The following is a 72,089-nucleotide window of genomic DNA, read 5'->3' on the forward strand; positions in this document are numbered from 1 at the left end:
TGATATGAATGGAAGGTTGGGAGACTTCGGTCTTGCTAGATTATACGACCGTGGCAAGAATCCTCACACGACGCTTATGGTTGGAACCTTTGGATACATTGCACCAGAAGTATCGCGCACCGGCAAACCCATGGCCAGTTCGGATGTCTTCGCTTATGGCATTTTGCTTTTAGAGGTGGCGTGTGGTCGGAGGCCAATCCAGCACGATGCTCCAACGGAACAGCTACTTTTGAAGGACTGGGTGAGGGAGTGCAAAATGAGAGGCCAAATATTGGAGGCTGTGGATCCCAAGCTTGGGGAGTCCTATGTGAAGGAGGAAGTTGAGCTGGTACTAAAGCTAGGACTAGTTTGTTCGCAGTCCATTCCAGAGGTCAGGCCTACCATGAGACAGGTGATCCAGTATCTTAACAGGGATGACAGTCTCGCAGATGATGTGGCCCTTGTGTTCTCAGAAGCTGATTTTTTGGATTTGGCATCACTCAACTCATATCTTTCATCCATTGCTACGGTGTCTTCCAGCTCCCTCAGCGGAGGTAGGTGTGAGAGGGTTCTATGAGCAATATGTACAAATGCTTTCATGGGTGCTTTCGACTTCTTGTTAGTTTATCGCATGTATTCTTCTGTTGCTGGCCAAGGGGTCTCTTTGGAAGAACAGAAGGATGGAGGAACTGGCGCGGATGGAGGATCCGGCACGGCATATCCAAGATTACTCTTTCCATGCTGTTGTTCTATTTAGCTCTCCATGTATCTTTTTTCTTTTCTTTTTTTTTTTTTCCAGTTGTAATAATATTTTTTTTTTTCTCATTTTTAAGGTCACCATAAGCATACATCATATCTTACCCAGCTAGCGACCTATGTATTCACGTGAATAGGTGGTTTATACTAGAGGGGCGAATAAGTTGGATTGGATGGGATCACGAGTGATCTTGCAGGATCTGGTTCCTTCATTGAATCCTATTGTTGGACCCAAGTCTAATAGAAGACCGGATTGGATCACAATAAAATTTTCAAGGATCATATATAGAAAGTGGCAGTGGTGGATTAAGAAGTGGTGATGGAGGATTTGGAGTTGGTGGTGGTATAGATAGAGATATTAGAGATGTAGGAGGCAGTGAGTTTTCAAAGAAGATATGGTGAAAAAATAAAATGATGAAATAGGAAATAGAAACTCTAGCTAAAATGGAAAAAAGATGGAAGAAAGAGTTTAGAACTCCATGCCAATTAATTAATTCCATACCACATGAGCTTTCATTATATATCACATGGTAATATGTGATCATTTTTGTTATGATTATTAGATGGAAGTAACAAATAGAAAGAATTGTAATATTTTAAAACTTTGACAATCTAGTTGGAGCGAATCAAAGTTCAGATTAAAAAAATACTCAAAAAATTTAAGATTTTTAACATGATTAAATAATAATAATAATAAGAAATAAATCATTAGTTGAACAAAGCTAGATTATATTTATAGAAATAAAATAAATTGATGGCAATGACAACAATTTAAGAGCAAAAATAGCAATAACATGAAGAAGAGAGAAGAAGGCTCATTCATCCAATGTAAAATTACCGTAGCATCCTGAAGTCAGTCTTTTGATCTTTACTCCGGTCACAAGGCCAATTGAAAGAGATAAAAGAGATAAGAGATGAGGCCTATAGAAGGAGGAGGTGGGGGATGACAGGGCTCGCGCCTGGGAGATAGACGCGGCTCGGCCGAGAAAGCTTCCACTCGACCGGCATCAGGATGCTAGGCGTCGGGAAAGGGGGTTGAGATTACTGCTGCATATAAAATTAAGGGTGCGATGGGGATCTAGGGCCAATATGCCAGCTACTTAGTACCTATGCGGACATGCATCAGCATGAGCATTTAATGCGAAACGGAGACCACGTGCCTAGAGTTCTACGTATTTTTACTGTGCAGAAATACATCCACAGGAAAATTATGCGGGAAATCGATTCCTGGTGAACCGTGTCCGCGTATCTTTCTCTATGTGGTTTCTGCCCCGTAAGACTTCTATGCGTGGACAATTCCTAGGTGCATCATATATGCATATTTTTTCTGTGCTTAAAAGTTAAAACCGTATAATAAGCTTATGCGTGAGACACATTAATGTGCATGGTGTCTATGTGTCTTTCTTGATGCGGTCTGGTTTACCATATAAGAACTTTTATGCTGCAGATAGTTCCGAGATGCCCCGGGTCCGCTATGTTTTTATAGGCCAGCATAATATTTCCATGCATGAGAATAATTTTTGGTGCACGGTGTGGTGTCCGCGTATCTTTCTCTATACGGTTTCTTTACCATAATAATATTTATGCGTAGACATTTTCAAGGTATGTCCGCATAATATTTATATGAGGGGACATGCCCGCATAATAGTTATATGCGCAAGACCGATTGTTGGTCACATTGTCCGCGTATCCTTCTCTGTACGGTTCTTGACTGCATAATAATTGCACGTTCCCTGGTGCGTCAGGTCCGCATATATGCGAATGTTTGGTGCCTAAAAACATTATGCGGATGATGGGTCCAGGTGGCCTCATGCTATTTATATACGGAGATTCTTTAGCATGATAATAATAATTTTATTATTAAAAATCATGGATTATACATATGCATCGAGAAATTATTAGGTAGAATTATTGTTAAGAGTGGCAATAGGTCAAATTTAAATCGGAACGACTAATATTCGTATGTGCTCTACTATGAAAAAATTCATATCCATAGTCATTTCGTAACAATTTTGGATCGGATCAGATCGGATCAGATTGGACCTTATAAATTTCTCAAACCCTACAAACAATCATCCTTCTACCAAGATTCAACTTAGAAAACTTAAAAGAATGTGGCTTAGTGAAGAAAGCTTAGTTCGACTGACATGAGGATGCTAGACACCTAGAAAGGGGGTAGCCGAGATTCGATCACTGGCTTTGGGAATTCAGATCTACCGACTTCAACTATAAATGTAATGCATCATACGGGGAGCTTGTCAAAATCCATCGCATCACCAAATCTTGATAAATAGTCAAGTATATAAAGGGAGAATGAATCCCACCACATTCATCTTGCCCTCCACCTCCTCCCATCAAAACCAAAGCCGATCACCGCTGTTGCCCCTCCATCGAATGACCCTACGAGAAACACCCAGATTGTTGGCAGTGACTGTTGGAGTTTAGGATGGTGTCGGGATTGCAAATGAAGGGACCGTTGGAGTTTAGGATGGGGAAGCACCTCTCGTATTCGGCGAATAGCCCCATGCTTACTGAACCATCAACTACCATATAGAAATATTATGGGTGTGATGGTAGTCTAGGACCACTATATCTGCATATTTATTATCTATATGTATTTGCATCTACATCCATATATATATATATATATATATATATATATATATATATATATATATATAAATACAAACTCGAAATTCAGAAGTTGAATGATCCTAGGATCCACCCACGACAAACAACAAAAAAGGAGGATAAACACTAAATTTTGCATAAATAAACATAAATTATCGAAGGATAAATGTAAATTTCAAATAATAAATAGAAACTGCTAATAATAAATACAACCTCTGTGCAGATAAACAGAAACTATGAATAATAAATGCAAACTCTGTCATGACAAATAAAAATTTTTTAGAATAAATACAAATTCAGAGTTCAATAGTTGAGTGATCCTAAGATCCATCCACGATAAACAAGAAGAAAGGAGGATAACATTAAGTCCTTCAGAAATAAACATAAACTATCGGAGGATAAATACAAACTTCAAATAATAAATAGAAACTGTCAATAATAAACACAATCTCTATACAGATAAATAGAAACTACGAATAATAAACGTAAGCTCTGTACCGATAAACAAAAATTTTTTAAGATAAACACAAACTCGGGGTTCAAAAGTTGAGTGATCTAATGATCCATCCAGGATAAAATATGAGAAAGGATGATAAACACTAAGTCCTATCCAAATAAATACAGACTATCGAAAAATAAATATAAATTTTAAATAATAAATAGAAATTACAAATGACAAACACTAATTTTTTAAAAAATAAACATAACCTATTTATATTTATCCTCTGATAGTTTATATTTATTTCTGTAGGACTTAATATTTATCCTCCTTACTTTATGTTTATTTTTATAGGACTTAGTATTTATCCTCCTCTTTTATTATTTGTCAGCACTTAATCTTAAGTTTGCGTTTATCCCGAGAGTTTCTGTTTATCATCTTGTTGGGTGGATGTCTGGCCAGGACACCACCTCCCAAGATCTTTTCAGTACCACGCGATGCAGCAGGAAGAAAGAAGAAACAAAACAAAAGAAAAAACAATCAAAATACGTGGATCAGCCACAAAAGGGCTCGCCTCCACGGGGCATGCAAACTTCACTATGAAAAAAAAATTTTACAAGAGGAGACCTCACCCTCAACCCTTGTACACCCAATTCTCTCTCATCTGAAGTTTCCCTCACAAAAGCTCTCTCTCTCTTGGAGACCCCTCTGAACCCCTGAAGAGCCTGGCGACCGCTGTCCAGGAGCCTTCTGCTTCTTCTCTCACAGCGCTCTCGCCTCTCTCTCTCTTCTCGGGTTCGTACGGCGGCGAGAAAACGAACCACTTGATTCTCTGTTTCATCACAAGGCTTTTATAGACCTTAATCATGACTTAGATCGTGATTAGGACTCCTTAATCAACCAAAATCACGTCCTAGACTGTCCGATCAAGACCGGGAGCCACCCATGTCGTTGGATCGTGCTTCAGTCCACAAAATAGTGCCGTGGACCGTGAGAAATGCGTGGGAAACGCCCATACGATCCACAGGCCCCGTCGTGGACCACCCGATCCACGGTGGACCGAGGTAAAGGGTCGCGGGCCTGGGTCGCGCGTCCCGCGTGGCCTGGGTCGTGCATCTCGCGCAGGCCTGGGTCGCGCGTCCCGCGTGGGCCTGGGCCTGGGTCGCACGTCCCGCGGAGGCCTGGGTCGCTCGTCCCGTGCGCCGCCGCCTGCGGCCGCGCCGCTACTGCCCGCCGCCGGTCGCCGGCGGTCCTCCGCCGTCTCGATTCTCATGCCGACTTCAAAAGCTCGTATCTCCTCCATCCGAGCTCCGTTTCAGGTGATCTTGATCTCGTTGGAGTCCATTTTTCATCGCGAACCTCGTTGTGGGCTCAATGTGAGCTGAATCTCAAGGCATCAAATCCTAACAATCTCCACTTCGACTCGATATTCGGCCTCCTCCAAACTCCGAGAGCTTCTGGATCTCCTCGCCCCCATGCCCTGGGGCAATCGCCTGCTGATCATGGATGGGCAAACATGAGAGTCGAGCCAGGCTGCTCGATCCCATCTCCATCGTATACTGTGCTCCTCCTGACCTGAGACCTGCTCGGGGCATCATCCTGCGGCAATAGGAATCTCACCTTGCGACGTCGCCTCTCGTCCTCCTGAGTCTCCTGTCTCGTGCCCGATCCGCCTCCTGGAGCTCCACCTCGCTCTGGGCTCCACCTGACTCTCGAAGCTCCACCTCGCACTGGGCTCCCCGCCAGGTAATAATGTCCTCTGCTCTCCTTCTTCCCCTCTAGCACAATCCTATCACCGCGTAGCACCCTCAGGATTCCTCCACCAGCTACCATCCTGTAGCCTCTTGAATCCAGTCTGCTAAGTGAGATAAGATTCTGCCTGAAATCGGGTATGTATCGGACCTCCCCCAATCTCCTTACTGCACCATCATGTGTCCTCCAGCTGACCGTCCCAATGCCTCTGAACGCACAGCTCGATCCATCCGGCAGATATATAGTGCCCTCACTGTTCTCCAAGAAGTCAAACTTCTCCTCTCTGCAACACACATGATAGGGGCATGCAGAATCTAATATCCACTGCTGGGAAGAAGTAGATACCTCGTCAGATATCTCCAGGACATCTCCATCTGAATCGCTGCCTGCCGTCGCTACAGCAGCCACCGTCTGATTTTTCAGTTGAGGGTAATCTCTGGCTAGATGCCCCAACTCTTCACACTGGTAACATCTGGTTTTGCTCAAGTCCCTCCTGGACTTGGACCGCCCTCGTTGCGATCTCCTGTCGCTCCGTCTACCGCTTCCTGCACCTCCAGAAGCCACCAAAGCTGAGCTACCACCACCTGAGCTCGAAGCTGGGTTCTCCCTCCTGAGAACCTCATTCTGGAGTATCGCCGCGGTGACCTCATCCATCTTGATAGTGCTCTTCCCCACTAGAAGAGCAGTCACCAAGGACTCGTACGAAGGGGGAAGCGACGCCAGCAAAACCAGCGCCCTGGTCTTCTCCTCAACATTCTCACCAACGCTGAGGAGGTCAGTGAGGATCTTCTGAAAGTGGCTCAAATGCTCCTGCACGCTCTGTCCCTCAGTCATCCGCAGTTGGTAAAACTGCCTCCAGAGGAAAAGAGTGTTGGTGAGAGACTTCGCCATGTACAACTCCTCGAGCTTCAACCACAGCACCGTCGGAGAAGTCTCACTCAGCACATGGATCACCACCTCATCCGCCAGGTACATGCGGATGGTACTCACCACCTGCATCTGTAGCCATTTTCAATCCCGCACCTCCATAGTGGTCGGCTTCTCATCGCACAAGAGAGTATCGATCAACCCCTGTTGGATGAGCACATCCTTCACCCTTGCCTGCCACAAGGAGAAATTGCTCTTACCATCAAACTTGTTGATCTCCATCTTGATTGTTCCTATTTTTTCCATCTTCAGTCTTGCTCACCACCACTGCAATCTGCGTCTTTGTACTGTCTTGCTCTGATACCACTTGTTGGGTGGATGTCTGGCCAGGACACCACCTCCCAAGATCTTTTCAGTACCACGCGATGCAGCAGGAAGAAAGAAGAAACAAAATAAAAGAAAAAATAATCAAAATACATGGATCAGCCACAAAAGGGCTTGCCTCCACGGGGCATGCAAACTTCACTATGAAAAAAAAATTTTACAAGAGGAGACCTCACCCTCAACCCTTGTACACCCAATTCTCTCTCATCTGAAGTTCCCCTCACAAAAGCTCTCTCTCTCTTGGAGACCCCCCTGAATCCCTGAAGAGCCTGGCGACCGCTGTCCAGGAGCCTCCTGCTTCTTCTCTCACAGCGCTCTCGCCTCTCTCTCTCTTCTCGGGTTCGTACGACGGCGAGAAAACGAACCACTTGATTCTCTGTTTCGTCACAGGGCTTTTATAGACCTTAATCATGACTTAGATCGTGATTAGGACTCCTTAATCAACCCAAATCACGTCCCAGACCGTCCGATCAAGACCGGGAGCCACCCATGCCGTCGGATCGTGCTCCGGTCCACGGAATAGTGCTGTGGACCGCGAGAAATGCGTGGAAAACGCCCACGCGGTCCACAGGCCCCACCGTGGACCGCGTGGATCGGGGCAAAGGGTCGCGGGCCTGGGTCGCGCGTCCCGCGTGGGCCTGGGTCGCGCGTCCCGCGCGCCGCCGCCTGCGGCCGCGCCGTTGCTGCCCGCCGCCGGTCGCCGGCGGTCCTCCGCCGCCTCGATTCTTGTGCCGACTTCAAAAGCTCGTATCTCCTCCATCCGAGCTCCATTTCAGGTGATGTTGATCTCGTTGGACTCCATTTTTCACCTCGAACCTCGCTGTAGGCTCAATGTGGGCTGAATCTCGTAGCGTCAAATCCTAACACATCTCAAAATTTTTGTTTATTATTTAAAGTTTTTATTTATTATTTAAAATTTATATTTATTCTGAAGTACTTTATGTTTATCCTGTCGTGGTTCAGAGAGAGCAAGCTGGCCAGTTTGTGTTTAATCTAAGTCTGTTTGTATTTATTATTTAAAATTTATGTTTATCCTTCGACTGTTTGTGTTTATTTCTACAGGACTTAGTGTTTATCCTCCTCTCTTCTTGTTTATCATCGGAGGACCCTTGAATCACATTATTATTGAATTTTGAGTTTGTATTTATCCTGAGAAGTTTCTGTTTATCGCATAAGATCGAATACAAAATCATCGATAAACAATAATTACATCAATTTTTGAACTCAACAATTATAGAACATATAAATATCCATTGCAACAATTACAGATAATACAAAGCAAATTATGATAATCCTGCCTCACGACCCTTTATAATCACCTGCACAGTATATCTGACACATAACTTTGGCACACGAGCATTAGTTGGCATGAAGCAAATATTTGAATTTTATAATCATCAATGTCAATATCACGATGCACAAAATGTAACAAAGCAAAACATATTGTTCAGTAGAAGTCATACATTTATTCAGAAATAGGTACAATCATATATCATTACATGTTAATGATGGGACAAATCATGCATATCATTTATAAATAACATCTATCCAACTCAAAACATAAGCCATTATAACAAAATTATAACCATGGGCTCTAAAACACTGGTTAGCCATATGGATCATCAAAATCTTCTTCCTTAGATGAACTGCTACTGATGTAGGCTTCGAAATCATCTACCTACATAAAGTACAACCATCTAGTAAATCATAGAAAAAGATTTTTTTAAAATAAAATAAATATAACATAATTATCAAGATGTAGCTGTTACTAATATTTGCCTTGCATGTTCAAATATTATGATCCTTTTGATGATATTTCTTGTATGTCTGCTATTTCTTCGTTGCACCCTTCATTGGATGTTTGAACCCACTAAGCTTTTTGCGACCTTTACAATTAAAAATCTAAAGATCTTAAAATATCATAGAATTATCATTTATTTTTTCTACTTGGCTATATTATGTCATTGCTATCGAAATCTGAGTACCGCTCTCATCTGTTATACTTTGTTCTACCCATAGATTCTTCTTCAATGAACAAACTTTTTCAATAATGGACTGCACATCATTCATGATGAGATCATATGTTTCTCAGAGGGTACAACTATCATATACTAATTTTAATGATTTTTTACATAGCCCATTGAATCTTGTAGTTCTCGACGTCATGTCCTTCTGAACTTCACATACATCCTATGCCGTATCAGCACCTCCTTCTTTAGCAGATCTCATCCAATATTTTAATATGTAATGTGTAGGGATATGGTGAATTTGTAAATCAATGAGAACTTTTAACATATAAAAATACAGAATGCCACTGAATTCAAATATTAGACATGAGCATGAAAATTTCTATAATACATATTACATAATTTGTTATTCTCTATTGTGCATTTCTATTAAAGGTCTGAATTTCAATTATATCATACAATTTATACTTCTCCTCCTCCTCCATATCATACATGGTTGTCATTTTGAGTTGCTCCTTAATAAGCCTAAAAATAGTTCTTGTATATACCTCAAAAGCATATTTCTCGATTGGGTACTTCGACCACAAACTTGATGGAATGTGATACATCCGAAAGTTCTTTTCATCCTCTCGATCATACTTACTCTCCAAGACTGCCTCAAACGGAGTAACAAACCTGAAAGTATTTATGTGATTGTCCACATAACCCTTAAACAACGAGTGTATACTTTCACTGTGGTGTATTATAGATATAGAAGTAGAGAATATATGTTTAAAATATACAAGCATCCATTGGTCTCATATACTGAATTGGTGATCAAGGTAGGCATTAAACTCCAAGAAGTAATTCTTGATAAACTCATCCCAACAATGCTCAAATTGCTCTGGAGAGATGGAAGCATTGATGCAATGATGAAGATCTTCCTTCAGTCCATCTTTTGTATTAAAAAAAATGGATAGACATTCTCTAATATTCTTTAAGACATGCCACTTATAAAATCAATGGATAGTATTAAAAAAAATATGATCAATTATCTTTTTCATTACTGGATCTTGATCAATTAATATGCATTTCGGATGCTTGCCAGTGTACCTCCAAAAAAGACTGAAAGATCTAAATAAAAGATTCGGTACACTCATCTTGGACTAATACACAACCGAATAGAATTGACTATATATGATGGTTGACGTCAATAAATGGTGCAAAAGACAGCTGTATTTGTTCGTCATGTATGTATTGTCAAATATCACCACATCATCAAAGTATTGATAAGATAATCTTGACCTTCCATCAATCTAAAAAATATTTTGGATACTATTGTCAGCATCTAATTGGATGGCGTAAAAGAAAGCTGGATTCTCGACTTGTCGATTTCGAAAATAATTAACTGTTATTTGTAGGTTAATATTGAATAACTATTTTCAGAGTTCTAAGGTTGCTCAAATTTTTCTTAGTGAAGCTTACATTTTGTATACCTCCATGCAATTGTGAGATGGCACCCATGATTTGTTGAGTTAAAATATTTTGATCATGTAAAATTCCTATAAACTCTTTATCTTCTGAGGTGATCTTTCTATGTGATCAAAAGAAGTGAATTTTTGATGAACTATGAATGAGCTCATGATTATAAACATCATGAAGAATGGTAATCTCCTACTTGCTAACTTCAGTCTTTCTAATGCATATTTTTGCTTTACATCCAGTGTAAATGCTCTGTCCTTCCTTGCGTGGTCTAATTTGTGCTGCATGATCTTGCTCATCAATTATAATGTTGATCTTAGGCTTATATACTCCTTTATAACATGTAAATTCTTGTCCACTGATCTCCTTACTTTTGGAGGATCGGTAAGATGATCCATTTCGAATATCAAAATCTTTCTTATACGCATATTGGTTGTAGGCTTTCATTACTTCTTCTTAAGTTTCGAAGATCATGTCTTCATGCAATGCTAAACCTTCTACATTTTCTGAGTATGAACTCTGGTCAATACAATCTTCTTCCTCAGAAGCCCTCTCTATATGTTCACTATTGAATGAGTTTGGAGTGTTATCGAGTGGAACGTAATCATGCACATTGCTTTCTCTCTTTATAAAAAGTAGTTGGTGTGCTAAAGATACCTATCATATTGTCATTGTTCATACTTTCCACATCCATGATATATATGTGTAATTCAATTTACTTACTGGTAATGAAATACAATTAGTATAAGAGCATTCAAATGCATAGCTCAATTTATTGATGTATATCAAATTGAGACCGTGTTAAATATCAACTTTCAAATTGATGCTATTCTATTAAAAAAAAATACTCTAATAACTAAAATCAGAGATATAACTAGACATCTCAAACTATAGTTCATGCTAAAAATTAATCATTTATCATTTACACAAGTATAAGCATAATCAATGAATATTAAAAGATCTTTTAATTAGTAAGTCTTAGGTTTCAACTTGACTGATAATATTTAACTGACTTTATCGAAGGATAGTGATTAAAAAAGTAAATGAATAGTATTTTTTGAATAAATATTCTTTTTATCCAAATAATGCATGAATAATATTATTAGATATGATTATTTTTCATATCATAATAATAATTCTTATCCAACAAATCAAAATTTTAAAATATAACCATCAACCCTCAGAGCTATATGTGGCTTCTCATAATTGAACAGTCTCCATATTTTACTCCAAGTATGTTACAGCAATTCATTCTCCAAGTCATGTGGACTCACCTGATAGATATTGACCACCTCCTTAGTTAAGTCAGACCCACTGTTCAAATGTAAAAGTGAAGCCGTCATTAGATCCCTTACTTGACAGATATTGGGTCCAATCCCATCTTCATTCTACAGCAATCCTTTGCTAATAGAGTGGTTGCGTGTTCACAGTGCAACTGAATTATTGTGATCAGTCGAGAATAATCAATACTAGTAGCATGCCCACATATCTACAATGATGAAATACTGCTAGACTTAATATTAAGCAAGAAGATTTTAATTTAGATCTCATTGATCTAATTATTTATTTACATCCGATGTAAATCCATAATTATCATGGATATACTTGAGAGATCATGACTTCGTTCACCAAGATTGAAATCAAAGTTGCAACATATGTAGTGAACTCACCACTAGGCATTCAAAAGAAACTTAATCGATCAAGTTAACCAGATAAGTTCAAGTTGGTGGGAGGCTCTCCATACATAAGCAATGGTCCTAAATAAATTACCATCAATCTATCACTTGTCTTAGACACCAATCGATCAATTGATTCCAAATTAGTTCAGCCCATTGATTTTTGCAACTACGATTGTAAAATTATAAACCAATTCGGTGTATATTCATGATCCAACCCTACACCAAGAGTTTGTAGTGATTCAAGGAGATCACTACATGTATCCATGAAAAATATGTGCATGACTATGTATAGTCTTTATGTTCATGCTAGATGTCTTATGATTTTTACATCATTAATCTTTTTTCATCCTAGGACAATCTTGCAACATAAGGGCTTTCACCCTTATGTTAGGACAATCTTATTTCAGGATGATCTGAGATTGACATATAAAACCTATCTTATGTCCAATCAAACTTCTAAAATTTGAATAGTATCCATACCATCATTGATCACATCAAGATTAATCTCTATATATGAACATCATCTCATGCATGAATATATAATAAAGATAAAATTCAGATCTAATTAAATTCAGATCATATGAAAATTAGATGCAAAATTTTAAATATATGAACATCAGAAATTAGATTTTTTAGATCTAAAAATAAATTTTTAGATCTTGAAAATCATCGCATGAACATCAATTAATCTGAATTTTATATCTAAAAATAAATTTTTAAATCATGAAATCCATCACTTAAATTTTAACTATTCAGATTTTTAGATCTAAAAATAGATTTTTAGATCTTGATAATCCATCTTCCTTTCATAATCATTCATAATTTCAGATCTAAAATAAATTTTCAGATCTGAAATTTTTTTCATGAATGATTAAAATTTAGATTTTTTAGATCTAAAAATAATTTTTAGATCTGAAATCTAGATCTTAATCTTGCAATTATGAGATGGCTCTGATACCATTGATAGAATTCGCCATCACATAATGATAGGCATGCATGCAGAAATTTTAAAAACTAAAATATAGTGAAATAAAAATATTAAAAATTATTTTCAAAACTTTCAACATCATTCTAGGATAATTATACAATATAACAATCCTCATTATGTCGGAGTAATCTTCAGAACGATGTTAAAATTAATCTTTAATTCGATCTAATCTAATCTAGTATGCATAGAGATCATATCTAAATTAAATCTAAACATCATCATAATATACAAGATTAAAATCTATGCTAAAGTAGAGATCTGATTTTTACCTTTGCATAGATAGATCTTCATCGCGATCTGATGATCCGATGATCTGTGAATATCCTCAAGATCTATTGAAGCTACGATCTGATAATCTATAGATGTCTCCAAGGTCTGTTGAAGCCACATAAGTGTCCGACCATCACAGATATCCATATGAGTTTAATCTGATTAGAAGATCTCGATCTCATCAAGATGCTAGCTCCCTTATAGAGATCGCTCTTTGGATTGTCAAATCAATTTCTCTTTTAATTTTCTTCTTAAGAGAACCAAATAGATCTATCATAGGAGGAAGGAATCAGATCTAATTTGATTTTTTCTTTTTTTTTTTCTCAGGAGAAATGGAAGAAGATCTAGAGAAAGAGGAATATGAGAGATCCAATCTCTCTTCTTTTTCTTCTTCCAACTCTTGGATTGAATCTAAAAGAGCAGGAGATAGATTATGCATCTAACTCTTGGACTATGGAAGGAAGAAAAGTGGAAGAGAAAATGGACAACCAACACTTGGATGTTGAATGATTGCTGTCGTAGGTGGTCAAAAATAAATTTAACTCAAACTATAGATAGAATGAGTCAGGATCGTATCCACAGGGATCAGAAGGCTGAGATGTAATTAACTAAGCAAAAAAAGAAGTTTGATTTTTAAAAATTGATGATATTTTAATTAAAACTAACTAATTTAAATCAAAGATGAAATTGAGAGATATATATGATAAAAAGATATTTTCAAATTTTCAGATGATCACAAATATAGATTTCAATATTTGTTTTAATCTAAGCAATCAAAGTTCGTAATTGATTAGAAATCTTACAAACTAACCCCTAGCATAGGCTATCTTGTCGAGTATGAACCATATCCTATCAAAAACATGGTCCATCCCATAAGTATAGATTATCCAATGATTAAGTTGCACAGATCCTAGTAGGTTATGTAAATATACAATCTCTAAATTAATTATCTATGCTGAGCATAGACCATATCCTGTCAAGATCATAATCCATCTCACCTTTAGATAATTTATTCAAAAATCAAATATAAAAAAAAAAATTGAAATATTTATTTAATTATAAAGAATAGAAAATAATTATAGAAATTGATGTAAGGATAACTGTACTCCTCTACAAACTGTATCTTAGCTAAAAATGGATATTGGATACATCTTTTGGAAGATTTAAGACTCCATTACAGCACCTCTTCTTCTTGAAGCAATCTTGTTCTTCTCTACTCTCCATTCTCTAAAAGCCTAGAACAAAACCTAAAAAGAAAAAAAAAAGAACTTCTACGATTGCCTCCCTGTTTCCAGCTGCCCCTTTTATAGAGCAAAAATTTGGACTAAAATCGATTAATACTAGGCTCTCAATCGCATTCAAACTCCTCAACCCATACCCACCATTTGATCGAGATCAAATGACCCAAAATCAAGCTCAAATTCTAAATCAAGTCAGCTAAAATCTTGGTTGTTGGATCACTCCTCAGATTGAATTGGAGCCATCCGATCGCACACAAAATCATTTAGATTCCTTCTCTTAGTCGGTGACTACTCCTGACCATCTGATCAAGCCCAAGATCGTTCACAGCCATCCGATGGCACAAACCGAGCCCCCTCTCTCCCGTGCACCACAATAAAAGATCGAGAATACTGTTCCCATGGACTGTGTGTAGACCCGACACTTGCAGGTCTATGCATCGTGCGTGGACCATGCCCTATTTTGGTGAGCCGCTCATGGATCGAGCGGCCAGTTCATGGTGGATAAAGCAGATTTTGGGCCAAATTTAAATAGGTTTTGAGTTTCATTTTTGGCTTACTTTTGCTTGGATTTGTGCCTGCCTTTGGATTTTCATTCAAGATTCGTTTTAAGTCCGATTTGCTCTCAATTTTTTTTTAATCTGCGAATTGAACTTTTTGCATTGGCGATCATCTCTCCTGCAAAATATAATTAAAAGCAATAATTCTTAAAGAATAAATGTCAATTAGTATCTATTTTGATGCTTCTTTTGGGATATTTAATATACTTATCATGGAAGAAGAAAGACGAGAGAGGGGAGGTGTCAAAACAAGATCCATGCCCATCTTTCTACTTTTTGTGTGCATGCCCACTTCATTATTTATGCTAAAAATCTCTCCTCAAGAGATTAGGTGGCGGCCCCTTTCTTTCTTACATCTTAACAACCTTATTCTTATCCCATAGAGGCATCCTCTTATTCCCTTTTAAACCAAGCCTTAGTCAGTTAGGGTTTTGATAAGATAAGAGTCTATGAAGAGGACTCTTCCTCTCTTATATGTGCCTCATCCTTGTGCCCTCCTATTTCTCCACATAAAAAAGAAATCATCATGAAAACTTGGCGTGAGGGAGAGGGGGGCGTGAATCCTTCTTAGACCAAGTCCAACTTGGTCAAGGTTTAGTCCAATTGGGTTTTGATTAGAGTCCAAATTGATTTAGGTTTCAAAACTTAATTGAGTTAGTCTAAACCCTCTAGACCATTGAAATCCAATCAGATTCATACTCAAATCAAGTCTAATCAAATTAAATCTGAATTTAATTTGACTAGGACACAATTCTATTATTTGATCAAATCAAATAATCTAGTAATATTTGCAAATTAGTCCTTCTTACTAACTCTTAGCAAATCTTCTATGTAACTTTAATATATAAATCCAATCATCAATCAAATTGATAATTAAATCTTACTATGATTTGAAATCACTATTTGACAATCCGATCAGTCAGGACATCTTTTGTGTGTGACCCCATAGGTTCTATTCTGTTTGATAGTAAGATATATTTTGATCTTTATCAAAAGTTATTAAATTTTATTTTAATGGATTGAAATAATTTTAACTCAGCAATCGAGAATTATTGATCATCAAAATAATTCTCGTTGGTCCCACAATCCATCAGTGACGCTTAGCAGCATGTAGTGGCAATCCAGTAGATTACAGAAGGAATGAACATCTAGGTGTAGTTATCATATGTTTCAGTTCTTCTATCTTGAGTTTCGACAAGATGGAGGTTATGAAAAACTCGTCAAACCCCTTCGTCTGTCATATGTAAGATTTATTCAACTCGAGTTCATTAGTGAAATCTCATGAAAACTCTTTTCCATGATTCACTCTGTCCTGATTAAGATCTTCTGAACTCAGTCTCATAAATCATATAAGACTTCTCCTTATTTACTAAGGTCGATAGATCCTATCTAAGTGCAGTCCTACTCCTACAACGAACCTTCTGTAGCCAATATACACCGCAAGAATTCGAATGACTAGAAGATCAATTATTTGTGCAGTCAAACTATAGCAATCTTGTTGTTAATAGTTGAGGCACTGTAGGTCTAAGAACTAGTTACACCACTACAGCATCGAAAAAGTCACTGATGAGTGAGTAGATATCTAAATAATTTCTTATGTTAGTCTACACTATCATTCCAGTATTTCTACACTGTAGATTCGAGACTCATCTACTCAAAAAAAGTGACCTGTGCATCAATCTAATCAGATCAATCACCATTTCGGTGATGATCCATCGATTGGGAGCAATTTAGAAATTTACCATCAATAACGCATGCCTCAAATTCTTAACTCTTGAGAATATATGTCATCATCTTATGAATTTCTGGAATGATTCATGGACACATACCCTACATAAATGAACATTAACTATCTTAATTAATTAGATCAATTATAAAATTATATCCTAGAAAGAATTAATGTGTCAGCCTGATTGGTTTCTAGGATATACATCTAATAAATACAACAACCTAATATATAATTACTCATTGAAAATAAAATTTTTATTTATTTGTCCTCTGCTCTCAAATTCGAACTTTTGATCGTTGGAAATTTTTAAATTTTCTATATTTAAATTTTTAAATAGAATATTTATTTTTTTTTTAAATTATTAAAAATTTAAAATTTGATTTTAATATTCCTACATCGGTTGATTTGAAAGTTTTGGTCCTCGCACGAGTGTTGCCTTTATCAACTTGGCCGATCTTGTCCTTCAGCGAAGGCAACGAGAAATGAAAATGATGTGTAAAAGTCTACACTCATGTCCAAGTGCAGGGCGTGCTCTCTCTCTCCGTGATGGACAAGTTTGTTAAGAAGTATTGCAATTATTAATTATTATCATTCGGAAGTCTTCCAGATCATTTAAGTTAGCATTTGACGCCCTGCAATTATTTCTAATTAGATCTTGCATTTCGTCCAGTCATCTATCAAGCAAAATATGACCTAGATCTTTATTTTTATTAGCTTAGCCTATAATATTTATTATAAACTAAGTCTTCAGAAAAATTTTTTCTTACATGAGGCTGTCCTTATTGACTTAGTCGATCTAGTCTTTCAGTGAAGGCAAAGAGAAATGAAAATGATGCGTAAAAATCTATACTCATGTCCATGTGTGGGGTGCGTTCTCTCTCTCCGCGATGGACAAGTTTCTAGGAGGTATATTAAAATTATTAATTATTATTGTTCGTGTCACGCCCCCGATCCGAGATTGTGAATCGAGGGTCGCGGCAACCGCCGCATACTCATGAAGAACTCTCTCCATAAGCATGCAAGGCATCTCATCACGATATCAATGCATCGCAGCGGAATAAATTTAAATAATTATTATTCAACTGTAATTCAAGTAATTAAATCAAATGTCTTACATCCAATAAAAATTTTACTAAAACAATAAATCTAAGTTCAATGAAGTGTTGACAATGCTAATCTCACCTCTAAAAGCTCTGTCCCAATATTTCTTCCCACGCTCAAAATTAATTATCTGAATCTGAAAAAAATAGAAAGAAAGGTAATGAGCTAGACAGCCCAGTAAGTAACAAGTATCTCTACCAGATATTCAGATATTATTTAATTTTCAAGAACAATGCTGCAAATAAAACATAAAAATATATTTCATGCTGATTTAATGCAGATCCAATATTTTCAAATATTCACATATATTATATTCATAAATCCGATTCGATTCAAAAATACTCGTAACTCAACAGCCTTGACTATGACCAACGTTTAACCCCCATTGGCGGGGTCCACAGAATACCAGCGCACAACCCCCACTGGCAGGGTCCAGAAATACCAGTGCACAACCCCCACTGGCAGGGTCCACAAATACTAACGTATAATCCCCATTGGCGGGGCCCACTGAAACATAGTTAGGCTGAGAGCATAAATCCGATCTATATCAAAACACTTAGTACCACAATATATATCATAATCTTTCACTAAACATGTGCATAAATCGATATACCATAACATTTCAAAAGCACTTTTCTTTCAAAACATAATTTCATAAATCATGCATAATTTCAGAGAATAATTATTTATTTTCAGAATAAATATGGAATATCTCGAGAAGATGATTTATTACTTACCTTTTACGGAACACTGAATGAACGGATCGACTAACTTCTAGGAGATTCTTCCATGCCTATTATCCAAAATTATATTTTTACATTAATTTTAATTCAAAATTAAATCTAACAAATTTCAAAATCAAAATCTCGCTTAAAATCAGACTCGTCTCTAAACTCGATCAGAATCATCAGATGAAACCTCCCACTACGCTAATCCTAGAGGAATAACTTTAGAGAGAGAGGAATCCATCAAGAGAGAAAAATATCTTAGAGAGAAAAAATTCTAGAGAGAGAAAGTAGAGAGAGAAAGTCCAATTCCAGAGAGAGAAAGTCAGGGTTCAGACTGAAAGAAGAGAGAGAAACTCTCTCTCTCATCAATTTCATTTTTATTTATTTATTTATTTATTTATTTATTTACTTAATTACTTATTTGTTCATATATATATATATAAATATATATATATATATATATATATATATATATTATTATTATTATTATTATTTTCTTTTCTTTTCTTTTCCTTTTTTTTTTCTTTTCTTTTTCTTCTTTTTCTTTTTCTTCTTTTTTTTTTCTTCTTTTTCTTTCCTTTTTCTTCTTTTTCTTTTCTTTTTCTTTTCTTTTCTTTTTCTTTTTCTTCTTCTTCTCGGTTCTTCCCGCGTCGGAACAGGGGACCGGCGTCCCCTCGGCCTTGACCGGCCGTTCGGGCCACGGCCGCCACGGCGGAGGCCGGCGGCCGACGGGGGCCACTCCCCCGGTCACGGAGGAGCGGTGGCCGGCGATCAATTCCGATCGCCGGCGCCGGAAAATTCAAGGAAAAGAGCTAAAAAACAGGGTGTCTTTCCCGACCGGAAATCGACGACTTTCGTCGCCGGCAGCCGCGCACAAATGCACGGGGAGGAAGGAGAAGAAAGAGGGAAAGAAGAAGGAGACTCACCTCAGCCTCCGGAGACCTCGTCGGCGGCGATCACGGCGAGAAATCAAAACGGTGACCGCGGCTTTATTTCGGGAAAATCAAAGGGAAGGAGAGGGAGAAGAGGCCGATGATCGGTCTCAAGGGGAAGGGGTCTTCTTATAAAGCACCCTAGGACTCCGAGGGGTCCTAGGAGTCCTAATTTCCATGGGTTTCGCCGGAGAAGAAGACTCCTACCGGGAGTCTTCTTCCCGGTTTGCTCTGTTTTTTTTTTTTTTTTTTTTGGGCTTTTGTGGGCTTGATTGGGCTATCACATTCTTCACCCCTAAAAAGAAATTTCGTCCTCGAAATTTTTCATACCTGTCACCATTGTATTGGAAGCCTGTGGATTCTGTTGAGTAAGCGCATAAACTCTTCCCTGGGTTTTAGAAATCTGTCCACCACCCTTATGTTGTCCTTCATGAGTTCTTTTGCCAGCTTGATTTTTAGCATTTAGCGGGCAGCTAGCAATTTTATGATCCTTCTGTCCACATTTGAAACAAGCACCGGTATTCCAATAGCAATCCTTGTCTTCATGATTTTTACCACATCTGGAGCACGGCTCACCATCAACCTGTTGAGTCTTATTGTCTACTGCTCCCTTAGCTGATCTTTTTATGTTTTTATTATTCTGCCCTTGTGTATCATTTGATTGTGCTCTCTTTCTTTGCCTTCTTTCCCTTTCCATGCGTTCTTCATTGACTTCCCTTTCAATTATCAGTGCTTTGTTTACCACATCTGCATAAGTTGTCAATTCATATGGAACCACTTATTTTCGAATCTCAGTTCTCAGTCCCATCTCAAACTTGTGAACACGTTCTTGCTCACCATCCACTAATCTCGGAGCAAATTTTACTAACTCTGTAAATTTTGCTTCATTTTCAGTCACACTCATACCCTTTTGCTTCAAATAAATAAACTCTTGCTCTTTCTGGATCCTTATACTCCGAGGAAAATACTGATCATAGAATGCAATCCGAAATCTTTCCCAGGTAAGTATTTCGCCGTCTTGTTCATGCTTGCGCTGTAGTCGCTGACACCAGTTGTATGCTTCTCCTTGTAGTAAATAAGCTGCATATCGAATCTTTTCTTCATCAAGACACTCTTGGACAGCGAAAGCCTTCTCCATCTCCATTATCCAGTTGTCAGCCTCCAAAGGTTTAGTAGTCCCCTTGAAAGCTGGAGGTGCAAGCTTTTTAAATTCTGAAATGTTGTTCCGTTGTACTGGTTGCTCTCCATGTTGTGGTGGTGGATGCTGATGTTGTTGTGTATCTCGTTGTATCTGCTGTTGTTCAAACATTTGCTGCTGTATTTGTTGTTGCGCTTGTACCATCATGATTAGGGTCTGCATTAACTGAGCCATATCTGGTTCTTGACGTGCTCTTGAAGCACTCCCATTAGGATCTACGACTCCCTCCTCCTGAGGGATGCCACTGGTCAGATGGGGAGTGCTACCATCCCGTGGTTGTGATGTCTCTCTTGCAATTCCTTGAGTAGTTCTTGTCATTCTACGGGGAGGCATGGTAACCTTGTAGTAGTAAAACCTTATTAGATTCATTTATCTATTTGTTAGGATGGGTTTATTATGATGCTCATATTCTAACGTCCCAATATTCCTAATGTTTACCCACCTACACTCATACTGTGTCAAATTCTATGTGTCATAATTTATCCACTTATGCTCTGATACCATATTAATTGTCACGCCCCCGACCCGAGATTGTGAATCGAGGGTCGCGGCAACCGCCGCATACTCATGAAGAACTCTCTCCATAAGCATGCAAGACATCTCATCACGATATCAATGCATCGCAGCGGAATAAATTCAAATAATTATTATTCAACTGTAATTCAAGTAATTAAATCAAATGTCTTACATCCAATAAAAATTTTACTAAAACAATAAATCTAAGTTCAATGAAGTGTTGACAATGCTAATCTCGCCTCTAAAAGCTCTATTCCAATATTTCTTCCCACGCTCAAAATTAATTATCTGAATCTGAAAAAAATAGAAAGAAAGGTAATGAGCTAGACAGCCCAGTAAGTAACAAGTATCTCTACCAGATATTCAGATATTATTTAATTTTCAAGAACAATGCTGCAAATAAAACATAAAAATATATTTCATGCTGATTTAATGCAGATCCAATATTTCCAAATATTCACATATATTATATTCATAAATCCGATTCGATTCAAAAACACTCGTAACTCAACAGCCTTGACTATGACCAACGTTTAACCCCCATTGGCGGGGTCCACAGAATACCAGCGCACAACCCCCACTGGCAGGGTCCAGAAATACCAGTGCACAACCCCCACTGGCAGGGTCCACAAATACCAGCGCACAACCCCCACTGGCAGGGTCCACAAATACCAACGTATAATCCCCATTGGCGGGGCCCACTGAAACATAGTTAGGCTGAGAGCATAAATCCGATCTATATCAAAACACTTAGTACCACAATATATATCATAATCTTTCACTAAACATGTGCATAAATCGATATACCATAACATTTCAAAAGCACTTTTCTTTCAAAACATAATTTCATAAATCATGCATAATTTCAGAGAATAATTATTTATTTTCAGAATAAATATGGAATATCTCGAGAAGATGATTTATTACTTACCTTTTACGGAACACTGAATGAACGGATCGACTAACTTCTAGGAGATTCTTCCGTGCCTATTATCCAAAATTATATTTTTACATTAATTTTAATTCAAAATTAAATCTAACAAATCTCAAAATCAAAATCTCGCTTAAAATCAGACTCGTCTCTAAACTCGATCAGAATCATCAGATGAAACCTCCCACTACGCTAATCCTAGAGGAATAACTTTAGAGAGAGAGGAATCCATCAAGAGAGAGAAATATCTTAGAGAGAAAATTTTAGAGAGAGAAAGTAGAGAGAGAAAGTCCAATTCCTGAGAGAGAAAGTCAGGGTTCAGACTGAAAGAAGAGAGAGAAACTCTCTCTCTCATCAATTTCATTTTTATTTATTTATTTATTTATTTATTTATTTATTTACTTAATTACTTATTTGTTCATATATATATATATATAAATATATATATATATATTTTATTATTATTATTATTATTTTCTTTTCTTTTCTTTTCCTTTTTTTTTTCTTTTCTTTTTCTTCTTTTTCTTTTTCTTCTTTTTCTTTCCTTTTTCTTCTTTTTCTTCTTTTCTTTTCTTTTTCTTTTCTTTTCTTTTTCTTTTTCTTCTTCTTCTCGGTTCTTCCCGCGTCGGAACAGGGGACCGGCGTCCCCTCGGCCTTGACCGGCCGTTCGGGCCACGGCCGCCACGGCGGAGGCCGGCGGCCGACGGGGGCCACTCCCCCAGTCACGGAGGAGCGGTGGCCGGCGATCAATTCCGATCGCCGGCGCCGGAAAATTCAAGGAAAAGAGCTCAAAAACAGGGTGTCTTTCCCGACCGGAAATCGGCGACTTTCGTCGCCGGCAGCCGCGCACAAATGCACGGGGAGGAAGGAGAAGAAAGAAGGAAAGAAGAAGGAGACTCACCTCAGCCTCCGGAGACCTCGTCGGCGGCGATCACGGCGAGAAATCAAAACGGTGACCGCGGCTTTATTTCGAAAAAATCAAAGGGAAGGAGAGGGAGAAGAGGCCGATGATCGGTCTCAAGGGGAAGGGGTCTTCTTATAGAGCACCCTAGGACTCCGAGGGGTCCTAGGAGTCCTAATTTCCATGGATTTCGCCGGAGAAGAAGACTCCTACCGGGAGTCTTCTTCCCGGTTTGCTCTGTTTTTTTTTTTTTTTGGGCTTTTGTGGGCTTGATTGGGCTATCACAGTTCGGAAGCCTTCCAAGCCGTCTAGACTGGCATTTGATGCCCTGCAATTATTTCTAACTGGAACCCGCACTTGGCCGTCGACGTGGGAAACTTTTTTTTCGCTGGTCATCTTCTGAATAGTTCAAAAGGACCTGGAACGTCTAGGCTAGCATTTGACGCCCTGCGGTTATTTCTAACTGGTCCCGCACTTCGCCGTCGAAGTGGGAAACTTTTATTTTTTCGCTCGTCATCTTCTGAATAGTTCAAAAAGGCTTGTTCGTTCCATTCACTCAAAAAGACTTCCCAACGATTTTACCCAAAAAAAAACTACCCAACGAGCTTGTCCATCTTAAAGGCCCCCTCGTCTCCATTATCTTCTCCAGGTTTTCCTCAAGTTATCATGGTAGCATCCATTGTGCTTCCGTTCCTCGTTCTTCTCTTAGCTAGCTCTTCCATCTAAGTTAGTATCGATTTTACCTACAACAGTTTTAAATCAGCCACTAATCTGAGTTTAGATGGCTCTATATGTCGCATCAAATGGCGTGCTTTAGTGTTGAAAATAAATAAACTTAATTATGCATGGAATCAAAAGATGCTGGTCAAAGAAACTTTTTGCGTTCTTAAGAAGTCTTATTTCAAAAGAAGGTATTGAAATTAGTAAACTAAATTAATGTTATCTTGTTATTAGCAATGATTTTTAATATTTTCTATGAAATACACTTAGAATTTCTTTCCATGTATAAAACCAAAATATCATTCATAAATATGACTCTTGGTATTTTGTGTAGAGGATAGTTAAAGGGTTGTAAAATCATCTATATAAAGGGATGTACTTGATTCATTTTGGATCAAGAGAGTTGGAAGAATATCAAACAAAGCTAAAGTTCTCTTCTTGCAAAGAGCTCTATCCTCTTCATTCCTTAGTGAAAAATACTACAATACTCCTCTCTTCCTCTATCCACTATAACAAAGTGGTATCAGAGCTATGGCTAATGTAAGGAAACTTTCACAATTTCCTCTTCCTCATCTTACCAACACTAACTATGAGAATTGGAGTATCCATATGAAGGCGTTGCTTGGATCTCAAGATATTTGGGACATAGTTGAAAGAGGTTATGAAGAAGCTAGAGAAGGGGATACTCTTACCGTGCAACAACGAGAGGTCCTGCGGGACAAGAGGAAGAAAGATAAGAAGGCTCTCTACTTCATCTATCAAGTCGTAGATGAATTGACTTTTGAGAAGATTGCGGTGGCCACTACCTCTAAAAAAGTATGGGAGATTCTTCAAAATGCATATAAAAGAATTGAAAAAGTGAAGAAAATTCGCCTTCAAACTCTTAGAGGTGAATTTGAAGCCTTACAAATTAAAGAGTCTGAATCCATCTCAGATTTCTTTACAAGAGTCTTGACCATTGTAAACCAATTGAGGAGAAATGGTGAGACACTTGATGACAAATGGGTCGTAAAAAAAATCCTACGATTCTTGGATCACAAATTTGATTATGTTGTGGTGGCCATTGAAGAGTCCAAAGACTTGGACACTATGACGGTGGATGAGCTTATGGATTCGCTTCAAGACCATGAGCAAAGAATACTAAAGAGAAGACAAGAGCCATTGGAGTAAGTTTTACAAAGCAAGCTCTCCGTCAATGACAAGAAGGATGAGTCAAGAGGCAAAAGTAGCGAAAGAAGTCATGGCCGTGGTCGAGGATGTGGTCGTGGTAGAGGCCAAGGTGGAGCCTTGGTTGTGGTAGAGGCCGTAGTGACCACAATAATATTGAGGAAGGCAACCAAAATCATGGAGGAAGAGGACAAAGAGGTAGAGGCCGAAGGTATGACAAGAGTCAAGTTCAATATTACAATTGCAATAAATTTGGGCATTACTCTTTTGAGTGCTACTCTAATCAATCTAATCAAGTTCATGAGAAAGCAAATTATGCCAAACAAGAAGATGATGGAGATGAGGTGCTTCTACTAGCACAAAAAGGAGGAGATGCTACCAATCAAAATATGCGGTACTTGGACTTCGATGCAAGTAACCACATGTCTGGGCACAAAAAAAATTTTATGGAGCTTGATGAATCGGTGAATGGACATATTTCATTTGGAGATGCTTTTAAGATAAAGGTGAAGGGCATTGGTAAAATACTTATTCAACTCAAAGATGAAAGCCAACAATTTATTTTCAATATCTATTATGTGCCTGGTATAAAAACCAATATTCTTAGTGTTGGGCAACTCTTGGAGAGAGGATTTGATATGCAGCTGAAGGAAGAAAGCTTCTATCTAAGGAAACAAAATAAATTGATTGCTCATGTTCCTATATCAAATAACTGCATGTTTATGCTAAATATAAATCATGTTATTGCTAAATGTCTAAGTGCATGTATGAAAGATGTTTCTTGGCTTTGGCATTTGCAGTTCGGATATGTAAACTTCGGTGCTCTAAAACTTCTTTCAAGTAATAGAATGGTGAAGGAGCTGTCTTACATTGATGCCCCTAATAATATATATGAGAGGTGTATTTTTGGCAAACACCCAAGGAGGAGCTTTCCAAAGGAGTCTTATAATAAAGCAAAAACACCACTTCAACTCATCCACACTGACATTTGCGGATCGATCACTCCTAGCTCATTTGGAAGTCATCGTTATTTTTTAACTTTTATTGATGATTTTAGCAGAAAAATATGGGTGTACCTCTTGAAGGAGAAGTCAGAAGTATTTCAAGCTTTCAAGGAGTTTAAAGCTTTGGTGGAAAATCAAAGTGATTATACTATCAAGGCGTTGTAATCAGATCATAGAGGAGAATTCACATCCAAGGAGTTTGAAGTGTTTTGCAAATCTCATGGCATTTGGAGATCCTTGACCGCACTATACTCACCTAAACAAAATGGTGTCGCAGAAAGAAAAATTGGACTATACTTGACATGGTCCGAATTTTGCTTAAAACAAAAGCAATGCCGAAGGAGTTTTGGGGTGAAGCCATCAATTGTGTGGTCTACTTGCTTAATAGATGTCCTACAAAAAATTTGAAAGGGATAACACCACAAGAAGCATGGAGTGATTACAAGTCCAATATATCTCATTTAAAGGTGTTTGGGTGCATAGCTTATGCATATATTTTAGATTATAGGAAAAGAAAGTTAGATGACAAAAGCTTGTCATGCATCTTCATCGGCTATGATCCAAGAACCAAGGCCTACAAACTTTATGAACCAAAGGAGAAGAAAGTCATTATAAGTTAAGATGTAGAGTTTCAAGAAGATGGCATTTAAAATTGAAACACTAATATGGTGATGGTACAAGATGAAGAGCAAATCAAAGAGCAAACTAGAGAACCAACACCACCTTCATCTCCTACTTCATCGGATGAAGATGATTCAACACCATTAAAGACAAGGAGCATTCAAGATTTATATGAGGTGACAACTCTCCTAAATCTTATTTATTTTTTTGTGAATGAAGAAATAATTTCTTTTGAAGATGCAATTAAAGATGAGAAGTGGAGGAAAGCCATGAACGAGGAGATAAAAGCCATAGAGAAGAATGAGATATGAAAACTCACTTCTCTACTAAAAGGGCTTGAACTGATTGGAGTAAAATAGATTTTTAAAGTCAAGAAGAATGCACAAGGTGAAGTAGAGAAATATAAAGTACGACTTGTGGCTAAAAGCTACAAGCAAAAGGTCGGGATTGACTACAAGGAGGTTTTTGCTCCCGTTGCTCGAATGAAAACTGTTTGCTAGTGATTTCTTTGGTAGCTCAAATCAAATGAAAGATTTTTCAACTCGATGTCAAATCAGCTTTTCTTAATGGCTACTTGAATGAAGAGGTATACATTGATCAACCCAAAGATTATATCAGAAGTGGGTAAGAAAATAAAATGTTGAAATTATAAAAGGCACTCTATAGTTTGAAACAAGCACCTAGAGCTTGAAACTCAAGAATTGATGCATACTTCAAAGCTAATGGTTTTGTTCAATGTTCCGATGAATAAGCCCTCTATGTCAAAAAGAAGGATAAAAATATATTACTTGTTTCATTGTATATTGATGATCTTATCTTCACCGATAATTCTACACAATTGATCAAGGAATTCAAACAAACAATGACGAAGGAGTTTGAAATGACTGACATGAGACTTATGTCATATTTTTTTGGCTTAGAGGTGAATCAATTAGAAAATAAAATTTTACTTTCCCAATAGCACTATGTAAAAAAAGTGGTTAAAAGGTTCAAGATGGAAAAATGCAATCCTATTAGCATACCAGTGGATTGTGGTGCAAAATTATCCAAGAATGATGAAGGCAAGGTGATTGATTCTACACTCTACAGAAGCTTGGTAGGGTGTTTGAAGTACTTGACATGTATAAGACCATATATACTATATGGTGTTGGTTTGGTGAGTCGATTCATGGAGGAACCAAAATCAACACATTGAAAGGCGGCTAAGAGAATCCTATGTTACATTCTAGGTACTCTAAGCCTTGGTTTATTCTATTTTTATTCTAATAATTTTTAATTTGAAGATTATTCTGATAGATGTTCACTTTCATTCAATCCGGGAGCATGTGAAGAACAATGATGTGGAGCTTATTTATATAAAGACTCATGATCAAATTGTAGATATTTTTATTAAACTACTTGAAGTTGATCTCTTCAACAAATTCAAAGATTTACTTGGTATAAAGGATGGAAGACAATTAAGTTTAAAGAGGGGTGTTGAAAAATAAATAAACATAATTATGCATGGAATCAAGAGATGCTGGTCAAAGAAACCTTTTGTGTTCCCAAGAGATCATATTTCAAGAGAAGGTATTGGAATTAGTAAACTAAATTAATATTATCTTGTTATTAGCAATTGCTTTTAGTATTTTCTATAAAATTTACTTAGAATTCCTCTCTATGTATAAAAACAAAGTGTCATTCATAAATATGACTCTTGGTATTTTGTATAGAGGATAGTTAAAGGGTTGTAAAATCATCTATATAAAGGGATGTACTTGAGTCACTTTGGATCAAATATTGAGTTGGAAGAATATCAAACAAAACTAAAGTTCTCTTCTTGCAAAGAGCTCTATCATCTTTATTCCTAGGTGAGAAATACTATAATACTTTTCTCTCTCTATCCACCATAATATTTAGCTCACCAATGACACACATAAAGTTACGGGCGATGCCTTCTTCTCTTCACCAATTCAAATGCTGCTCAACACTTGCTCCATGACGCCGACTACAATCTCCTTCAGCACCATCTTTGTCTTCGACATCACCACTATCGGGAACCTAGGTGGCCATGGCTTGGCATTCGCAGTGGCCCCTACAAAGACTCTTAGAGGCGGTTGTTGCAACTACCTTGGCCTCCTCAATAGCAATAACAATGGAAAATTTTCCGACCATGTCTTTGCGGTTGAGTTTGGCACCATCCCCAAATCTAGTTCATTCGCGGACATCCATGAGAGCGAAGTTGGGGTTGATATAAATAGCATTGTTTCCAATGTTTCGATAACTACCTCCTACTACGCTAATAATTCCAAGATGGTGAATTTTAAACTGAGTGGGCAACTAATTCAAGTCTGGATAGACTACGATGATGTTACAAAAATTCTGAATGTGACCATTGCTCTCCTTTCCGTAGGCAAACCAAGCCAACATCTCATATCACATGCCACCGATCTGTCACCAATTCTTATGGAGTATATGTATGTTGGTTTCTCTTCATCGACAGAAAAACTCTCGAGTTCTCGTTATATCTTGGGATAGAGCTTTCGGACCAATGGCGTGGCGAGCTCCCTTGATCTATCTCACCTACCCCTTCCTTGACAACCAGCGAAAGCTTCGTCGACTTCTAAATTCTCTGGAATCAAAATTGGGGGCGTATCTTCTCTTGCTACGCTTCTTTTGGTAGCGCTTGCATTCTCTGTTTCCTGGAACTTATGGCAGAGGGCAAAGCTTGCAGAGACTCCTGAGGACGGAGAATTAGATTATCCTCAAAGGTTCCCGTATAAGGACATTTACAAGGCAACCAAAGGATTCTAAGAGACGGAGCTTCTTGGCTCGGGTGGCTTTGGCCTTGCGTACAAGGGCACTCTACCACACACTGGAGAAGAAGTTACAGTCAACAAGATCTCTAGTAATTCCGGGCAAGGAGTGAGAGAATTCATAGCCGAGGTGGCGTGCTGGGGCCGCATGAGACACAGGAATTTGGTGCAGCTGCAAAGATGGTGCAAGCGAAACGAAGACCTCCTCCTTGTCTATGAGCTCATGCCAAATGGCGGCCTGGACACCTTCCTCTTTGAAGGTGAGAAGTGTGGGCTGTTGAGTTGGGATCAGCGGTTTAAGATCCTCAAGGGAGTTGCTTTAGGACTCCCCTACCTACATGAAGAATGGGAGCAAGTGGTTGTCCACAGAGACATCAAGTCTTGCAACGTTCTATTGGATGCTGATATGAATGGAAGGGTGGGAGACTTCGGTCTTGCTAGATTATACGAGCGTGTCAAGAATCCTCACACGATGCTTGTGGTTGGAATCTGAGGATACATTGCACCAGAACTATCACGCACCGGCAAACCCGTGGCCAGTTCGGATGTCTTCGCCTATGGCATTGTTGACAAACAGAAGTATAAACAGAAGAAGAATAGAAAAGAGGGTGAAGACGAAAATTTCAGAGGAAGAAGGATACATCTCTAGGACCAAATGGGCCCTTTTTATTAATTTTCATAGACTCAATTTAGGAATTATACAAATATATTTCCCTCTAATTAGACGATTGTATTCCTAATCAGAGGGATTTAATTTAAGAATTATACAAATATATTTTCCTCTAATTAAACGATTGCATTCCTAATCAGAGGGATTCAATTTAGGAATTATACAAATATATTTTCCTCTAATTAGATGATTGCATTCCTAATCAAAGGGATTTACAGCTCATTTCAACACTCCCCCTCAAGATAGGTTATAGATATCATAAAGACCCATCTTGTCACGAATAAATGAAAAAGAAGGCACACTAAGACCTTTGGTCAAAATATCTGCTAGTTGACTAGCAGATCGCACATAAGGCATACAAATGATTCTGGCATCAAGCTTTTCCTTGATAAAATGTCGATCGATCTCGATGTGCTTCGTCCGATCATGCTGTACTGGATTATTAGCAATATTGATTGCTGCCTTATTGTCACAATATAGCATAAGGGGCGATGACTGATAAAGGCCTAGATCCAATAACAAGATCCGCAACCATAAAATTTCGCACACGCCATGTGCCATAGCTCGATACTCTGCTTCAGCAGTAGATCGAGCAACTACATTCTGTTTCTTGCTTCGCCAAGTGACTAGATTACCTCCAATAAAAGTACAGTAACCTGAGGTAGAGCGACGGTCATCAAGTGATCCAGCCCAATCAGCATCTGTATAACACTCCACCCGTAGGTTGCCATGATTAGAATAAAGTAAACCACGACCAGGACAGCTTTTGAGGTAACGAAGTATCCGTGTCACAGCATCCATTTGAACTGAACGTGGATCATGCATAAACTGACTTACCACACTAACGGCGAATGCAATATCAGGCCGTGTATGAGATAGATAAATCAAACGTCCTACCAATCGTTGATAACGTTCTCGATCAATAGGAACACCGGTATCAGCTACTAGTCGATGATTTTGTTCAATAGGAGTAGCAATAGGTCGACATCCCAACATACCGACTTCTGTAAGAAGATCTAGAATATATTTTTTTTGGGAGAGAAAAATTCCTTTTGAAGAACGAACAACTTCTATCCCAAGAAAATATCGAAGATATCCAAGATCCTTCACCTCAAATGCCTGTGCTAGCTGAGCCTTCAAATGAGCTATCTCCTCAGAATCATCTCCTGTGACCACAATATCATCAACATAGACAATCAAAATAGCAATCTTACCCTTGTTGTGCCGAAAGAAGAGTGTGTGATCTGCATTGCTTTGTTTATACCCCATCTGAATAATTGCTTGTCGGAAGCGATCGAACCAAGCACGAGGTGACTGCTTTAAACCATAAAGAGATCGTCGTAACTGGCATACTTTGCCCATTGTTTGAGCAGTAGCAAATCCTGGAGGAACATCCATATATACTTCATCCTGAAGTTCTCCATGAAGAAAAGCGTTCTTTACATCGAGCTGGAACAGATCCCATCCGAAATTAGCAGCACATGATATAAGGGTTCTAACAGAGTTCATTTTTGCAACAGGTGCAAAAGTTTCATCATAGTCGATGCCATAAGTCTGTGTATATCCTTTTGCTACCAAGCGAGCTTTGTACCATTCAACAGTACCCTCAGGTGTCTGTTTAACTGTAAAAATCCATTTGCATCCCACAGTTTGTTTACCAGCTGGCAAAGGTACAAGTTTCCATGTATTATTTTTTTCTAGTGCTTGCATTTCTTCAAGCATGGCGGCTTTCCACTTGAAATTTTCCTTAGCAACCTTCCAGTTCTCGGGTATGGAGACAGAGGACAAAGAAGCTATAAAACTCTGATAAGATGGAGAGAGAGACTCATAGGATATAAAGTTAGTGATGTCATGTTTGTACCCTACTCCATCCTTAAGTCGAGTAGGAATACCAGCATGACGAGTAGGATTCCGTAAAGCAATAGGAACATTTAGATCATCATTATCTAATGTAAACTGGATGGGAGGTACAGGAGAATTATCATTAGTCGTAGAAGATGAAACCGTTGGGACAGGAGAGGAAGACCTGGAGACTGGAGAATGCGTAATAGACTCTGAGAGAGGAGATGAATCAGATAAAACAAGCTGTGGGAGAGTCTCAGATGCAGTTTCAGATGCTTCTCCTTGAGTGTCAGATGCTTCTCCTTGAGTGTCAGATGCACCATTTGTACCAACATCCACAGTAACATCCACAGTAATAGGACTCCCTCCAGAAGACTCCCCCTCTCGACCAGTTCCAGAGATAACGGGAGAGGAAGAGGACACAGAAGATATATAGAATGGTTCAGACTCCCGAAATATTACATCAATGCTGATAAACATCTTCCGCTCAGTCGGACACCAACATTTGTATCCTTTTTGAGTAGCTGAATATCCTACAAAAATGCACTTGAGGGCACGAGCGTCAAGCTTGCCAACCGAAGGTCGATGATCCCGAACAAAACAAACACAACCAAATACCTTGGGGGAATTATAAAAGAATTAGTTCCTTGCAGGCATTCAAGAGGAGTCTTGTAGTCCAAAGTTCGAAGTGGCATTCGGTTAATCAGATATGCTGCAGTTAATACTGCTTCTCCCCATAAGAATTTAGGAACATTCATAGAAAATATCAAACATCTTGTCACTTCAAGAAGGTGTCTATTCTTTCTTTCAGCAACTCCATTTTGAGCCGGTGTGTCAACATACGTCGTTTGATGTATAATTTCATTATTATGTATATACTCCTCAAATTCTTTATTAAGATATTCTGTCCCATTGTCAGAGCGAAAAATCTTAAGAGTTGCTCCATATTGAGTACCAATCATTTTATGAAAATCTCTAAATGACTGAAATACTTCATTCTTATTTTTCAATAGATAAACCCAAGTGCAACGACTAAAACAATCAATAAAAGTGACGAACCACCGATGACCAGAAATAGCGGTGGTCCCACAGGGTCCCCATACATCAGAATGAACTACCTCAAACATTGCTTTACTACGTCGGCCTGAGTTTGGATAAGTACTTCTAGTGTGTTTAGCTAGTTCACAGGCATCACATACAAGCTTCTCTTTATATGTTTCAAAAATAGATGGAAATATACGAGCTAAGAGAGTAAATGAAAGATGACCAAGCCTGCGGTGTTGGAGCAACAGATCCTCCTTTTGTGAAGATGAAACAGTCAAACTGGTTTCTGAGTAGCCTTCAGACACTCCTCCCTCCAAATAGTAGAGCCCATTACGCATTATGCCAGTCCCAAGTTTCCTCCCTGTCTTTGGTTCCTGAAAGACACAATGTGTTTTGAAAAAAGTTACGGCACAATCAAGATCATTTGTAGTAGCACTAATGGATAGGAGATTTATAAGAAATCTTGGGACATGTAGAACAGATGATAAGGGTAATTCGGAAGTGCATTTGATAGATCCTTTTCCAGAAATAGGGGTAAAGGAGCCATCAGCAAGACGAACTTTATCACGACCGGAACAGGGAATATAAGACACAAAATCTCTAAAAGATCCAGTCATATGATTGGATGCTCCAGAATCAACAACCCATGGAGAAAAATTACTACAGTTAAGAGCATGAATTTGATCACTGATACCTATTTGGGCAAAATTACCCTGAGAACTGGCTGGTTGATTTGAAGAATCTTCTGTGGAGGTGCTGCTTTCAGAAATATTTACACCAGATCTGAATTTTTCCAAAAGTTGCATTCTTCAACTGATAAATCTCCCATAGAAGAAAAATGAGCCTGATTATACTGACCTCGGCCTCTACCAAAACGACCACCTCCATGACCACGGCCTCTATTTGGACGACCATGTAGCTCATAGCAGTAAGCTTTGATGTGGCCCGGCTTATGACAGTGGTCACAAATTTTAACCCCACGAGGTCGAGGCTGAGTTTCTTGAGCAGAATTAGGAGTAGAGCTTCCAAGAGTATTAGACTGTACCATAAGTGCAGATCGTATAGCTGTGTTCATAGAAGAAGACATAGTGGTTAATCGAGTTTCTTCACTAAGAACCAAAGAAATAGTTTCATCAAGAGTTGGCCACTTCTGTGTACTAAGAATAGAAGAGCGTCGATACTCAAACTCTGGGTTTAGTCCATCCAAAAAATTCTCAAGTCGCTGTCGCTCTATCCATTTGCAAAACTCATCAACATCACCAGGATGAGTAGGGGTAAAGGGATTATAAAAATCAAAATCGTTTCACAACCTTTTTAATTCTCCAACATACTCTGTTACAGATCGGAAACCCTGATTAAGTCCTCGAAGCTCTCGCTGGATCTTATGGGCATGCATATTATTGCCTTTATAAGAATAAGTTGTGGCTACAGCCTGCCATAACTCATAAGCATTCGTTAGTGCCTCAACCGTATGAGCAACACTTGGTACCATAGAGGCAAGGAGCCATGCTACCACCCGAGAGTTATTAGAATTCCACTGTCTAACAGCTATCCCATCTCCTTCTGGCCTTTTTGCAGTACCACTTATAAACCCCTCAAGATTGTGAGAATCCAAAATTAGACGAACATGTCGCGTCCAACTTAAGTAGGTACCCGGCCCATCCAATTTGACCGGGTTAGTTTCTAGGGTGATCTTTGAAAACTCACTACCTGAGATACGAGATTCCATCATCCTAACCATTAACTTTTCTAAATCCTCCATGGTTAAAGGAGTTTTATCACCCATAAAAAAAATTTAAATGATCAAGTAAACAAGAACAATCTTGAGGGAGGAAATTGAAGTTTTCTCACCAACGATCTGAGATAAACTCAGATGACAAAAAAATATCGAATCTCTGCTTCTATGAAAGGTGCCTTGATAATATTCAGAAACTCCAAAACTGGACGCTCCATTGTTGTTCCAGAAAAAACAGCATCTACAATTGGAGACACATATGACAGCAGTAGAGGTTCTCCCTTTTTTTTTGTATTTAAAAAATACCTAATAAGGGATGAGAACCGTTTTCAACCCCGTAGTTCTTGAGTGGAAACGGTGGTGGCGTCGATGGCAGCGGCGGTAGCAGCGACAGCGGTGGCGATTGCAGTGGCGATGGCAGAAGCAGCGACAGCAGTGGCGGCGGCGACGATGGCTGCGGCAGTGGAGGCGGCGATCATAGCAGAGGTGGTGATGAAGATGAAGGGATGCGAGAGAGAGAGAGAGTAAGAGATTTAACGAAAACGGAGAATGGCTTTCAAGGTTTGCAGGGATCCACAGAGAGAGCAGCGGTGATGGTTTGAAGGGGGAACAGATCCCACTCTGTTTGAGAGGAGAGATTTGAGTTGTAGACGATCGACGGTTGAAGAGGCAGAACAGAGCACTCTGTTCCCTAAATAGGCTCTGATACCATGTTGACAAACAGAAGTATAAATAGAAGAAGAATAGAAAAGAGGGTGAAGACGAAAATTTCAGAGGAAGAAGGATACATCTCTAGGACCAAATGGGCCCTTTTTATTAATTTTCATGGGCTCAATTTAGGAATTATACAAATATATTTCTCTCTAATTAGACGATTGTATTCCTAATCAGAGGGATTCAATTTAAGAATTATACAAATATATTTTCCTCTAATTAGACGATTGCATTCCTAATCAGAGGGATTCAATTTAGGAATTATACAAATATATTTTCCTCTAATTAGATGATTGCATTCTTAATCAGAGGGATTTACAGCTCATTTCAACAGGCATTTTGCTTTTAGAGGTAGCGTGTGGTCGGAGGCCAATCGAGTCCACTGCTCCAGCAGAACAACTGCTTCTGAAGGACTGGGTGAGGGAGTGCAAAATGAGAGGCCAAATATTGGAGGCTGTGGATCCCATGCTTGGGGAGTCCTATGTGAGGGAGGAAGTTGAGCTGGTACTAAAGCTAGGACTGGTTTGTTCGCAGTCCATGCCAGAAGTCAGGCCTAATATGAGAGGTGACCCAATATCTTAACGGGGATGACGGTCTCGCAGATTAGGTGGCCCTTGTGTTCTCAGAAACTGATTCTTTGGATTTGATATCACCCGACTGAAATCTTTCATCCATTACTATGATGTCTTCCAGCTCCCTCAGCGGAGGTAGGTAGATGTGAGAGGGTTCCATGACCAGTATGTACAAAGGCTTTCATGGGTGCTTTCAACTTCTTGTTGGTTTATCGCATGTATTCTTCCGTTGCTGGTTAAGGGGTCTCTTTGAAAGAACAGGAGGATGGTGGAACAGGTGCTGATGGAGGATCCGATGGGCATATCCAAGATTACTCTTTCCATGCCGTTTCTCTATTTAGCTTTTGGTGTAACCTTTTCCTTTTTGTCTCTTCCTCTTTTTAAAATAATAATAATATATTTTTCTTTATTTTTAATGTCTTTTTTTCGACATAATTTTTTATTTTTAATATCACCATAAGCATACATAGTATCCTAGCTAAAGCGACCCACTGGAGCGAGTAGGTATTTTGGACCGTGCTTCTTCTAGTAATTTAAATATTTCATAAATCATAGTTATAGTTAGAATAAACTCTTGATATATAAAGTAATCCCATTATTTTTTTCTTAATAGTAATTATTTTTTTTAATTTTAAATGTTACCATAAGCATCAACGTCATGTCTCATCCCAAGCAATAATTCAACTACTCATATGAATAGATGGATTGGATCGAGTTTCTTCTAATAATTTTAATACTTTATAAAATTATAATTATGATTGGAATAAGCCCTTCATGCGAATAGATGCAATACTTGAGTATATCCCATGACCGAGAAGCACGGGCGAGATACAGTATATTTTCGTATCACCAATGTATAGCCCTAAACTATTCAGTGATGGCCTCTGGGTTTGCCTATATATTGAATTCTCAGGAGTACTCTAAGTAAGTTCTTTTTTGACTCTCATGTACTACATCTTTGCCCCTCTCATCAGGCTTTCTATTGTTCCTTGAGAGTTTTGTTTGGTTTAGGCATCAGAGAGTCCTTTGTCGGATATACTTCAGTGGATGGATTTTTTTATTTTTGTTATTTAATTAGGTTGGAGCTAGCATTAGAGTGCTATTTAGAGTCATTCTTTTGTTGTGCAATATCGACTTGAGGGTGCTCGGTGTTGGGATCACTATCAATTGAGTGTAGTAGCCATCAGAACATCATTGTGAGGTTTTGCAGCGACCTCATTTGATCTCTCCGATCCGAATGGTAGATAAGTTGAGATCTCCAGTGACACCCACCAACTCGATGCTTGGATCAATCTGATTCCCAGTGGTCATATATTAGCATTAGAAGAAAGGTTTTGATCCCATCTTTGGAGATTTGAGTGATCGAGCGGATGATACACAGTGATGAAGTCAAGGAGAACCTAGACAGTTACTATAGCTGCTCAGCAGGATGCAACCATGGAGTCCGATAGCTCCTTCTAGAGCCCTCGGAGAGCTCCATAGTAAGAGTCATAGCTTAATCTGCTGGTCACTACTAAGCAATTCCTTCTACTTATGCAATAGGTTCAGATGTTGATCATAATTATCTAGAACTTGCAACAGACAATTGCCAACCACCAGCAGCAGCAATCATATATTCACAACAATTACCATAGCAGACTTGTGCCGTGGAAGATTAGGAGGATATTCAGTGTAGTTGGCATGTGATTTCCATCTTCAGAATCCAGGATGGGCACGATATAGCCATTATTCTCATCCATAGAGCATAGGATGAGGGACACTGCAAGGATTCTCGAGCTTACAGTCTCGAGAGGGATCGATGTTGGAACATTCATCCCATCACCGATAGGAGAGGATCTTTAGGAGGGAGCTCATCCTCGAATATAGGTTTGGAGAGATGGATCAGCGCCGTGATGCTTTGAGGGGCCACAATGCTAAGCTTGAGGATGAAGTCGACTTCACAATCAACCCTCCATTCTTGGCAAAGATTATGGAGGAATCTCTTGCTTTTTGATTCAAGATGCCCCAATTGGAGACCTAGGATATAATTACCAACCTCCAAGGCCACTTGGAAGGTTTCAGAGCCCTCATGATGCTTCAAGAGGCCTTTAATGCAATGCATTGTCAAGCCTTCCCAGCTACTTTAGGAAGACAGTTCGGTTGTGGTACACTAAGCTACAGTTGAACTCAATTCACTCTTTTGAGAGGTTGGTTGACCATTTGTGTCACACTTCATCAATAGTCGTTGGCAAAAGAAAATCTTGGAATATCTATTTGCCATTAAGTAGCAGGATGGAGAGTTCTTTCAAGACTATTCAACTATTTTAACACGGTGACCTTAGAAGTGCACAACCTGAATCATTCAATTGTAGTGTCCACATTGGAGTGTGGGTTGAAAACCTATCAGTTCAATTCTTCTCTCTTGAGAACTTCCCAAGAAGCTATTTGGAGCTACTCACCCAAGCTGAAAGATAACACATATATAGATGCATCAGCAAGGCTGACTAAATAGTAATTGAGCTTGGGATAGGTGCTTCTGATGGACTGGGTGAAGGAATGCAAAATGAAAGGCCAACTATTGGAGGCTGTGGATCCCAAGCTTGATGAATCCTATGTGAGGGAGGAAGTTGAGCAAATACTTAAGCTAGGACTATTAATTTGTTTTAGTCCATTCTAGAGGTTAGGCCTACCATAAAGCAGGTGATATCGAATACCTCAACGGGGATAACAATCTCATAGATGTTGTGGCTCTTATGTTCTTAAAAGCTGATTCTTTGGATTTGGCATCATGCAACATATATCCTTCATCCTTTAATATGGTGTCTTCTAACTCCCTCCTTAAAGGCAGGTTGGTGTGAGAGGGTTCCTTGACCAATATGTATAACGGCTTTGGTTGGTGCTTTCGAATTATAAGTAGTTTATGGCTTGTATTCTTCTGTTATTGGAGAAGGGTTCTCTTACTTAGAAAGAACAGAAGGATAGAGGAATAGGTGTGGATGGAGGGCCGCTATGGCATATCCTAGCATAGTCTTTCTATATCGTATCTCTACTTAGCTTTTCATGTATCTATTTCTTTTTTTCGTTTTTCTTTTAGTGATAATAGAAGTTTTTTTTCCCAATAAACATTATATCTTATCCCAGCTAGTGACCCAACTACTCGTGTGACCAGGTGGACTAAACTGAGCTTGTTTTAATAATATGAATATTTTATAAATAGTAATTATGATTGAAATAAACTCTTCGTATATCAGGTAACTGCATTAATCTTTTCTTTGTTTTTCCAATAGTAACAACTATTCTTTTAATTTTAAATGTCACCATAAGCACAAACATCAAATCTTATCGCAAGTAATATGCGGCTACTCCTATGAATAGGTTGATTGGATTGAGCTTGTTCTAATAATTTCAATAATTCATAAAATTATAACTATGATTGGAATAAACTCTTGATATATAACATAATGGCATTACTTCTTTTCTTCCGGTAGTAATAGGTTTTTTTTCCTTTTTTCATTTTAAATGTCGCTATAAGCATATATAAACATCATATCTTATCCTAACTAGTCACCAAGCTAATTGTGTGGATATTTGGATTGTGCCAATTGAGCTTCTTCTCATATTTTGAATACTTCATAGAAATCATGATTATGATTAGAATAAACTCTTGGTATATAAGGTCATGTATTGATGCTTTAAAAATTTGTATTGACTTCCAAAATTAGATTTCTTTATGCAAGGATCCAAAACCTTACCTATAAAGGCTTGCTGAAAGATGTTATTAGGGTTCCTTTACATTTGTTTAAGTACCCAAAATGTCCTCAATATATCATTGATGTTGGACTAATATTCACCAGCTTAAAAATCCAAATCTGATAGTAATTATAATGATCTAAGTCTCGTTCAAAAAGGCTAGCAAAAAAGTATTATTTAGATTCATTAGCTTTCTATAAGTATTTAAAATCTTCCTAGTATATAATTGATGTGCAACTAAATAAGCCCATATAGATCCTCATATCCTAATACTTCTATTTTAACATAATATGCATCAACGGTCATTGTTTACATTTTGATGATATTTAGCAAATGAAGGGTTAGCATAACTATCATTTTCTGGATTTATCAACCTATATTATTGGTGGCAAATCTTTTTGGAGATTTTTAACCACCTATTTAGGCCTGATTAAAAGTCTGGACATATATAGATCACCTTGTGCAAAATTCGATGTCAGACAAGATTCTTTATCTAAAACTAGAATTAGTTTAGGTCCAAGGCTATATATCCAAATAAATAAGAATTTTATTATGTTATATTACTTAAAACCATTCAACTATATCTAAAGAATAAAAAGGAAAATTTAAATTTCACATATTTTCGGCTACTCCAATTCCCTATTAGTCAGCTTATTTTAGTTGTAGATTCAATAAACATTAGGAAAACTAGCTATAGGATCCATCTAATTTCTTCTCCTCTTTTCATTTTTTTTCCAATAAAGAGAGCTAAAAAGATATAGAGCACAAACCCATGTGTTCACTTTCTTTTTTCTTCTCTCCCAAAGAGAGACAGAGATACATATATTGAAAGGGCAACTCTTTTTGGTGGTACTTCCCTTCATCTCTCAAATATTATCTTCCTTTAATTTTCTAAAACTTTCTTTGATTTGATTGATATCCCAAAACAAGCTTTGGTTTAATTTATAATCATAGCATTAACCATCAAACAGCTTAGGGTTTATTTTTTTTTTTAATTTTTGTTTTATGCAAATCTTATTGTAAATCTTATAGGAGGAAGGAGATGGATATGGTCAGAGCTGGCTAAAGGGTAAAGCCACTAAAATCTTTGCTTTAGGCCTCCATTTGCTTTAGGCCCCACCATTCATTTGGTTTCACTATTTTAGTATCTTAATCTCAAATAATTTCAGGCCATGAGTTGCCTTCCTTTTTTCTTTCCCACTAATAGCTATGCAATCTTTGGGGTTAGCTCTCCTCATAGCAGAGGCACGCCACCATTATAGCATAGCTTAGGATTCCGTGCTTTATGAGGTGTGGCCTTCCAAGAAGCAATTTCTTCACTTCTCAATATAAAGCATTTATGGTTGTTGGGTTTGCTTCCTTTCCAAGCAGACCAAACCTCCCACATCGAAACTTCTCTGGGTACAAATGATCCGTTATCCACACCGAGGCTTTTGTGCTTGTAGATTTGGAATACAGCATAAAAAATTAAGAATTTCTATGCGTGCCTCTGTAATGATAAAAAGTCGGAGAGGGAGTAAATGACTGAGTCATGTGTTGGTACACTATCCACGTGGATAAGACAGAGATAATTAGATAGAGAAAGATGGGAGAGGAGAATCATTCCAACATTGCTCTCAGCTCACCATCTCCCCATCTCTTCCTGCCCGTGCGCACGATCACCGACTTCCATAATTATTAATTTTTTTCTTGAAAAATTATTTAAAATTAATTATTTTTTATATATAATAAATTAAATATTTTTTTTTCAAAATAAATTTAAATAATTTAAGATATATAAAAATATTTTTGATTTTCTATTTAATGATAAAAAATTGAAGCCGTTAGACAATGATAGTTTGAAAGAATATTATCTTAATCTTGAATATTTTTTAAAATATAATAATTACTCTGATATTAATGATTTAGATTTATTTTCAGAGCTAAAAGTTTTAAAAAAAAATTATACAAGTAGAAGATAACAGTCCAATGGATATACTCAATTATATAAGAAGATTCGACTCTTTTCCAAATATATATATTACTTTTAAAATAATATTAATAATTTCAATAAGTGTTGCTTCGGCAGAATGAAGTTTTTCAAAAATAAAATTAATAAAATCTTACTTAAGATCAACAATGTCTCAAGAAAAATTAAATGGATTGGCTTTATTATCAATTGAAAAATAAATATAAGAAGAACTTGATTATAAATATTTAATTAAAAATTTTATATCTCAAAAAGCTAGAAAAATAAGATTTTAGTAAAAAAATTATATAAATTTTAATTAAAAAAAAAGCCTCATTCTAGTATTTAGTTTAAGTCTTTAATGTGTTGAGCCGCCCTTGGATATGGTGGTGTCTACAACTCTCATTGGGTAAAGGGAACAGAGGAGATTAAGAGCTGATTGGGATGAAGCTTCGTCTCTCCCTGTCTCCTATTTGATTCCCCCTCTCCCAGTATTCCTTCTCTTTTATGTTACTTCTAGTGGTGCTAGGCTCCCCAACACCTTATCTTTGTACCCATTTTATGTAAATGAAATGTGCAATAGTGTTTTGACGGGTCCTCTAAAAGAAGAAGAAAGAAAAAAAAGATAAAGCATGGCCTTTAAGATTAAAATTACTAATAATCATTGGTGCATGGTGTTTGCATATCTTTCTCTATGCAGTTTCTCGACTGCATAAGAATTGTATGGGCGGATGGTTCTCTGGTGTGCCAAGTCCACAGATTGGTTTTGTGCAGACATAATACAGCATGAAACTAACATGCGGATGATGACTTCTATGATCCACTTTCTCCATGCTATTTCTACGTGGCGGGGATGGATCCAAAAAATTTCCAAAAGGATATCCTTTGATAAGTATTTATTTTATAAAATATTAAAAATAATAAAGTATACAAGACAATAGTATACTTTTATAATTCAGTAAAAATTATTAATAAAATAAAATTCATTCAAAACAGTCATCTTATAATTACATCAAAACAAGTATTAAAATAACATGCATTCAATACAATTCTCCTCTACGAGTTCTCATGTTTTGAAAACGATACATAATAGTTTCATCCGTGATATTTTCAAATATATTTTTTTCTATATATGTCGTTAGACAATCATTCATAAATTGATCACATATTCGATTTCGTAATCTGTTTTTAACATAATTTATTGCAGAAAAAACTCTTTCCACACTAGCAGTTGTAATTGATAAAATCAATGCAAGCTTCAAAAGTATATATACCAAAGGATAAACAAAATACTTTCTTATCTCCACTAACTTTCTTGAAAGATCATCAAGCCTCTGAAGATCAACAAATGCTTCATGTGATTGCACATCAAAAATGTAGTTTTTAAGTTGATGCTTAAGTGCTCAAATATCAACACTAAAAAATTCATTAGGATAAAATTCTACCATCTTCATCAATTTTCTGAAACCAAAAGCTCTGAATGAATTCTTGGGACTTAAGCATACCACACAATGAAGTAACTTGGTGTTTACCTCATTGAAATAATTATTTAGCTCACAAAGTTTATATTTATCACCCTATAAAACACATCTACATAATAGTGATGCATGTTAGTAATATGTAGAGCTTTACGCTTTGATCTTTCTTCTTATACACGAACACCATTCATATCAAAGATATCAAAATCATGGTGAGAACAAAATTGGTAGACTTTTTTTAAGAGAATATCCCATTCATCACTCTTATCTTCTGTAATTTTTACTTAGATACTTTTACAAGTTTCATTACATTGATAATATCTTAATCTTCTCTTTGCAAAGCCTTTGATAACTCATCTGTTATCTCCAAAATATCCAACGTTAAATGTAAAAAAGAAGCAAAATCAAATGAGCGTAATGATCTCACAAGAAAACATGCTTCTTTTTTATGTATTGAATTATGAGAATCAAGAAAGATGAAATCAAGAACATCAATCATATTTGAAAATAACTCAATCAAGTTCCAAAGTGATTTATAACGGCTCCATCATGTATCATCTTCTCTTCTAAGAGAAAGTTCTTGATTCAACCTCATCCCAGTTTCAATTTCACCATTGCTTATTGCCTCTGCAATTCTCATGACATGCCTCCAGCGAAATACATCTTTTCTCTTACAAGAAGCTCCAATTACTTAGTTACATGAGAGACCAAGTCAAAAAATTAAATACCATCAATATGCTTCTTTGTGGTAGCCACAATTATCAGTTGAAGTTGATGAGCAAAACAATGCATATAATATACTGATTCATTGTCTCTCAATATCAGAGATTTAAGATCATTGAATTCACCTTACATATTACTGGCTCCATCATAATCCTATCCCCGTATTCTAGATACACTCAATCCATGCTCCAAGAGTATAGAATCAATTACTACTTTTAAGGATATAGTACAAGTATTAGCAACATATACAATGCTAATAAAATATTTTTTGATAATTTTTATTTTATCAATATAACATATTACAACTGCCATTTGTTCTTTTTCAAACATATCACTAGATTCATCAACCAATATCCCAAATAAATTATCTCCAAGATTCTGAATGATCAAATTAATTATTTTTCTTACACCTACATTTGTAAGGTCTTTTTGGATACTAGGGGCTATCTTTTGTTGATTACCCGAGGTATTTTTCAATACCTATATCCATATTCAATTTGGCAACAAGTTTCCCAAGTTCAAAAAATTTTTTTCTATTATTTGAATCTTCTGATTCATCATCATAATGAAAAAGCATTCCTTGATGCAATAAAAAACTTGCACATGTAGTTGAAACATATAATCTATGCCGATATTTATTCTTAACTTGCTCTGATTATTTATGGATAACCACTTGGATAGATTGCTGCTCTTTCATTAAATCTTCATATTTTTTAATGACTTGATTATGAGAACTATTATATATATGAACCAATATGAAGATCCAACCTATCTTTTTTATTCTAATGTGAAAATCTATCCAAAACAAAAATATCTGCCCCACCTTTTTTTTCTTCAAATTTAAATAAGTAGCAATATAAAGAAAAAGTTGCATCTTTTTTAATACTATATTCCAACCAATTTCAATATTGATTAAACCAATTTAGATTAAATCTATGCAATTTTTCTCCAATTGATTTTTATGAAAAAGCATGATTTCGGGGTTGACAAGGACTTTTTTGTAGGTATCTCCTTCTAACTTCATCTTGCTTATTAGGATGATAATCAGAAATTCTTTTTCTCTCTGTTGGATCAGCAGGAAGATTTTCAAAAATCAATTTCAATTTCACCAGAATATGTTTGAGGACTAGAGTTAAAACCACTTCCACTTGCTCCATCTTGACATTAAGATGAGCTTTGTGATAATAGGATTTTTCTTTTCAAGCATCTCTCCATAATTTAACTATTTAAATAAATACTAATAAACTATTTAATTAAACACCAATTAACTATTCAACTAAACTACAAAATCAGACTTTTCATAAAAAAAATCATATAATCATATTAAAATTTTAACAAATAGATAAATAAATATTAGATAATATTAACATAATCGAGAGAGTATCTGATTGATATAAAATAGTAGAATAATCAAATTATAGGACTGCAATGAGTATACAAGAGAGCAAGAGAGGCCGGAGGATAGAGACAGTAGCTGTCGAGTTGCGCCTGTTCTATTAATCTATTTTGTTTGTCATCCTAAGAGAGACGTTCCTAAGAGAAAGAGAGAGTGGGAGAGTTGAGACTTGATTCATTAATTAGGTGCATAGGGTTTTAAAAAAAAAAAATCAGTAGTCGTGTTCGTCTGTTCATCATTCATGAGAGAGAGAGAGAGGGTTCATTCATTAATTAGGTGCTTGGGTAATTTGATTTTTTTAAAAAAAAGTCGGTTTTGGTTGGTGGAAAAAAAAAAGTTAAAGACGTCGGCTGCTGGTGGCCTGGTGGGTTTGAATTTTCAAACCTGAGAACTAGGGGTGTCCTTTATATTAAAAAAGAGGTGTTCCATATATAAAAATATATGCATATATAGTATCATATATATGTATTTTTTTAAAGCCAAGGACACCCCTTGGATATACATAAATCTGTCCCTGTACATGAGGAATTTTATCCACATAATATATTAAAAAAATCATGGATTATGTATTTGCATTAAGGGTGCAAACAAGTTGAACTGCTTGTGAGCTACTCAACCTCAACTTAAGTCTAAGATCCACTGGGCTCGGCTATTATCAAACTCGAGTAGATCGAATGATTTTTTGAGTTGACCTTGAGTAGCATGATATTCGACAGTTTACGAATCTATTCGAATTTATACATATTTTTAATAATATTATTTTTATTTATAATATATATATATTATTAGTAGGCTGAGATTTGAATTTAAGTTCAAACTCGAAATTGAGTATGGCTTGATTGATACTCGAGTCGAGTCAAGTCAATCTCGATTTTTATCTTTTTTTCATTGAGTTGGCCTTGAGCTTAAGATACTAAGACTTGCTCAATATCGAGATGATTTTCGAGTTTGAGTATTTTGAATCAAATTGAGCTCAAGCTACTAGCTACTCGATTTGGCTTGACTCAATTACACTCTTAGTCTGCATGAAGCCATTCTATGTGGATTGTGTGTATGTGTGAACGTGTGTTTATATATATAATCATGGATGAAAGTGGGGGTTGTGCAGGTCCCTAGAGCATTGATATTGTGACTTAAGGAATCACACCCACTGAAATCAATGATAAAGCCCACCTATTGGGCAGTGGGCGATTATCACCATTGCCACTGGTGCGTGTCCATAGTGAGTGGGGAGAGTTGGGTCAGATCAGAGAGATGGACACCACCGATAGGAGGCAGGTGACCATCGGAGTTGGTGGAGGGCAAGCATCAAGAACTAGGAGCTCAAGATGTTGGGAATGAGGTGGACTCTCATGGGGAACACTTCTTACTCAGTTCATAAACACTAGATTGGTCCTCCAAGGTGATTTGTTGTAGTCGCATCTCTTTGCTCATCAATCTATTAGGCTAAGTTAGCCGGTTAGGAAATAATTTGTAAGGTAAAAGAAAGGTAAAAAAAGTCAAAGGTAAGAGATGCTGACTTGAATTCTGGTTTCATGCATTGTAATTGTGAAAACCCGACTCAATTGGACTAAAGAAGTACTGGGCCTGATCCATTTGACTACCCCAGGCTTAAGACAATAGCCCAAATGAGAAAGAAAAAAGATAAAGAAAATATACGATGGGAAGAAGACCCCCATCCAGAGCCTTCTTCCTCTTGTCTTCACCGAAAGGAATTCCATGCCCAGGTGGATTCGCGATGCCTTTCCCGCTCTATTTAATGCCCTCAGCCTCCCTTTGATTCTCCTCATTGATGATCTCAGGCCTCATCAGAATGAGCCATCGGCTCTTTATTTTCTTCCCAATAGCCAGCTGCCACTAGCACTATGACCATCACCACAGGTTGCTGGAAGCCAGTAAGAACCCAACATCCTTTTGACTTAATCTTCTCTCTTTTCTATGGTCCCTTGAGCCCGGATTTTGGTCAGTTACTCTTTGGTTGGAAGAGAAGAATAGGAAAGAAAAGGAAAGAACGGGAGAAAAAGTATTAACTTTCCTTAGTTTTTTTTTATAAAAAAAATAAGAAGAAAGGGAGAGAAACGGAGGGAATATAAATCTCCTCGTATCCTCAACTTTTTTCTTCTTCAAATCGAATAGATTTGGAGAGAAAAAAATGGAGAGTTGATGAATTTTTTATAATTTTTATGTTACCTCTTTAATAATAAACAACAAAATTAATATTTCATTTAAATCTTAAGATTTATTTCAAGCATTTCATCTAAGCCTCTCATCCGATTGAGACTCCCATGGATAAAAAAAATCAACGAAAACAAAAGAAAAGATAGAAAAAATTAAAAAATAAGATTTTTTTATTTTTTATTTTTTTTAGATTTGTTCAGTTTTTTTCAAGAGTATAATAGCAAAAGAAGGTTGTAACATTTTCTTTCTTCTTTGCTTCCAATCAAGAAGGGAAGAAATTTTCTTTTTCTTTCTTTAAACTTTCAATCAAGCGGAAAAAAATATACATACTTTTTTTTCTTTTTTTTTTCTCTCCTTACTAATATTTTCTTTTCTTTTCTTTTCTTCCTCAAACTTCCAACCAAGGCGTTATTGTCAAATATTTACTAAAGAAGGTGATGCCTTGTTTTTCCTAATTAGCAAGGCCAGCCCTCCTACTTTCGGCCATCTTTCCCTTCATTGGTGTACGTCTGTAAAAGCTTTGGTCTCTCCTCTACGGTGAGCTTTGGCCATAATCAGAGTTGAGTCGTCGCTGAATGGGCTAGCACCCGATCAAGCCAAGAATATCTCTTATTTTTTAATTTGTTTCTTTGATTACCTCTTCCATGCTGGTCATCACCATGAATAGTTGATTACGGGACCTCTGGTAGCACTACCTAACTAGCACCATTGTCGGTCAACAGCCACCGTTAGGCTAATAAGGCCTCCCCTATTTTAGGAGGAAGGGTGAGCATAAGCTCCCCTATTTTGCTAATAAGCCAAGTAAAGAAAAAAATAAAAGAAAGAGAAAAGAATAAAAAAAGAAAAGAAAGAAAGAAAGAAAAGGTAGACTTCCTCTCTCTCATTTCTCTCTCTTTTTCATCACTTTCTTGCTAGTTTCTCTTTCTAAATTATTTTTCTCTCTCTTTGGATTTTCTCTCTCTTTTCTTTCTCAGTATGATGTTGGGTGCACCCAGAGGGTCTCTACCCTATGACTTCAATTGATTCTAGTAAAGCAATTTTGAACCATTCTAATAGTCATGTAGTGTATTGGTTCTTACTGGCCTTCATTTAATATCATTAGATTTTGTAACTTTCAATTTCTATTGAACCATCTGTACTCTAGATAGACCTTTGATTAGATATAGTTATTTTGATTGGATCGGCATATATCACTAGGCACTACCACCTAGTCTGGCTTATTGTTTTGAATCCAAGTTGACTCCAATAGAGAAACTTTAAATGATCCTATTGGTCGGCTAGCATGTCTGTATCACTGGAGCCTTTGTCGGATCTCAAGATTTAGTCTTTATTGATTTTGTCGAGTACTTATATCTTAAGTGATTTTGATTAGACAAAGTTATTTGATCAAACTGATCTGTGTTCATCAGGCAGCGTGTCAACCTCCACGTTAACTTTTGTTAGATATTACCAGTTTTATCATCCTCGATCTCTATTAACCTCCTATATTCTAGTCTAGTCATGATCAGTTAAAATTATCTTTATTGGACTGATCAGGAGATGCTACCACTTTGCTATCCTTATGAAAATATCAAAATTTAGGATTTTTATTATAAAATATGCATGATTAAATTTTGATAAAAAAATATATTTTGAATAATAGATTTTGAAGGATCCTTTCAAGATTGATTAAATTTGTTTGTTCATTATTTTTGCCAAGATAAGTAATAAATAATCTTTTAAAGATATTTTATTTAAATAATTTTAGTTTAAAAGTAAAAAAAATAATTATTGATTTATGTGTGTACGAAATTATATTTTAAATAAAGAGTAAACTTGCAAATTTTATGATTTTTTGAAAAATTATGATTTATTGATTTGTTATGAAATATGCATATATTGACTAAAATTATGATATAAATGTTATCTTACAAAAGTATTTTTATATGCATCGTATTTGAACTCTCCACCTAACTATAGTTTAGCTTGCCAATGAGATTTGTGCATTGGTTCTTTGAACTTTGTCAATAGAGATTGTGCATTGATTCTTTGGATCCTATCAATGGGGGTTATGCATTGACATTTTGATTATAATTGAGCTCATTATTTCTATTCTGATCCTACCACAAGATATAAGTATGGTTATAGCTAAGGCTGATGAGTTGAATGCATTTATTTCGAATTGGATCATTGAATATATATGTAAAATATATTTGAAAGAATTTGATTGCATGAGTTATATTCCTATGTTTATTCATAGCATTTGTTTTATATATTTTATGATAATATCTAAAATTTGTAGTTAAGATATTAATTACTTATTAAACAGTCTAGCTCGTTACTCTATATTTTACAATTTTTACAGATTTAAAGGACCAGCTTAACTTAGGGATTAATTATGGGAAAGCAATTAGAAGTAGGATTTTATATCCTTATTTTAGATTAGGATTTACTAAAGTTTGATACAAAACTTGAAATTTTATTTTGTAAGGCATTTGATTTAGTTATTTAAATTAAGTTGAACGTTAACTTATTAATTATTTATCCTACTATTATTTTATGATATCATGAAGAAATATTTTATATACTTGTGAGGAGAGTTTCTTGTGAGTATGTGGTGGTTGTAACGATCCTGGCTTGCGATCTTAAATCGAGGATGTGATATTTTACTATGATAAAAAGCCATATAAAATTTGTGGCATTCTAAATTAGTCTTTGTAATCACAAAATAAATTCCATTAAGAAATAGCATTTAGACAATTCGCTCCAAACCTAGAGTATAGCTCAGAGGTGGTATTTCCTTGCAGGGTTGAGAATTTTTTGCCTTTCTGATCAACACACAGCCATTCTTAATCTCCAGTATAATTGTGGGTGTTCCTGCAAAACGGCAGAAAAATAATCCTTAAAAGTAATGAGATACATTGCAGGTACAAAAATATGGAATGCGCTGGGCATTTATAAGATTAGCCAATCTTCGGGATTTTGAAGAATTTTCTAGCAGCCAAAGCCAGGTGAGTTGCTGTAAACACAACCACCTAACATATAATTAGTGGTTGGAAATAAATGTTTTATTTATTTGTCCAATCGCTCTCAAATTCGTACTTTTGACTGTTGGAAATTTTTAAATTTTTTATATCTTAATTTTTAAAATAGACTATTAATTCTTTCCTTTTTAAATGATTAAAAAATTTAAAATTTGATTTCAATAATCCTACATCCGTTGTTTCGAAAGTCTTGGTCCTGGCACGAGAATGCCCGTATCGATTGGGCCGATCTTGTCCTTCAGCGAAGGCATCACTATCTGAAGATGAGAATTGGAACTGATGCGCAAAAGTCTACATTTTTGTCCAAGTGCAGAAGTATTGCAATTATTAATTATTATTGTTCGGAAGTCATCCAAGCCGCCTAGGCTAGCATTTGTCGCCCTGCAATTATTTCTAACTGGACCCGCACTTGGCCGTCGAAGTTGGAAACTTTTTATTTTCGCTCGTCATCTTCTGAATAGTTCAAAAGGACTCGTTCGTTCCATTCACTCAAAAAGACTTCCCAACGATTTTACCCCAAAAAAAAAAAAAAAAACTTCTCAACGAGCTTGTCCATCGCAAAGGCCCCCTTGTCTCCACTATCTTCTCCTGGTTTTCCTCAAGTTATCATGGTAGCATCCATTGTGCTTCCGTTCCTCGTTCTTCTCTTGGCTAGCTCTTCTCTCTCAGTTAATATCGATTTTACCTACAACGGTTTTAAATCAGCCACTAATCTGAGTTTAGGTGGCTCTGCTCGTACCGCATCAAATGGAGTGCTTCAGCTCACCAATGACACACACAAAGTTACGGGCCATGCCTTCTTCTCCTCACCAATTCAAATGCTGCTCAACACTCGCTCCATGACGCCGACTACAATCTCCTTCAGCACCATCTTCGTCTTCGACATCATCACTGTCGGGAACCTAGGCGGCCATGGCTTGGCATTTGCAGTGGCCCCTACGAAGACTCTCAGAGGCGGTTGTTGCAACTACCTTGGCCTCCTCAATAGCAGTAACAATGGAAATTCTTCCAACCATGTCTTTGCGGTTGAGTTTGACACCATCCCGAAATCTAGTTCATTCGCGGACATCCATGAGAGTGAAGTTGGGGTCGATATAAACAGCGTTGTTCCCAATGTTTCGATACCTACCTCCTACTACGCTAATAGTTCCAAGATGGTGAATTTTAAACTGGGAAGTGGGCAACCAATTCAGGCCTGGATAGATTACGATGGTGTTTCAAAAATTCTGAATGTGACCATTGCTCCCTTCTCCGTAGGCAAACCAAGCCGACCTCTCATATCACACGCCATCGATCTGTCACCAGTTCTTAAAAAATACATGTATGTTGGTTTCTCTTCATCGACAGGAGAGCTCTCGAGTTCTCATTACATTTTGGGATGGAGCTTTCGGACCAATGGCGTGGCGAGCTCCCTTGATCTATCTCACCTACCCCTTCCTCCACAACCAGCGAAAGCTTCATCGACTTCTAAATTCTCTGGAATCAAAATTGGGGGCGTATCTTCTCTTGCTACGCTTCTTTTAGTAGCGCTTGCATTCTCTGTTTCCTGGCACTTATGGCAGAAGGCAAAGCTTGCAGAGACTCTTGAGGATTGGGAATTAGATTATCCTCAAAGGTTCCCGTACAAGGACCTTTACAAGGCAACCAAAGGATTCAAAGAGACGGAGCTTCTTGGCTCGGGTGGCTTTGGCCTTGTGTACAAGGGCACTCTACCACGCACTGGAGAAGAAGTTGCAGTCAAGAAGATCTCTAGTAATTCCAGGCAAGGAGTGAGAGAATTCATTGCCGAGGTGGCGTGCTTGGGCCGCATGAGACACAGGAATTTGGTGCAGCTCCAAGGATGGTGCAAGCGAAACGAAGACCTCCTCCTCGTCTATGAGCTCATGCCAAATGGCAGCCTTGACACCTTCCTCTTTGAAGGTGAGAAGTGTGGGCTGTTGAGTTGGGATCAGCGGTTTAAGATCCTCAAGGGAGTTGCTTTGGGACTCCTCTACCTACATGAAGAATGGGAGCAAGTAGTTGTCCACAGAGACATCAAGTCTAGCAACGTTCTATTGGATGATGATATGAATGGAAGGTTGGGAGACTTCGGTCTTGCTAGATTATACGAGCGTGGTAAGAATCCTCACACGACGCTTGTGGTTGGAACCTTAGGATACATCGCACCAGAACTATCATGCACCGGCAAACCCATGGCCAGTTCGGATGTCTTCGCTTATGGCATATTGCTTTTAGAGGTGGCGTGTGGTCGGAGGCCAATCAAGCACGATGCTCCAACGGGACAGCTGCTCTTGAAGGACTGGGTGAGGGAGTGCAAAATGAGAGGCCAAATATTGGAGGCTGTGGATCCCAAGCTCGGAGAGTCCTATGTAAGGGAGGAAGTTGAGCTGGTACTAAAGCTAGGACTGGTTTGTTCGCAGTCCATTCCAGAGGTCAGGCCTACCATGAGACAGGTGATCCAGTATCTTAACGGGGATGACAGTCTCGCAGATGAGGTGGCCCTGGTGTTCTTAGAAGCTGATTCTTTGGATTTGGCATCACCCAACTTAAATCTTTCATCGATTACTATGGTGTCTTCCAACTCCCTCAGCGGAGGTAGGTAGGTGTGAGAGGGTTCCATGACCAGTATGACAAAGGCTTTCATGGGTGCTTTCGACTTCTTGTTGGTTTATCGCATGTATTCTTCCATTGCTGGTTAATTAAGGGGTCTCTTTGAAAGAACAGGAGGATAGTGGAACAGGTGTAGATGGAGGATCCGGTCGGGCATTTCCAAGATTACTCCTTTCATAACGTTCCTCTATTTAGCTCACGGTGTATCTTTTTCCCTCAGTCTCTCTCTCTCTTTTTAAAATAATAATAATATATTTTTCTTCATTTCTTTTTTTTTGACATATTTCTTTTCATTTTAGTGCCACCATAAGCATACATCATATCTCATCGCAGCTAAAGCAACCCCACTACTCGCGTGAATAGGTGGTTTGGACCGAGCTAGTAATTTAAATATTTCATAAATCATAATTATAGTTAGTATAAACTCTTGGTATATAAGTAATTGCATTATTCTTTTTTGTTAGTAGTAATAGTTATTTTTTTTAATTTTAAATATCATCATAAGCATAAACATCATGTCATATCCGTACTAGTAATTCAGCTACTTATGTGAATAGATGGATTGGATTGAGTTTATTTTAATAATATTAAATACTTTATAAAATTATAATTATGATTAGAATAAGCCCTTTGTGCGAATAGGTGTGATACCCAAGCATATCCCATGACCAAGAAGCACGGGCGAGATACATGGTATATCTTCTTATCACCAATGTATAGCCCTAAACCACTGGGGGATGGGCTTTGGGTCTGTATATAATTGGATTCTCGAGAATCCTCTAGGTAAGTTCTCTTTTGACTCTTGTACACTGCATTTCTACCCTTTTTAAGCTTTGTATTATTCCTTGAGAGTTTTGTTTGGTTTAGGTATCGAAGAGTCCCTCGTCGGACATATTTCAATGGGTGGACTTCTTTATTTTTATTATTTTAGGATAGAGAGAAAGCATTGAAGTGCTACTCAAAGCTATTTCTGTGTCATCCAATGTCAACTTAAGGGTGCTCGGTGTTGGGATCACTATCAATTGAGTATAGTGGCCATCAAAACATCACCGTAGAGGTTTGCAGCGACCTCTTTTGGTATCTCCGATCCGAGTGGTAGACAAATTGAGTCTCCAACAACACCCACCAACTCGGTCTTTGGTCGATCTGGTTCCCAACAACTATAGATTGGTGCTAGAATCTTGATCTTATATTTGGAGATCTGGTTGATCGAGTGGATGATACATAGTGATGAAGTCAAGGAGAACCCGTGGCAGCAATTAAGCCACTCAATAGGATTTAACCATGAAGTCCAATAACTCCTTATAGAGCCCTTGAAGAGCTCCATAGTAGAAGCCACAACTTGATCTGCTTGTCACCACTGAGCAATTCCTTCTACTCATGCAATAGGTTTAGATGCTGACCATAATCATCAAGAACTTGTAATAGATGACTGCCAACTACTAACAGTAGCAATCGTGGTTGCAACAACCACCATAGTAGACTTATGCCGTGAGAGATCAGGAGGATATCCAATGTAGTTGGCTTATTATTCCCATCTTCAGAGTCCAAGATGGGCCCGACGTAGCCATTCTTCTCATCCATAGAACATAGGGCAATGGGGATGACAACGATCCCTGAGCTCGCAGTCTCAAGAGGGATCAATGCTGGAACATTCATCCCATCACCGATAGGAGAGGATCTTTAGGAGGGAGCTTGACCTCAAATGTAGGTTTGAGGAGATGGATCGGCACCTTGATGCTTTAAGAGGCCACAATGTTGAGCTTGAAGACGAAGCCGACTTCACAACCAACCCTCCATTCTTAGCAAAGATCATGGAGGGATCTCTTGCTCCTCGATTCAAGATGCCCTAGTTGGAGACCCACAATACAATTACTGACCTCCTAGGCCACTTAAAAGGTTTTAGAGCTCTCATGATGCTCCAGGAGGCCATCAACGTAATGCTTTGTCAAGCTTTCCCAGCTACTCTTAGGAAGGCAGTTCGATTGTGGTACACTGAGCTATAGTTGAATTGAATTCACTCCTTTAAAAGGTTGGTTGACTATTCATGTCATACTTTATCAATAATCATTGGCAAAAGAAAATCTCAGACTACCTATTTGCCATCAAGTAGTAGGGTGGCGAGTTCCTTTGGGACTATGTCAACTACTTTAACATGGCGATCTTAGAAGTGCGCAACTTGAATTATTCAGTTGTAGTGTCCACATTGAAGTGTGGGTTGAAGACCTCTAAGTTCTTCTACTCTCTTGAGAAGTTCCCAAGAAGCTATTTGGAGCTACTCGCCCGAGCTGAAAGATTCATAAATATAAAAGCTAGATGCATCGGCAAGGTTGAATAAATGGTAGTTGAGCTTGGGATAGGTGCTTCTGATGGACTGGATGAGGGAGTGCAAAATGAGAGGCCAACTATTGGAGGCCGTGGATCCCAAGCTATTGAATCCTATGTGAGGGAGGAAGGTGAGCAAATACTTAAGCTAGGACTATAAATTTGTTCTTTGTCGATTCTAGAGGTTAGGCCTACCATAAAGCAGGTCATATCCAATACCTCAACGGGGATGACAATCTCGTAGATGATGTGGCCCTTGTGTACTTAGAAGTGGATTCTTTGGATTTGGCATCATGCAACTCATATCCTTCATCCTTTAATATGGTGTCTTCCAGCTCCCTCGTCAAAGGCAGGTTGGTGTGAGGGGGTTTCTTGACCAATATGTACAAAGGCTTTCATTGGTGCTTTCGAATTATAAGTAGTTTATGGCTTGTATTCTTCTGTTGTTAGATAAGGGTTCTCTTAATTAGAAAGAATAGGCGGATAGAGGAATAGGGTGGATGGAGGCCCGGTATGGAATATCCCAGCTTAGTCTTTCTCTGTCGTATCTCTACTTAGCTTTTCATGTATCTATTTCTTTTTTTCTTTTTTCTTTCCATAGTAATAGAAGTTCTTTTCTTCCAATAAACATTATATCTTATCCCAGCTAGTAACCCAACTACTCATGTGACTAAGTGGAGTGGACTAAGCTTCTTTTAACAATACGAATACTTCATAAATTATAATTATGATTGAAATAAACTCTTGGTATATAATGTAACAACATTAATCTTTTCTTTGTTTTTCCAATAGTAACAACTATTTTGTTTATTTTACATGTCACCATAAGCACAAATATCAAATCTTATCACAAGTAATACTCAGTTGCTCCTGTGAATAGGTTGAGTGGACTGAGCTTCTTCTAATAATTTTAATAATTCATAAAATTATAATTATGATTGGAATAAACTCTTGATATATAACATAATAGCATTACTTTTTTTCTTCCAAGTAGAAATAGGTTTTTTTCTTTTAATTTTAAACATCACTATAAGCATAAACATCATATCTTATCCTAACCAGTCACCGAGCTACTCGTGTGAATATTTGGATTGGACCAATTGAGCTTCTTCTCATATTTTGAATACTTCATAGAAATCATGATTATGATTAGAATAAACTCGTGGTATATAAGGTAATGTATTAATGCTTTAAAAAATTGTATTGGCTTTCAAAATTAGATGTCTTTACGCAAGGATCCAAAACCTCACCTATAAAGGATTGATGAAAGATGTTATTAGGGTTTTTTTATATTTGTATAAGTGCTCAAAATCTCCTCAATATATAATCAATGTTGGACTAAATATTCACCAGTTAAATCCAAATTTGATAGCAATTGTAATGATCCAAGATCTCATTCAAAAAGGCTAATAAGAAAGTATTATTTAGATTCTTTAGCTTTTCTATAAATATCTAAAATCTTCTTAGCATATAACTGAGGTACAACTAAATAAGCCTATATATACAGATCCTTATAACTTAGTACTCCTATTTCAACATAATATGCATCAAAGGTCATTTTTAACATTTTTGATGATATTTAGCAAATGAACGTTTGGCATATCTATCATTTTTTGGCTTTATCAACCTATATTATTGATGGCAAATTTTTTTGGAGATATCTAACCACACCTATTTAGGCCCAATCAAAAGTCGAGACACTTATCACCTTGTGCAAAATCTGACTTCGGACAAGATTCTTTGTCCAAAACTAGAATTGATTTAGGTCCAAGGCCACATATAGAAATAAACAAGAATTTTATTATATTATTACTTAAAAAACATTCAACTATACAAATCTAAAGAATAAAAAGGAAAATTTAAATTTTGCATGTTTTCATCTACTGCAATTCCCCATTAGTCAGCTTTATTTTAGTTGTAGATTCAATAAACATTAGGAAAACTAGCTATAGGATCCATCCAATTTCTTGCCCTCTTTTCATTTTTTTCCAACAAAGAGAACTAAAAGGATATAGAGCACAAACCCATGTGATCACTTTCTCTTTTTTTTTTTCTCTCCCAAAGAGAGAGAGATATATACTGAAAGGGCAACTCTTTTTGGTGGTACTCCTCTTCATCTCTCAAATATTATCTTCCTTAAATTTTCTAAATCCTTCTTTGATTTGCTTGATATCCCAAAACAAGCTTTGGTTTTAAATCGTAGCATTAACCATCAAAGAGCTTAGGGTATTTTATTTTTATTTTTTGATTTTTGTTTTATGTAAATCTTATTGTAAATCTCATAGGAGGAAGGAGACGGATACAGTGGTGTCTAGGACTCTCATTGGGTAAAGGGAAGAGAGGAGATTAAGAGCTGATCGGGATGAAGCTTCATCTCTCCCTGCCTCCTATTTGATTCCCTCTCTCCCATTATTCCTCCTCTTTTATATTGCTTTTAATGGTGCTAGGCTCCCCAATAGCCTTATCTTTGTACCCACTTTGCGTAAATGAGATGTGCAGTGGTTTTTTTACGGGTTCTCAAAAAGAAGAAGAAAGAAAAAAAGACAAAGCATAGCCTTTAAGATTAAAATTACTAATAATCATTTATGATTAATTTTTTTATCTTGCTAGATTTTCTACTTTGCTATCTCTGTGGCTTCCCTTGGTACTACTACTAGAATAAGCAGAATTGGAATAATAACTATTGTAACATAAGCAATGAAGGAGAATTTATGAAGTCCTTCCTTGAAGCCGGAGGTTATTTATCCTATCTTATCCTAATTATCTGCTTTTCTTCATCTTGAAGCTTGCAGAAATCTTATACAGCTATAGATTGATACCAACATGCTTTATTTACTATTCTTCCACGTTAGCTTGCTGCTGTCAAGGCAAATAAATCTATATCTCAAACAAAATATGTAGATTCAAAAATTTAATAGTAAATCACAATTATAGGTGTTTCAAATACAATAATAAAACCACTTTATAAAGAATTCTTAAAATCAGTGAGACATAACTTATATTTAGTTAACATCACATGAATCATTAACTTCAAAGTCACATGATCAGAGTTCAAAAACAAAGCTATCACAACTCTAACAAATTCAATAATATTTTTAAGTTTATTGGATCTAATATAAGAATATATAAATAGCTTTCTTTGTACCAAAAGCTCTTCATTCAGAAGTCCATTCCAGTTCTTTTTGTAGCAAGACTTATTGTCCGAAGTAGTCCAAAGAATTTTGCGAGAAACAAAAATATAGTTTATGTGCACGTATATCAAAATTTTGTTCTAGGAATACCCTTGAATATAAGCTCTCTTCCCCTCCCTCCCTCTCTCTAACAAGTGCTCACAATTTCTTTTGGAAATTTGTTTGGGGAGGAAGTCTAATATTCAGGTAAAATATAAACATTAGCCAAAAGTGATGTGAGAATTTAAAATATCAATTATAAGATAAAAATAGTTTATTTTTGGTCATACATGAACCCACAAACATGGGAAAAAACCAAGTACATCAACAAATAGCATTATTAGTTTAATAATTCTTGTTTATTTTATGAAGGAATCATGAGAAGCAAATCACAACGTAGTGAGCAGTACAGACCGTTGTGATGGGTGTTTGAATGGGAGACCATTGTGACTGCTTTTGTATGCTTTGAGATTCCTACTTCGGTCCATCCGCATGTGATCACCGGTGATCTGGTGGGCCGTCGCATTCGTCATAGTCGGAAAGGATGTCGACCAACCATCGGGACCTTCTTAGGACCTCGAAAGTGGCTGATCGATTGGAAACAAACTGGAGGAGGGCTGTGCAAGGCCAGACTATTTGGATCTCCCCGAAGCTGTCACCGGAGGAGGTGAACATGCTGGCTCGATGGTATCTGGAGGTCATCGAGGCCCCGATGGCGGTTTTAAGGGAGAGATCAGAGATCTGGGCCGTGGCCGCGGTGGTGGCAAAGAGCTTGGACCGATTGAAGAAAATACTGACAGTTCTATGCATGCAATTTTAAAATTTTCACGATGGATCTTCTAAGATTAAATACTTTAATCTATTTTACACGCATAAAATCTAATCTAAACTACCATGCCAAGATCTATAATATGATTTAATATGAATTTAAGATCTGAAAATAAAAAATCTATATCGATCTAATCAATACTGTAGGCTAGATCTAACCCTTAGATCTATCAAAACAAATCTAACGAGTTCAAAACTCATTACCAAATTATGGGTTGCTGATTTCCACAAGTATTTCACGTGGGAAAGAGTTTCTTCAGATTGCTCGCAGCCGCACTAAGGAGTTTGATCTTGATAGATCGTCCACACGAAGAACGGATGCTGATTAGGCTCCTCAAGAGTGCTAGCTCGCAAAGATTTTTGAAGGTTGATCTACTTCTTCTTCCTTTGATCTCTTGGACGCTCCAGAGGAGAAGAAGAGTTTGTGAAGGAAGGGGAGAGAGGAGAGAGCTTTGGAGGAGAAACAAAAATCAACCAAGAATACCTATGGGGCATCCAACTATTGGACCCCCCTTTAAATAGATGGGCATTAGGGTTTCGGGTCAAGAGGGGGGCGCCAGAAAACTCCATGCCACACCCATATGTGGCATCCCAATTTTTTCAAAAATAGGTGATAGAATGAGAAAGAAATCAGATATTTCTCATGCCAACAAACTCTTCAAAGAAAATAAGGAAAAAATTATTTGGCACCACTTTTCTTTCCAAACATAATAGATCTCTTTTCTTTTTATTTTCTTATCTCTAATTCGGATCGCATTCAAATTAGAAAGGAGATAAGGACCATGACTCATCATGGTTGCCGCCCACCCTATCTGCACCCTCTCTTCTCACACCCAAAAATCACATGCAAAATCCTTTTTGGCGTTGAGAAGAAAGGCGTTGGTCCAAGGTGGCGCAAGGGAGAGAGATAAAGTCCCTGCTGGCTGGGACTCTTCATTTTCAATTTGATTTCAAATCAAATTAACTCTGGTTTGAACCCAATGAGAGAAAGAAATCTAATTTAATTAGAAATTCAATCATCTCAATAAATTTTTAATCCAATTAAGAATTAACTGAGCCCAAGTCCTGATCAAATCAGGAATAAATTTTTTTTGCAATATTTAGGCTTGATCAAATCAAACCCAATCTAAGTCAAACTGAACCCAATTCAATTAGACTTGATCCAAAACTCTTTGCTCAATCAAATTGAGTCAATTAGCAATCTAATTGCTAATAGATCCTCCATTAACAGTAGAGTCCCAGTCTAGTGGGACTCTCCTCCAGAATCTCAATCCCAGTAGGACTCTTCACTAGAGTCACAATCCAATTGGACTCTTCAGCCATCAGATCAGATCAAATTTTTTAATTTATGTGACCCCATAGGTTCGAATCTAAGTCAGTAGCATAGAAATAAATTTTTATACTAATCGATATAACCATTTAGCAATGGGATCCGATGTCGGATAGGTTGAAAGATTGTAAAGCAACATTCTAGAACCTACTGATGTATGGTTATCGTATAATTTATCTCTTTGATCCAAATGCTCAAGGTGACTTAGGATTTAACTATCAATCTCAATATAGTCGACCATATTGTATTTCAAACTTTCAAATCTATCACATGGATTATCCTAGTCAAGATTTTATTAAATTGAAATACACTGATGTATTAACTCTTACTTATTCAGAGGAGTCAATCCCATTTTGACTCACATACCGACTTGATAAGTACTTAACTGCATCCAAAAATCTTCTATCACTGAATTAGAATTCAGATGGTCCGGTATCAAAGTACAGTGAGTTGCTTACAAGTCACTATGATGATCTTAGATCAGAGGGACACTTATCCCATACCTTTTATGAGCTACTTTTGACAGTAGAGTACTCAATAAATGATCATATTCGGTGTGAATGTACTCCTACATTCTACTTGCATACCATACCAATATCTCTACACTCCTTGCTTAAGGGACAACCAACCTATATGGCACACAATGATTTATACTTAATATTGCTATCGTCCTATTAACAGTATATCATTTGATCGCGAACACATTTTAAGGACTAAATGATAAATCTTCTTTTGTCGATTAAATATAGTCCTAAGGACTTTATCACAATATAGGAGTTCAAATAAGATGAACAAAATGTGATAAAAAAGTCAAATAACTTTTATTCATAAAAATTTATATACAATTTATAAATATGAGCATAATCATCAACAGGCTGACGTTTGACTTTGGGATATAATTTTCAATAATTTTTATTTGAACTAAAGTCAATCGCTATAGTATCATATACCTATCTTCGACTTGTGATCATCAAACTCCTTGATTCTGAGAGCTTTAGTAAATGGGTCGGCTAAATTTTTCTTTTCGTCGATCTTCTGAAGATCGACGTCATCTCGATCCATGATCTCCTGGATAAGGTGGTAGCGATGTAGAATATGCTTGGTGCACTGATGGGACTTCGACTTCTTGGCTTGAGTAATGGCTCTAGTACTGTCGTAGTATAACAGGATAGGGCCATCGACGGAGGGTGCCACTCTGAGCTCATTGATGAACTTTCATAGTCACACGGCTTCCTTCGCAGCATCACATCCTGCGATATATTCTGCCTCATAAATAGAGTCAGCCATGATTTGTTGCTTGAAATTTTTTCAGCAGATTGCTCCACTATTCAGGATAAAAATATATCCTAACACACTCTTGCTATTATCATGATCTGACTAAAAGCTGAAGTTGGTGAATCCCATTAGTTTCAAATCAGTTTCACCATAAATAAGCCACTGGTCTTTAGTATTTCTCAAATACTTAAGGATGATCTTTACGACCTTTCAGTGATTCTCTCTTGGATCAGACTGGTATCTATTCACTACTCCTAGTGAGTATGCCATGTCTAGTCTTGTATATGTCATGGCGTACATTATAGAACCACTAAAGAAGTATATAAAATTTTACTCATATGCTCTCTCTCTTGAGAAATTATCGGACAATCCCTCTTTGAGAGAAAAATTTTATGGTCTATCGGGAGATAACTTTTCTTAGAATTCTCCATGCTGAATCATTTCAGTACGGTGTCTATATACGTAGAATGAGATAATCCAAGCAACTTTTTTGATCTATCTCTATAGATCTTCATCCCAAGGATGTAGGTTGCTTCTCCCAGATCTTTCATAGAGAACTGAGATGATAATCAAATTTTTATTTCTTGTAATGCAGGGGTGCCATTCTAGATTAAAAGAATGTCATCTACATACAGAACAAGAATTACAACCACAAAGTTATTTATCCATTTGTAAATGCAGAATTTTTCTCCGTTCCTAATGAAGCCATACGTTCTGATAACCTTATCAAAATGTATGTTCCAACTCTTAGATGCCTGCTTCAATCTATAGATGGATCTCTGAAGTTTGCACACTTTAGACTTATCTGTGGATGTGAAATCTTCAGGCTGTATCATATACACCTCTTCTTTCAGCTCTCCATTTAAAAAAGTTATTTTCACATCCATTTGTCAAATTTCATAGTTCATATGTACCGCTATCGCGAGCATAATCTGAATGGATTTGAGCAATACCACAAGAAAAAATATCTCATCATAGTCAATACCATAACATTAATGATAATCCTTGACAATCAAACGGGCTTTATAGGTTTTCATCTTCCCATCTGTGCCCCTCTTTCTTTTGAAGACTTGCTTGCACCCTATGGGTTTAACCTCTTCAGGTGGATCAACTAATGTCCACACATTATTGACCTTCATGGACTTCATTGCGGATTTCATAGCTTCAAGCTATTTATCTAAGTCGAACCTCTGCATTGCATCCATGTAGGTGATCGGGTCCTCATTATTCTTATCAAATTCAACAAGATCTCTATTCCGGATCAAGAAATCGTAGTATCTATCCGATTGACGTAATACTCTATTAGATCTCCTTAACAGTACCTCTACAATAGGTTTTGGATTTGACATCATCAAATCTGATTATGTAGGTTCACTAGATTGTATCGGTTCTACCTGTTGAACTTCCTTAAGTTCAACCTTAGAGGCATTAATCCCTTCCCCAAGAATTTTTTTTTCAAAAATACTGTCCTAAGGCTGACAAACACTTTTTATTCATTAGCAAGATAGAAATAATATATCTTAGTTTCTTTGGGATATCCTATAAAAATATATTTGTCAGACCTAGCTCCGAGTTTATCTATTTTCAAATATTTGACATAAGCCGGATACCCCCAAATCCTAAGATGAGAAAGCACTGACTTACGTCCCGTCCGTATCTCATATGGTATTTTACTTACAGATTTACTAAAAATTCTATTAAACACATAACAAGCTGACTCGAGTGCATATCCTCAAAAGAATATCGACAGATTAGAAAATTCCATCATGGATCGAACCATGTCTAACAAGATTCGATTTCTTCTTTCTGACACATCATTGTGTTGTGGCATTCCAGGAGGTGTTCATTAAGAGAGAATCTCATTCTCCTCAAAATATATCAGAAATTCATCAAAAAAGTATTCACCTCCTCGATCTGATCGAAGAGTTTTAATATTCTTTTCAGTTTGTTTTTCTACCTCATTACAGAATCATTTGAACATTTCAAATGATTCAAACTTATGTTTCATCAAGTAGACGTACCCATATCTAGATAGGTTATTTGTAAACATAATGAAATAATGGTACTCTCCTCTAGCACTAGTGCTCATGGGTCTACATACATTAGTATGTACAAGATCCAGAACATCACTGGCTCGTTCACCTTTTCTAGTAAAAGATGACTTGATCATCTTTCCAAGTAAACAAGACTCACAGATTAGCAATGATTTATAATCATTGTCATCAAAAATTTTTTTTTGAGCTAATCTGTTCATCCTGTTCTTGTTAATATGACCTAACCTACAATATTAAAGGTAGGCATCCATGACATCAACTATTCTAGGATGTTTATTAGACATGTACATTATATTAGACCATGATACAATATAAATACCATTGTTCAGCTATCCATGCATAATAGTAATACCATTCAAAATGATATCACAAAAGCTTTTCTTTATTGAAATTTCATAGTTTGCTTTGGCGAAAAGGCCTACAGAAATGATATTCAATAAAAAACTAAGATAGTAATGACAATCATTAAGAACAATAGAATGAGAATTGAATACAAACTTGATAATTTTTAAAGCTAGAACTGTAACTAATCTTCCATCTCTAACGTTCAGGAATCTCTCGCCATCTCCAAATCTCCTACTGACCTGAAGTCTCTGCAACGAATTAGAAATATTAATAAAACTACCAGCATCCAATACCTGGATCATTGTATCAAAAACTGAGAAGTTACAAGGTATTATCATATAATTATCTTATCCAGCAACTAATTACTTTTTCTTCTTCGACCTGTTTGGGTCAAGAAAAGCTATGTATTGAGGATAGTTTCTCTTCTAGTGACCCTGCTTCTTACGATAGAAGCATTCTATCTGACTTTGGTTGGCTTTGAACTTGGACTTCTGGGTCTGACTTCTAGTACTTTGTACCTTTTTATTTTTTTTTCTTAAAGAGACGATGCCCATCCAAAGAAGATCCCCTCACTACATTCACCATCTTCTTGTAGAGCTGATGATTCTTCTCAAAAGTCTGTAGCAACCCCAACAGACCATAGTAGTTAACTATAGGCTTCGTCATTCAAAATGACTAAGAAATGACAGATAGAATTTGGGTAGAGAGTTCAGGATCGCATCTTTTTCAAACTGTTTGTGCAAAAAAAAGTTGAGCTTGCTCAGACACTCGATCTGTTCAATCATGTACAATACATGATCGGTGACCGATGCTTCCTCCCTCATCTGAGCATTAAAAATAGCACAACTGATCTTGTGCCGCTCAACATTATCGAAAGTGCCAAAAGACTCTTTAAACACCTTGAGCATGTCTTCTAGCTGAGCTTCTTCAAACTTTTGACTGAACTCATTGTTCATGATAGCCTGCATTATGTAACGCACCATAGTTCGATCGTTGTGCCATTTCAAGTAAGTATTTCGAATCACACCACGAGTATTAGGAGCAGGCTCCTCAGATGTCAGATCTGTAATAATATATAAGATCCGCTCATACTTCAAGACTATTTTTAACTTTCGATACCAGTTATCGAAGTTGGATCTCATCAATTTTTTACTGTTCAACAGTGATCGGAGCGATAAAGTTGAAGCCATAACTGCATAAAAAAAAATTAAAACCTAATCAGTATATAAATTAATTAAGCCTAAAGATATGGACTTTAGTTTAAAGATTCTCTTACTAATTTATACGAATTGATAGCCTCTACTTCCAATTTGAAAAATTACTTTAATTCTTTAGCAGGTACTAGAATCTATACAGACTGCACATAAGCCCGACTTTGGCCGGCTCACTCATGTGCATCCATAGGTAGGTTCTTTAATCAAATATTTCATCAAATAATTTTTAGTAATTGATTTAGCCCTAGGTAACTTTTCAGTTGACTTTGATTTTCTTTGTAAGCCTTGGTTAGATCCAACCATTAATATGATCATACTTAGGAATCTAACTACCAAATAATCAGATCCGACTTTGACCGGCTAACCTGACCACTTACTAGAGAGACTCAACTAAGTCATCATATTATGAATGATAATTTCAATAGTAGATGAGCACTTAGCCTTTGGGCCTCCAATGATCATCATACTAATGGACCTATTATCACCTAAGTTAATAGGAGGCTATGATTTAGTTATCATCATAACTATCTCATTTAAAGGATCTAATAATTTAGATGATTTAATTTATAAATTAAGAGAAGAGAAGAGAAGAGAAGAGATCAATCAGTAAACCACAATCCTCCCACTGACTTCATCAAATCATTGAATTGGATTATAGTCATATTGGTTGAATTGGCATCTAGATTAGTCATACTGATTAACCTTAATGGTATGGGTCAACTTGAATCACTTAGCGATCTAATCAATACATAATCTATCAAATTAGCTAGATAAATGAGATCGATGGGAGGATATGCCAAGCTTATCTTAGACACCATCGAAATAGCCAGATAAGCTGCTCCCAATTAAAAATCACTGATCAAAATGCCAAACTTACCTTAGATAACATTAGTTAATTAATTTTGATTTGACCAGTCTAATGATTCAGATTCAACCACTAAACCATAATCAAAGTCTATTTCGTCTAATCAAAGATATGGAATTGACCATCTACAACTATTGTATTGATTCCAGAGAAACTCTGATTTAATCTAATTTAATATTTGATTATATTTAATCAATTTCTCTACATGATCTATTAACTCTTTGATTCTAACCTTAGGTCTAACCCAATTAAGAGGATCTGATTTGAGCTAATCCATGCCCCTATATTTTATACAATGTCATTAGATCTTAAATCATAATTCTAGATCTAATCGATTCTGTACTTAATTCTTAATTAAATTTCAGCATCAACATAGGTTTAGGTTAAGTTTTAAAATTATTTCTCATGTAAACTCTTTATATTAAATCATAAAATCTTTTAGATCACATCTAAATTTTTTTATAATTTTAAATCAAAATAATTTTAATTATTAAGATTAGATGTAATTATTTTTCTTTGTAACTTGTATCGCATACAATAAATTTCAGAATTTCAAGATCTAAGATTTTGTAGAAAAGTAAGTTCTTCTTTTTATTTTCTTCTTCATGGGACCTCACAGTGGCATCCCTACATGTTATGAGAGAATCCTATTGAATGGGAGGAGATGGTCATGTAATTCTACTTGCTCCTATGACCAAACGACCTAGTGATTACCTAATTCGAGTACTTTACTACTCAGATCATCTAATCTAATATATACAGAACTGATCAAAAATCAGATTTGAAAATAAAATATATTTAGATCTAATCTAAATAACATATAATCAGATCTAAATATATAAGAAATCATATCATAATGAATAATGACTCTGATACCAATTGAAGGAAATACTGATAGTTCTATGCATGTAATTTTAAAATTTTCACAGTGGATCTTCTAAGATTAAATACTTTAATCTATTTTATATGTATAAGATCTAATCTAAACTACTATATCAATATCTATGATATGATTTAATATGAAATTAAGATCTAAAAATAAAAAATCTGTATCGATCTAATCGATGCTGTAGAGTAGATCTAACATTTAGATCTATCAAAACTAATCTAATGAGTTCCAAACTCATTACCAAATTATGGATTATTGATCTCCATAAATATTTTATGTGAGAAGGAGTTCCTTCAGATTGCTCGCAGTCGCACTAAGGAGTCCACTCTTTATAGATCATCCACATGAAGAACAGATGCTGATCAGGCTCCTTGGGAGTGCTAGCTCGCAAGGATCTTCGAAAGCTGATCTATTTCTTCTTTCTTTGATCTCTTGGATGCTCCAGAGGAGAAGAAGAATCTATGGAGGAAGGAGAGAGAGGATAGAGCTTTGGAGGAGAAACAAAAATCAATCAAGAACATCTATGGGGTGTCTAACTATTGGACCCCCCTTTAAATAGATGGGCATTAGGGTTTTGGGTCAAGAGGAGGGTGCCAAAAAACTCCATGCCACACTCATATGTGGCATCCCAATTTTTTTAAAAATAGGTGATAGTGTCAAAAAGAAATCAGGTCTTTCTCACACTAACAAACTCTTCAAAAAAAATAAGAAAAAAATCATTTGGCACCACCGTTCTTTCCAAATATAACGGATCTCTTTCCTTCTTATCTCCTTATCTTCAATTTGGATCGCATTCAAATTAGGAAGGAGATAAGGACCATGACTCATATTGGTTGCCGCCATCCTATCTGCGCCCTCTTCTCACATCCAAAAATCACATGCAAAAACTTTTTTGGTGTTGAGAAGAAAGGTGTGGGTCCAAGGTGGCGCAAGGGAGAGAGATAGAGTCTCTACTGGCTGAAACTCCTAATTTTCAATTTGATTCCAAATCAAATTAACTCTGGTTTGAACCCAATGAGAGAAAAGAATCTAATCTAATTAAAAATCTAATCATCTTAATAAATTTCTAATCCAATTAAGAATTAACTGAGCCCAAGTCCTGATCAAATCACGAATAAATTTTTCTTGCAATTATGCTAGATTAAATCAAACCCAATCTAAGTCAAACTGAATTCAATTCAATTAGACTTGATCCAAAACTCTTTGTTCAATCAAATTAAGTCAATTAGCAATTTGATTACTAATAAATCTTTCATTAATAGGAGAATCCCATCCAGTGGGACTCTCCTTTCGAGTCTCAGTTTCAGTGGGACTTTTCACTAGAGTCACAATCCAATTGGACTCTTTAGCCATCAAATCAGATCGAATCTTCTAATGTGTGTGATCCTATAGGTTTGAACCTAAGTTGATAGCATAAGAATAAATTTTTATACTAATCGATGTAACCATCTAGCAGTGAGATCCGACGTTCGAATAGATCGAAAGATTGTAAAGCAACATTCTAGAACCTACTAGCGTATGGTTACCGTATGATTCATCCTTTTGATCCAAATGCTCAAGATGATCTAGAATTTAACTGTCAATCCTAATATAGTTGACCACATTGTATTTCAACCTTTCAAATCCATCACATAGATTATTTTGATCAAAATTTTACTAAATTAAAATATATTGATGCATTAACTCCTACTTATTTAGAGGGATCAATTTCATCTAGACTCACGTACTGGCTTGATAAGTACTTGACTGCACGTAGAAATCTTCCATCACTGAATTAAAAATTCAAATGGTCCGACACCAAAATACAGTGAGTTGCTTACAAGTCACCATGGTAATCTCAGATCGAAGGACATTTATATCCATATCCTTTATGAGCTACTCTTGACAGCAGAGTGCTCGATAAATGATTACGTTCGATGTGAATGTACTTCTACATTCTATTTGCATATCATACCAGTGTCTCCTCATTCCTTGGTTAAGAGGATAATTAATCCATATGGCATACAACGATCTATACTTGATATTGCTATCATTCTATTAACAGCATATCATTTGGTTACGAACATATTTTAAGGACTCAATGATAAATTTTCTTTTGTCGATTAAATATAGTCCTAAGAACTTTATCACAACATAAGAGTTCAAACAAGATGGATAAAATATGATGAAAAAGTCAAATAATTTTTATTAATAAAAAATTATATATAATTTATAAATATGAGCACAATGATCAACAGACTGATGATTGACTTTAGGACATAATTTTCAACACCGATGGGTGGCACCAGATGTGGTGGCTAGGGAGATCCGGCTCCGAGCAGGGATCAAAGGTGAGGTGGCGACATTCGGGCCGGAGGGGGGCTTCCTGCTACTCCGCTTTGAGGAGGTCGGGGCATAGGATCTCATCCTTCGATGATTGTGGGTGGTTATGGGGCAAGCCCTTGCTGTGGAGCCTTGGTGGGCGGGCTCATTCTCGACGAAGGGCGCGATCGACACCGTGCTAGTGAGGGTTTAGCTGCCGCAGCTCTCGATGGAGTTTTGAGAGGTGTCGGCCCTCTGTGAGGTGCTGAGACTCGTTAGCGAGCTGGTTTCCTTGGATGACTGCACGACAGAGATGACGTGCCTAGGATTCGCCTATGCGTGTGTGAAGATGGATTTATCCCGACCGTTGAGGCTGGGGGTTTTTGTCAAAGGCCCAGAGGGATCATTTTGGTAGAGGTTCGTCTACTAGAACCTCAATGCCGTCTACCTCGGTGCAACCTCTTCTACTTGTCAGAGGGGATGTGTTGGATCGGGAGGGGAATCAGGGGTGTGGTGGCTGGCCTGAACTCAGAGAATGTGGTCCGAGCAGAAGGTATGGATGGGAGCTTGGACATGGAGGGGCCATGCTTGGGGCCGTGGCTGCTTACCATCCGATGGTGGCAGCCTACGTCAGAGGCGGTGGTGGATAGTAAGAAGATGGGGCTCGAGTCGACTTGCTCTGAGTCGAAGGTGAGCCATCTCAGTCCGGACTTAGCTCCTATGGGCTTTGATCGGATGAAATCAGTAGCTGGAATGGATGGCTGGATACACCCCAGGAAGATCACACGGCAGCATTCCCCTACTGGGTCTTGGCCTCATCCGACGGCTGGACCATTCGAAGAAGAATTGGAGATTCATGCGGAGGGCGGTCTGGGCCTAAGTCCAGGATGGAGCTGATTTGGGCCTTTGGCCTGTGGCGGGCTTTTGGGTGTGGAGGGGCACGGTACATGCGTGGGTTGCGGAGCTGATGGCCCAGCGGTGCCATCTGGACTGAACGACGTGAATGGGGTCGAAACATTGATGGGCCATGGGGCCTTTGGGGCATGATTCGAAGAAGGGAAGTGAGGGGTGCATGAGGCGGGCTCAAACTAGTCCAAGTGTGTCCGACCCATTAATTTTGATGCGGGTCGGGTGCCTACAAAGCCCAGTGGCTAGATTTTGGGCTTGGAGGGATCCAAGAAGAGCTCCTTTAGGAAGAATAAGGCCAAAGGCAAAGCTATCGCCTCATTAGAGGCTCACTTCGAGGTGGCAGCAGACTCTAGAGGCTCTAGGGTCTTCTTCTTCTCTGCCAGGCCCCTGAAGGAGGGTGAGGTACTTCTGCAGGAGGAGGGTGAGGTACTTCAGCAGTTGGAGAGGTTGGTTTTGGAGATTGATGGCACAGTGGAGGTGGGGAGGTCTGAGCAGAGGGAGGTACACAATACAAAGAGTGATCATAGGCTTCTTGGGGGAGTGGCCCTAGTGCACTTGGTCGATCTTGCTGGGGGCTAGGATGCCTCTCATGAGAAGGTTGTGGCCAGACTGTAACGACATCCAAGAGGAGGGCATGAGTCTGAAGTCAGCTGAGCCTATGGTCATAAGAGATGGGGTAGGTCATCAAGGTAAGGGGGGTACTAGTGCAAGTCCCTCTCCTTATGTGTCCTCCCCATAAAGATGCTGATCTAGAATACCTGGGGGGTGGAGAAGCCCTCTTTCCGATCGACCCTTGGCCAGTTGATTCAGCAGAATAGCCCTGACATTTGTGTCTTATATTTTTGGGCCGAGCCTGGCCAGGGCCAGACGGTGGATTTCGATGGCATGGAGCACTTACACAGTGGAATCTAGGGACCTGTCAGGTGGTATTCTGGTGATGTGGCACCGCGGTTCGATTCAGATGGATGCTTTCCATAGATGTGAGCAGCAGGTAGCTCTTGTCATCTCGAAGTAGACTGGTAGACCTTGGCTCTTGTCTAGGGTTTATGCAAGCACCGACTATAAGGAGTGTAGGGTGCTCTAGTCTGAGATTTCCAGATTGTTGTCACAGGGCCTGCCTTCCCTTGTCACTGGAGACTTCAACTGTATTGTAGCTGCTCATAAGAAGAGGGGCGGTAGGCTGCCAGGAGACAGTATTGAAGCTAGGGAGTTCAGAGAGTTCATTAGTAGTGCCGATTTGATTGACCTTGGCTACGCAGATCCGAGGTTCACTTAGTGCAACAACTAGTAGGGGTCGGCTTAGGCATAGGAAAGGATTGATAGGGCTCTTGCTTCTGTTGCTTGGATCTAGCAGTTTTGGAATATCGATTCAGCACCTTCCACAGATTACATCGGATCACTGCCTGATCTTCATCTCTACTATTGGTTTTGACCGACGTTGGGCCCCCTTTTGATTCGAGAAGTTCTAGACCTTCTACCCAAAGTCATGAAGCCTATTTCGGGAGGTGTGGAGGATGCTAGTTCATGGAGATGTGAGGTACCAGGTGACTTAGAGGTTGGAGTTAGCTAGGCATAGGCTCCTTCGAGGGAACTATCTTGAGGTGGGCG

The 72,089-nt window shown here is 37.4% G+C and overlaps 2 protein-coding genes and 2 pseudogenes across 2 annotated transcripts; all 4 read left to right on the forward strand.

The window, feature by feature from the left end:
• The window catches only part of LOC140853944 (L-type lectin-domain containing receptor kinase IV.2-like), a 2,533-nt pseudogene extending 1,764 nt beyond the window's left edge, over positions 1-769 (forward strand).
• Positions 770-24,258: 23,489 nt separating this feature from the next.
• Positions 24,259-24,897, forward strand: LOC140850783 (uncharacterized). Its single transcript, XM_073249100.1, has one exon. The coding sequence runs from the start codon at positions 24,259-24,261 to the stop codon at positions 24,895-24,897; it is 639 nt and encodes a 212-aa protein (XP_073105201.1).
• Positions 24,898-26,569: 1,672 nt separating this feature from the next.
• Positions 26,570-38,860, forward strand: LOC105058294 (L-type lectin-domain containing receptor kinase S.4-like; annotated as a pseudogene).
• Positions 38,861-50,939: 12,079 nt separating this feature from the next.
• On the forward strand, positions 50,940-53,240 carry LOC105058296 (L-type lectin-domain containing receptor kinase S.4-like). Its single transcript, XM_010941176.3, has one exon. The coding sequence runs from the start codon at positions 50,975-50,977 to the stop codon at positions 52,967-52,969; it is 1,995 nt and encodes a 664-aa protein (XP_010939478.1). The 5' UTR covers positions 50,940-50,974; the 3' UTR covers positions 52,970-53,240.
• The last annotated feature ends 18,849 nt before the right edge of the window (positions 53,241-72,089 follow it).

Source organism: Elaeis guineensis, chromosome 15, assembly GCF_000442705.2.
Source record: "Elaeis guineensis isolate ETL-2024a chromosome 15, EG11, whole genome shotgun sequence".
Classification (NCBI taxonomy): domain Eukaryota; kingdom Viridiplantae; phylum Streptophyta; class Magnoliopsida; order Arecales; family Arecaceae; genus Elaeis; species Elaeis guineensis.

Excerpts from the sequence above, each read along its gene's own strand:
- LOC140850783 (XM_073249100.1), top strand. The coding sequence starts at position 24,259 with ATGGCTAATGTAAGGAAACTTTCACAATTTCCTCTTCCTCATCTTACC.
- LOC105058296 (XM_010941176.3), top strand. The coding sequence starts at position 50,975 with ATGGTAGCATCCATTGTGCTTCCGTTCCTCGTTCTTCTCTTGGCTAGC.